Source organism: Rhinolophus sinicus, linkage group LG07, assembly GCF_036562045.2.
Source record: "Rhinolophus sinicus isolate RSC01 linkage group LG07, ASM3656204v1, whole genome shotgun sequence".
NCBI classification, from domain to species: domain Eukaryota; kingdom Metazoa; phylum Chordata; class Mammalia; order Chiroptera; family Rhinolophidae; genus Rhinolophus; species Rhinolophus sinicus.
Genome location: NC_133757.1, coordinates 65,251,166 through 65,323,254, shown reverse-complemented (window position 1 = coordinate 65,323,254; position 72,089 = coordinate 65,251,166). Strand labels below are relative to the sequence as shown.

The 72,089-nt window shown below is 39.5% G+C and overlaps 2 pseudogenes; both read left to right on the top strand.

Moving 5' to 3' along the window:
* The first annotated feature begins 17,516 nt into the window (after window positions 1–17,516).
* LOC109437371 (heat shock protein HSP 90-beta) lies at window positions 17,517–26,732 on the top strand (annotated as a pseudogene).
* Window positions 26,733–66,154: 39,422 nt separating this feature from the next.
* LOC109437372 (large ribosomal subunit protein eL15) lies at window positions 66,155–66,770 on the top strand (annotated as a pseudogene).
* The last annotated feature ends 5,319 nt before the right edge of the window (window positions 66,771–72,089 follow it).

Below are 72,089 nucleotides of genomic sequence, written 5' to 3'. Positions count from 1 at the left end.
AAGAAGATGGTGGCTGAGCTAGCAAGCATGGATTGCAGTTAGCAGGGCGGATTGCAGCTAGCAAATGGGGTTGGTTTGTTGGCAGAAGTGGATAGCAGGTTGCGGATAGTGTGGATCCTACTTCCTGTGTCTCCAACCCAGCCGCCAGCGAGAATATAGTGGTGTGACTCCCCTACCTATGGCTCCGTGGGTGTTCCTTTTTGGTCTCACCATATCCTGCGTTCTTATGTGGGTAGTGGAACCAGAGACCCCACATGACACCCTGCATGACAGAAAGGAACTTGATTCAGTCCTAGATGAGAATGTGATGGAAAGAATTTGGGAAGTCTTTTTAGAAAAGATGACGGTTAACCTATCTGTAAAAAGACAAATAGTCATTTCCCAATAGATTCATTCAGGGTAAAAGGTGAATTGTAAGTGATTACAACTAGTCTCAAACACATCTTTATTAATCAAAATAAGAACCATTACAATCAACACATTTTTGCCGATGAGAAATAAGTTTGTTTATTCCTGTAGCGTAAAAATCTGTGCTTCGGCATTCGACAAACTCTTGGAAAGCATTTTCTGCATCCTGCTGGTTGTGGAAGCATTTTCCCTGCAAAACATTGTCGAGATCCATGAAGAAGTGGTAGCCAGTTGGCAAGACGTCAGGTGAATATGGCAGATGAGGCAAAACTTTGTAGTCCAATCCATTCCACTTTTGAAGCGTTGGCTGTGCGACATGTGGTCAGGCATTGTCAAGAAGAAGAATTGGGCCCTTTCTGTTGGCCAATGCCGGCTTCAGGCGTTGCAGTTTTCAGTGCATCTCATTGATTTGCTGAGCATTCTTCTCAGGTGTAACGGTTTCACTGGGATTCAGAAAGCTGTAGTGGATAAGACCGGCAGCAGACCACCAAACAGTGACCATGACCTTCTTTTGGTGCAAGTTTGGCTTTGGGAAGTGCTTTGGAGCTTCTTCTTGGTCCAACCCCTGAGCTGGTCATCAACGGTTGTCATATAAAATCCACTTTTTCTCACATGTCACAACCAATCAAGAAATATGGTTCCTTGTTGCATGGAAGAAGAAGATGACGCTTCAAAATGAAGATTTTTTAAATTTTTGGTCGGCCCATGAGGCACCCACTTATTGAGTTTTCTCACCTTTTCAATTTGCTTCAAATGCTGAACAACTGTAGAATGGCCGACATTGAATTCTTAAGCAACTTCCCAAGTAGTTAAGAGCATCAGCATCGATGATTGCTCTCAATTGGTCGTTTTCACCTTCCCATGGCTGGCCACTACGCTCCTCATCCTCAAGACTCTCTTCTCCTTTGCAAAACTTCTTGAACCACCACAGCACCATACGTTCATTAGCAGTTCCTGGGCCAAATGCATTGTTGATGTCATGAGTTGTCTCTGCTGCTTTACGGCCCATTTTGAACTCAAATAAGAAAATCCCTCTAATTTGCTTTTTGTCTAACATAATTTCCATAATCTAAAATAAATATAAAATAGACAGCAAGTAATAAGTCACTAGCAAAAAAACATAAGTAAGAAATGTACATTTAAATGATGTATAACATAACCTCATTTATTTAAGAATGTATTCCAATATCAGGGGCAGCTGGTTAACTCAGTTGGTTAGAGCATGGTGCTAATAACACCAAGGTTACCAGTTCAATCCCTGCATGGGTCACTGTGAGCTGTGCCCTGCCCCTGCCCCCCAAAGAATGTATTTCAATATCAAATGGCAAATTTCAACAATGCAAAACAGCAATTACTTCTGCACCAACCTAATATATTCAAAAGACTGACAATGCAAGATGATAAGGCATGAACACGATCCACAGGAAGTTTAGTGCAATAGAAGTTTAAGGCACAGGCTAGGGTTGGGGCAAAGAAGTGAGGCACAAGGTTTTAAGTTCAGTGGTAGCCAGACCCTGCTAAGGAATCTGGCTCCCGTCCCCTGTACCAGGTGAAAAAGTTTGGAGCACAGGAGAGGTGGGTGTAGGGTGGATAGTGAGATATAGCAGATACCTAACAAAGTGACTTCTTAGAGGTGAGTAAGTTCTCCTAGTCTGAATAACGTCATTAAAACACTGGGTCTTGTCCAGTGAACGTGATCCTGCTCCCCTCCTCTACCCAACGGATCCAGAGGCAGATGCCCGATTCAAACCAAACCAGGTTGACAGGAAGTGCTCCTCTTTAATTGACTTGGTTTGGTTTTTGCAATTGAGGAGACTGTTTTCCTGCTGGACCTATTTCCAAATAGAATTTGAAATTGAAATGGCTACTTTAATCAATGTTACTTCAATATGGCAACTAAATGCAGGAATTGATCCATTGGTAGACTGTATGTAATATTTTAATATTTTCTTTTTTGATCAGGGGACTTAAACAGGAATTTTGGCCTGTAATTTTAACAAGGGTTTATTGTTTAATGTGTATTTGCATTGGAGACAGGTAAGTTTTGCGTTGTTTTCATCAGGTATGCTCTACTAGACTCTAAGTCTATACTGAGCATTTCACTTCAAAAAAATAAATCTGAAAAAAAAAGGAAAGCATGCATGGAAGAGATCCAACTTTCTTGCAAATGATGGGTATTTTTTAGGGTGGATTTCTAGCCTTGATCTCAGTTCCCTGAGAACTTCCACACTGGCTGCAGCTCCCACCGTCACCCCCAATTAGGTTTTTATTGGACAATTTGATATAAGCCTGCATTTTGAGTTTTGGACTGGTTTCCAGTCCAATTATGCTGATCTTTGTTGGTGAAATTTCTCAGATACTACTCTCAGAATAAAGCAGAACAACAGGCAATAGGAAAGAGAGGAACTCATAGGGAATGTAGATCTTCATAACATTTGTGGTAATTTTGCATACTAATATCTGAGAGCATTGTGACATGGTGAATGATGGGTGCTGAGTTCTTTCCAGTGTGGTCACGAAAGCCCCGTGCCAAAGTTGGCAATGCCAACTCTTTGCTAATGTCAGGTATTGAATTTCTCAGAAGCCACAAATTAGTTGGCAGTTGCTATTTCCTATCAGATTTATTTGGAGACTCGTTGGAAAAGTCCATTTTGGGGTGACCTCATACTAGTCATGGCAAACACCAGGAGATTACATAGCTGCATGTATATCTGGCTTCATATACACAAGAGATAAGGGACCCATATGTGTAAACATACATCCATTTTTCAACTATCTTGGACAGAGTTTTTGTACAGCTAATAAAAGTTACCTATGCTTGCATTTAGATTATATTAGATAGATTGCTATGTTTATGGAGAGACAAAAGCCTGCACTTGGAAGCCAACAATCACATTTGATCACTTGCTTTACCACTTCCCATCATTGTGATCTAAAATTATCTGTGATTCAATTTCTTCATCTGTAAAATGGAGATAATAATACTTATTCTGTATGGTGCTTTGAAGGTTAAAAGTTACTAAGCAGAAATTTTAAATCTTAATGATGGCTAATTTATTATATTTTTCTTTTAGGGTGTATAATTTTGTGTTCTATCTAAACAATCTTTGTCTAACCCAAGATCACAAGGATTCTCCCCATGTGTTTTTCTTTTCTAATGAAAATTTATTGAGTGACAATGGTTAGTAAAATTACATAGGTTTCATGTGTACAACTCTATAATACATCTGCTATATATCACATTATTTGTTCACCACCCAGAGTCAGTTCTTCTTCCATCACTATATAATTATTTCTGGAATTTCACAGTTTTAGATTTTATCTTTAGGTCTGTGATCCATTTCAAATTGATTTCTGCCTGTGGTACAAGGGAACAATTGAGGGTTTTGTTTCGTTTGTTTCATAAGGTTGGCTATTTGTTCTAGCACAATTTTTTTGACAATAATATCATTTCTCAATTAATTACCTTGAGTTTTTGTTGAAAATCAATTGACTCTATGTTCTGTTCCACTGATCTACATGTTCATCTTGCACCCATTCCATATGGTCTAGATTATTTTAACTTTACAGTAAGTCTTGAAATTAAGCAGTGTGCCTTCCAACTTGGCTCTTTAAAACACATTGTTAAGAAAATGAAAAAGACAAGCCACTGACTAGGAGAAAATGTTTTCAAAGCACAGTGATAAAAGACTTGTAGCTTGATTATACAGAGAATTCTTAAAACTGAGTAAGAAGACAAACAGCTCAGTTAAAAATGGAGAAAAGATTTATAGAAACATTTCACCAAAGAAGAGGTACAGATGGCAAATAAGCATATGATGAGACACTAAACATCATTAGACATTACAGAAATGCAATATAAAACCATAATGAGATAACTCTACACACCTACCTGAATAGCTAAAATTGTAAAGACTGACAATATCAAGGGCTGAGAAAGATACAGAGCAACTGTATTGTCAGTGGAGTACAAAATTGTAAAATTATATTAGAAAACAGTTTGGAAGTTTCTTATGTAGTTAAATATATACTTATCATAAAATGCAGTGGTTCCACTCTTTGATATTTACCCAAGATAAATGCAACTTAATCACAGTCACCAGAAACTGTAAAAAAATACTAATGTCTTTCTATGGGTGAATGGAAAAATGAAGTGTGGTACCTCCATACATGGAATATTTCTCAGCAATAAAAGGGAATGAAATATTGATATATACATTAACATGGATGAATCTCAAAAGCATTATATCAACTGGAAGAAGCCAGATACAAAAGTTACATACTACCTGATTTCAATTGTTTGACTCTCTGGAAAAATCGAAACCATAGGGATTGAAATTAGATGGAATTAAATATTCAAACTGTAGAAAGAGAAAATTACCAGCCAAGAATAATATATGCAGACAAGTTATCCTTTAAATATGAAGTAGTAGATGGCAGATTCAGTAAACACTATGTCTACTGCATCCCAGGACACACTGAAATTAAATATAAATTATATAACAATCAACTTCAAGAATGATCTGAGGAGTAGCTGAAAAAAACCCCTATAACTAAGCATATAAAGAAGAGGCCACATAGAGACTAGTAGGAGATGTGGAGATGAAAAATGAGCTGACCCCAATCCCACAGACAGTGGTTGAATGTAGGGAGGGGCACCTCAAAGGCTGAGGTACCCTCAGAACAGGGAGGAGTCCCAGCCCCACACCAGACTAAATAACATGCTACTAAATAATGAATGGGTCCACAATGAGATCACGGAAGACATCAAAAGATACTTTGAGACAAACATAATGATAACACAATCCTAAATCTATGGGACACAGCAAAAGCAGTCCAAGCAGGAAAATTCATAGCAACATAGGCCTACATAAAAGAACAAGAAAAATGTCAAATAAACATTCTAATTTTACACCTAACAGAACTGGTAAAAGGAAAACAAAATAAGCCTTGTAAGTCAGTACAAGGAAGGAAATAGTAAAGATTAGAGCAGAAATAAATGAAATAGAGACTAAAAAAACAATACAAAAGATCAACGAAAGCAAGAGATGTCTTTTTGCAAAGATAAATGAAAGTAACAAACCTTTAACCAGACTCATCAAGAAAAAAAAAGAAAGAGGACCCAAATAAATAAAATCAAAAATGAAAGAGGAGAAATGACAACAGGCACGACAGAAATTAAAAAAAAAAAAGAAAAGAAAAGAAAATATGAAGAGCAACCTTACATCAACACATAGGACAATCTTAAAGAAATTGATACATTCCTAGAAGCATACAATTTTCCAAGATCAAATCAAGAAGAAACAAAATCCAAACACACTAATTACTACCAATGCAACCAAATCAGTAATCAACATTTCCCAACAAACAAAAGTCCTGAGCCAAATGGCTTCACAGGTGAATTTTATCAAATGTTCAAAAAACAATTTACACCTATTCTCCTCAAAATATTCCAAAAAATCCAAGAGGAGGGACGCTTCCAAGCTCATTTTACAAGGCCACAATTACCCTGATTCCAAAATCAGACAAAGACATTAAAAAAAAAAAAAAAAAAAAAAAAAAAAAAAAAAAAAAAACTATATAGGCAGATATCTCGGATGAACATAGAGGCAAAAATCATCCTCAACAAAATTTTGGCAAGCTGAATTCATCAATACATTAAAAATATAATACACCACGATCAAGCGGGATTTATTCCTTGGATGCAAGATTGGTTCAATATCTACAAATCAATTAATGTGATATACCACATAAACAAAATGAAAAACAGAAATCATATGATCACATCAATAAATCTAGAAAAAGCATTTGACAAAATCCAGCATCAATTTATGATAAAAATTCTCAGCAAGGTAGGAATAGAGGGAACATATCTCAACGTAATAAAGGCCATATATGACAAACCCATAGCTAATATCACACTCAATGAGGAAAAGCTAAAAACATTTTCCTTAAGATCAGGAACAAGAAAAGGACGCCCACTTTCTCAACTTTTATTCAACATAACACTGAAAGTTCAAGCCACAGCAATTAGACAAGAAAAATAAATAAAAGGTTTCTAAATGGGAAAGGGAGAAGTAAAATTGTCATCATTTGTAGATGACATATTGTATATAGAGAATCCCAAAGATTCTACCAAAATCCTATTAGAACTGATAAATTTAGTAAAGTAGCAGGATACAAAATTAATATTCAGAAATCAGTTGCATTTTTTACACCAATAACAAACTATCAGAGAAATTAAAGAAACAATCCCATTTACAATTGTATCAAAAAATACTGAAAAATAAATTTACCCATGGAGGTAAAAGACCTATACTCAGGAAATTATACAACATTGAAGACTGAAATTAAAGAAGGTACTAATAAGTGGAAACATATACCATGTTCATGGATTGGAAGAATTAATATAGTTAAAATGTCCATACAACCTAAACCAATCTATAGATACAACACACTCCCTATCAAAATACCAATGGCATTTTTCACAGAACAAAAACAAATAATCCTAAAATTTATACGGAAAAAAAATAAATAATCATGAAAATTCTGAGAAAAAGAACAAAGCTGGTGGTATCATCCTACCTGATATCAAATTATACTACAGGACTACAATAAATGAAAACAGCATGGTAATCAAAACAGACACATATATAAATGAATTAAAATAAAGAGCCCAGAAATAAATCTATGCTTATATGGTCATTTAATCTAGGACAAAGGAACAAAGAATTTACACTGGGATAAAACAGTCTACTCAATAAATGGTACTGGGAAAACTGGACAGACACATGCAAAAAAATAAAACTGGACCACCTTCTTATGCCATATACAAGAATAAACTCAAAATGGGTTAAAGACTTAATTTTTGGCCTCAAACCATAAAACTCCAGCAAAAAATATATGAAGCAAATTCTCAGATATTATTACCCTTAATAATATTTTTGATGATACAGCTCCTTGGGCAAGGGCAACAAAAGAAAAAAAGAAAAAAATGAGACTAGATCAGACTAAGATGTTTTTCACAGCAAAGGAACCCATCAAAACAAAAAGACATCCTACTGAATGGGAGAAGATATTTGCCAATGATACATCTGATAAGGGGTTAATATCCAAATTTATTTAAAAAAAAAAAAAAAAAAAAACCTCATACAACTCAACACCAAAAAAACAAACAATCCAATTTTTAAAATGGGCCAAAGACCTGAATAAACATTTCTCCAAAGAGGACATACAGAGTGCCAATAGATATATGAAAAGATGCTCTGAGAACTGACACTGGGTGGTGAACACACAATGGGATTTATAGATGATGTATTACAGAATTGTACACCTGAAATCTATGTAACTTTACTAACAATTGTCACCCCAATAAATTTAAAAAATAAATTTAAAAAAAAAAGAAAAGATGCTCAACATTACTAATCATCCGAGAAATGCAAATACAAATCATAATGAGATACCACTTCGCTCTTTTCAGAGTACCCATCATCAGTAAATCAACAAACAAGTGCTGGTGAGGATGTAGGAAAAGGGAATACTTGTGCACTGTTGGTGCGATTGCAAATTGGTGCAGCTGCAACGGAAAACAGTGTGGAGGTTCTTCAAAAAACTAAAAATAGAGTCATCTTATGACCCAGCCATTCCACTCCTGGGTATTTATTCAAAGAAATCCAAAACACTAATTTAAAATATATATGCACCCCAATGTTTACTGCAGTACTATTCACAAGAGCCAAGATATGGAAACAACCAAAATGCCCATCAATAAATGATTGGATAAAGAAATTGTTGTACATTTATACAATAGAATATTAATCTGCCATAAAAAAAATGAAATTTTACCATTCACAACAACATGGATGGACCTAGTGGACGTTATGCTAAGTGAAATAAGTCAGACTGAGAAAGACAAATACATTCTGATCTTACTCATATGTGAAATCTAAAGAACAGAATAAGTGAATAAACAAAATGAAAATAGACTCATAGATACAGATGAACAAACTGATGGTTGCTAGATGGGAGGGGGGTTGGAGGATGGTTGAGAAAGGTGAATGGATTAGGAAGTACAAATTAGAAGTCACAAAATAGTTACAGGAAACTGAAATACAGTATGGGGAATATAGTCAATAATGTTGTAAAAATTATGTGTGGTGTCAGATGGGTATTAGGCTTATCAGGGAGATCACTGCTTAAATTATATAAAGGCCTACCCACTGTGCTATACACCTGAAACTAATGTAAAATAATATTGAATGTCAACTATAAATATATATAGATAGTTGACATTATATATATAGATAGATAGATAGATAGATAGATAGATATAGATATAGATATAATATAAAACATATATATATATATATTTATGTCATGGGATGAACAGTACAACATAAGGAATATAGTCAATGGTATTGTACTAGCTATGTACAGTGTCAGATTGGTAGTAGACATGTTGGGCTTGTCACTTTCTGAAGGGTGTAACTGTCTAATCATTATGTTGTTTTGTACACCTGAAACTAATAAAAAATAAAAATAAATAAATATAAAGTAGTGATAAACACCTTTCCAGATATACAGAAGATGAGGAAATATTTACCACAAGGCCTGCATTAAAGGAACTAACTACTGAAGGAGGCTCTTCTACATGAAACAAAAAGACAAAAAGGCATAAAACTATGAGTAAGATTACTAACAGACAGACAGAAGCAGGAAATGACCACCCCTACACAGAATAGGGCACTATACACTTAAATATAAAATAAACAGTACAGGAGGTAAAAACCATTAAAAAAAATAAAAAGAAAGAGAAAAAGAAAAAAAAGAAGAAAATTTGCTACTGCAACTCAGAAATGAACTCATAGAATAAATAGAGATAATTTGTGACAACAAAAACATAAAGAGAGAGAAGGTAAAGGTCTGAATTTGCAAAAGGGAATGGAGATAAGACACATGCTGAAAAAAAAAAGGACTACTGTATATATGAAACTTTCTTTTACATAAATTTAGTGTAAACACTCAAACAAAAAATCTAGAACTGAGACACATAACAAAAAAATTGATGAAACAGAAAAAAATCATAGAATACCACCAAACTAAAATAACAGACAGAAACACAGAAGCAAGGAAACAATGGAGACACTGAGCTACCAGAAAACAAAAGATAAAATAGCTATAGGAAATCCTCATACATCAATAATTACCCTAAATGTAATTGGACTGAACTCAACAATAAAAAGACACAGAGTAGCAGATTGAGTCAAAAAACAAAACCCAACCATATTCTGCTTTCAAGAGACACATATCAGCTGCAAGGACAAATATAGACTCGAAATGAAAATGGGGAAAACGATAATTCAAGCAAATGGTATTCAAAGGAAAGTGGATGTAGCCATACTAATATCTGATGAAACAGACTTTAAGATAAAGTAGGTAATAAGAGACAAAGATGGACATTTCATAATGATAAAGGGAACAATAACACTTATCAATATAAATGTTCCCTGTCAGGAAGCCTGAAAATATATAAAGCAACCATTAACTGAACTAAAAGAAGAAACTGACAAAAAAACACAATAACAGTAGGAGACCTAAATACTCCATGGACAGCTATGAATAAATCATCCAAACAGAAAATCAATATGAAAATATCAGCCTTAAATAACACATTAGACCAAATGGATATAATTACAAAATTATATTTACCGGCCATTCCATCCTAGAACACCAGACTATATATACATTCTTTTTTCTTTTTTTTTTTTTTTCCTTTTTGCTGTTTTTTTTTCTAATTTAATTTTATTAAATTTATTGGGGTGACAATTGTTAGTAAAATTACATAGATTTCAGGTGTACAATTCTGTATTACATCATCTATAAATCCCATTGTGTGTTCATCACCCAGAGTCAGTTCTCCTTCCATCACCATATATTCGATCCCCCTTACCCTCATCTCCCACCCCCCACCCCCCGCCCCCGTTACCCTCTGGCAACCACTAAACTATTGTCTGTGTCTATGAGTTTCTGTTTCTCATTTGTTTGTCTTGTTTTTTTGTTGTTTTTGGTTTATATACCACATATCAGTGAAATCACATGGTTCTCTGCTTTTTCTGTCTGACTTGTTTCGCTCAGCATTACTCTCTCAAGATCCATCCATGTTGTCACAAATGTTCCTATATCATCTTTTCTTACTGCCGAATAGTATTCCATTGTGTATATATACCACAACTTCTTTATCCATTCATCTATCGAAGGACATTTTGGTTGTTTCCATGTCTTGGCCACCGTAAACAAAGCTGCAATGAACATTGGAGCACACGTGTCTTTATCTCTAAATGTTTTCAGATTTTTTGGGTAGATACCCAGAAGAGGGATTGCTGGGTCATATGGCAGTTCTATTCGTAATTCTTTGAGAAACCTCCACACTGCCTTCCATAACGGCTGTACCAGTCTGCATTCCCACCAACAGTGTATGAGGATTCCTTTTTCTCCACAGCCTCTCCAACATTTGTTGCTATTTGTCTTGTTGATGATAGCCATTCTGACTGGGGTGAGGTGATATCTCATTGTGGTTTTGATTTGCATTTCTCTGATGATGAAACATTCTCAAGGGTAGGACCATACAATGGGACACAAAACTAACCTCAACAAATTTAAGAAGTTTGAAATCATGCCAAGCATATTTTCTGACCACAATTTTGTAATTGGAGATCAACTGAAATTATATATATATATATTCAGTTGAAATATGTAAATAAATATAAATGTAAATATTATATTGTCGTGCAGGAGACCCTGCTCGCTGCGCCATTTGTCGTGCGGAGCAGCCTGCGTGGACTTTGCTCCCACTCCCCACACAAGAATGCAGGATATGGTGAGGCCAAAAAGGAACACCCACGGAGCCATACGTAGGGGAGTCATACCACTATGGTCTCACTGGAGGCTGGGCCCACCGGACACGCGACCTGCCGTCCGCCTTTCCGCCAACCGACCAACCAACGACTCTCCTCCACTCTCCTCGACTCTCTTCCTCTCCTCCCTTCCGCTCTCTTCGGCTCTGCTCGGCTCTGCTCGGCTCCTCGGCAATCCACGGCAATCCTTCGTAGCCACAGCAGTTACCGGCGGCCAATCGGCTAACAAGCCACAGCCGACGGCCATCCACCACCTGAGCCAGCACCCTTCCACGTGAGGCCGAGAGCCTGTAAACTACTCTCTGGGGCTCTGTCCCCACACTCCACCCCTACAGGGTCTTGCCTCACAATCTACACGACAAGTGTCTTCCATGAGGGTCCCTGTGCCGTATTAGCCTACTGACACCTACGGACGAAAAGAAACGGTAGTCTTAGGAACCAACAATGGCAAATCCCTTCCATCTGGGAGGATACATGCTAGCTTTTTGTCCTGGGAAAGGAGGGTCGCTGCCACTGGCACCTTTCCCGGTTTGTGGTACCAGACCTTTATGGCAGTACTTGGGGTCCCTTGCATAGTTTCAACATGTAACAGAACAGGGGACCCCATAATAGGCCATAGTGAGAGCACATAGTTTCCTCGCAAAATCATCCCGGTATCGGGACCTCTGTATACTACAGTCACTTGCGGTGGCCACTCAGCCACCACCCCTGGCGTCACTTGCAAATCATGAGTCAAACCGGCCCCCCATGTGGCTATCAGGCCCAACCATCGACAGTGGCGGCTTTTGACCTGCCAGGGCCAAGTCCATTGCTGCCGTTCCCCTGCTTTCAAGCATGTGGGTGCTGGCAGCAAAATGTTTCCATTTCTGCCATAGCCTGACTTTAACAGAGTCTCCCTGGTGGTAACTTGTAATTGAATGGGAGTGGCTGTTCGATGTAGCAGAGCTTCTACTGGTGCGGGCCCTCCCTTCCGTGGTCTCTCATTCAGGACTCTCAGGACGTCCCATAGACGCGAGGCCCAGTCACGCATCGTGGGAGGGTGTTTTGATACCAGGAGATCTTGCTTCAAAAGGCCATTGTAGCGTTCAATCATGCCAGCTGCTTGTGGATTGTACGGGGTGTGAAACAACCATTGCACGTCCATCCTGGCAGCCCAGCGCTGCACTTCTTGCCCCGTAAAGTGGGTACCCCTGTCACTTTAAATGACTTGGGGGCGCCCATAGAGGGCACACAGCCGTGTAAGGGTGACCATTGTATGCCGCTGATCCGCAGCCGGACAGGGCCAAGCAAACATCAACCCCGTAGCAGTGTCCACTGCTGTAAATGCGTATATCGCATTGCAGGCCTTAGGCAGGGGTCCAATGTAATCCACTAGCCAGCGAGTGAGGGGCACCCTCCCTCGCATAATCTGCTGTGTCTCCCAGAGGAGCCTCCGCCTTTGGGGGCTGTTCTGGGCACAGACGGCACAGTCATAGCAGGCATCTGCTATCTCCTGCCATTTCAAAGGCAGACCCCAGCATCTGCTCACCTGCCACATGGTTCGGCTTCCAGCGTGCTGCAATTTCCTGTGCAGCCAATGGGCCACATCAGTGGCAGGAGCCCGTTCTAACTATCGGACCCGTGCTAGGGCATCTGCTTCATCATTACCTGGGGACACTAAGGGGGAGTGACCTGTGACATGCATTAAGGTCACCTCCTTTCTCTGCCCTAGGTCCCAGAGGCCCTGCCACATGGCTTGACCCCACAGTGGACGGTGTCCCACCAACCAGTTTTGGTGTTTCCATGTAGGGAGCCACAACGTTAGGCCCCGGAACACCGCCCAGCTGTTAGTGCAAATAACTAGGGGCCCAGGCTCGTGGCTGATTACCATCCACACAGCCCGTAATTCAGCCCACTGGCTACTCTGGCCCGTCCCAGTATCAGACCAAATGATGTCTGTTTTGGGCTGCACACCAATAGCCGTCCAAACAGCTGCAGCCCCTCGGCTAGAACCATCGGTAAACCAGGCACCCTCAGGTACTGGGGACTGTCCTTCTTTGTAGGGCTAGGGCTCCAAGTCCTCCCTTCTAGGCAGAGCACTTGGCTCAGCCTGGGCTACAAGCTCCACAGGCCCCAGGACCTGTTGTAGCTCTGTGCTCAAAGGGCTTGAACTAAGGGTGCTACGTTGCTCCAAGTAGGCACCCCACTTGGCGAGGGTGGTGGTCTGTGCCACCCCCGTTTTGGGTCCCTGGGTCCACGTACAGACCCACCCCTGGACAGGATAGTTTATTCAAACCAACACATGTGCCGTTCCTGTGATGGCTTCTGTGGCTACTAGGGCTGCATACACAGCAGCCAGCTGTTTCTCTATTAGAGAGTAGCAGACCTCCGCTCCTTTCCATAATTGGGACCAAAATCCCACTGGCAACCAGAGACGCTCCTGCCATTGCCAGAAGCCCCATCCGTACCCCTCTTGGGTTACGTGAACATCAAGTTCAAATGGGCGGCCGGGGTCTACTACTTGCAGAGCCTGTGCCTGCTGCACTGCCCGTTTTGTGGCAATGGAGCCTTGCTCTATAGCCTCTGTCCAATCCCATGAGGTCCCCTTTTTTATTATATTGTACAAGGGCCTTGCCGTTTGTGCTAAATGGGGTACAAATACCCGCCAATATCCTAGCAGACCCAAATACGTCTGCATTTGAGAGACCTTGGTCGGCCGGGGAAAGGCTTGTATCTTATCAATGATTGCCTCAGGTATAACCTTTGTCTTACCCGACCAGACAACACCCAAAAACTTGACGGATAAGCCAGGGCCTTGGACCTTTTTCTCATTCACCGCCCAGCTGCATGACTTCAGGTGGCAGAGAAGAGAGGGAGCTGCTTGCTCTAAATCTGAAAGAGAATCTGATGTTAACAGAATGTCATCAACATAATGAAACAAGGCCACAGAGGATGGGTGATCCCACTGTGCCAAATCCTGGGCCACGAGCACGTGGCAGATAGTGGGGCTGTGCAAGTATCCTTGCAGAAGGACTTGAAAAGTCCACTGCCGCCCATCCCACGTAAAAGCAAACTGCTCTTGACACTCGGGTGAAATGTCAATGGAGAAAAAAGCATTGGCCAAGTCCACTACATAGTGATATGTCCCCAGGCGGACAGTCAGACGATCCATTAAATCATGAATTGAAGGCACTGCAGCGTGCAAGGGTGGCGTCACCTTATTTAACTCCCTATAGTCCACAGTCATTCGCCAGGTCCCATCTGGCTTCTTGACAGGCCATACTGGGGAGTTAAAGGGACTGTGCGTTGGCCTCACTATATGTGCCTTTTCCAATTCCAATATTGTATGACCAATCTCCTCCTGTCCTCCTGGCAGGCGGTACTGTCATACTGTAACCACGTGCCAGGGCTGTGGCAACACTTGAGGAGGGTGGTGAGCATGCCCGCGTGTCACCGCTTTCACCACCCGGATCCAGAGACGGAACTCTCCTACTGACGTCTGTAAGCTGAGGCCATGTAGCACATCCACCCCTAGAATATATTCCGGAACGGGGGAGACATAAACCTTGTAGGTACGAGGAGGAAGCCTTCCTATACCCAGTGGTAAGGAAACGGCTTTCACAGTCACAGTTTTTCCCCCGTAGCCATCAATGCAGACTGCTGGTCCGGGGAACAGTTCTGGGTTCCCAGAAACGAGACTGCAGTCAACGCCAGTGTCAACTAGAGCCAAAACCCTCTGTACATTCAAAGGGGACCAATGTATGGACAGTTCCACGTGGGGCCTCTGGTCCCTGCTCATCCCCTCTGACAGGGTACCTTGGCCCCACCCCTAATCAAGCTGCAAGGGGTCAGCCTCAAGCGGCTGCATGAAGTCCTGGAGGGACACGGGTCGCGCTTTCCCAGACTCTTCCTTTATGCTTCTCTGGAATTGTTGTTCCGGATGCAACTGTTTCCAAAGTTCAAGCAGGAGTGCATTGGGTTTTCGGTCTATTTTCTTCCTATCGACCCCTGCTGCCACGAGATCACGCCACATCTGTGCGCGTGTTACTCTCTGAGGCCCGCGACCTCGCCCCTTTACCTTTGGTTTGGGCTTCCAGGTCTCAACTGTGCGGACCTCCTGTCTTAACTTCCTTCGCCTCCGGCTTTCAACATCCCCTAGGGTGGCCATGGCAGTTGTAACTTCATGGATCCGTCGCCCTACATGCGGTGTAAGAATAGCAACCAAGGATCCAAAAGCACTCGCAGGTGCAGTATCCAAAACCAGATCTCTCATCCTGGCAGTAAAAAGCTCGTCATCTGGGCCCCGCATGTTGAGGTTAAAAATAGCATGTCTCATACCCATTTCACGGATTATTTGAGTAAGTTCTGTATATGACTGCCATTGACTCACAGTGTCTGGCAGCTCGCCAGCCTGTTCCCATACGGTGCGTACCGCAGCAGTGAGCCATGCCATTAGAGAATGGTTGCCCTGGTTGTTGGCCAACCTATGGCAGTTTTGTAACCTTTGTCGCAGGGACGGATGCACTGTCACGAAGGCTAGCTTTTCCATCTCGCCTGGGGAGCAGAGAATGCTGTCTGCTCCCTCATCCCATAAACATAATAGCCAAGCCGAGACTGGCTCTCCAGGGAGCTGTCAGTACCGCCTCCCCAGCTCCTGCAACTCAGTGGGAGTGTATGGGGTGTAGGTAGTGAACTCAGTCACAGCTGGGTTGCCGGCAGCAACGCCCCCAGGGCCCAAAGGTTGCTCACATTTTACCCTTTGCTTCAAGATTGGCCGGGTTTGGGGGTTGGGAGCTACATTGTCTCCACTGGCTTCCTCCGCCTCTGATTCAGAGTCTCCACCTTGGGGCCCCTGTTCTAACAGGCGGACCCGGGCTTCCAGCACTTCCAACTGGGACACCTGGTTCGGCACCCGGGCCATTTCATTAAGCCCATTTTCCGTGTTGAGACTCAAGGCCTTGAGGAACATCTAGCCCACGTGGCCGGCTGTAGCCTTCTCCTCCTCCGGCAACCGCTCAGCCAGAGCCTGCAGGGCCCTCTCCACACTGGCCGGAGAGCCGTCCATGTCCTCCCACCTCTCCTTGGGGGTCCAACTCCTGAGAACAGTGGCCACCGAACACCATATACTGTGTGGGGACCACACGTCCTCCTGCCCAGAGTCAGACGCCATTCCTACCTGGTCGGAATCTTGCTCACCGTGCCAGGTGTCTGAGTGGGTGGAGTCCTCCGCAGCAGATGTCCACAACTCTCGGAGCTTAAGGCTGCAGCAGATCACCAAAATGAAGGCAATGCCGTCCATGGCCAAGAGGGTGATGTGCCAGCTGGAGGCTTGAGTCTCCCAGGCAGACCGCGCCTCCGGTTCCCAGTGTCGCTACTCATGGGCGTTCCGAAGCTGGGCTCTCACACGCACAACCCGCTCCACCATGCTTCAGTAGGTTTTGGCCGGCACCGTACCCTGCTCGCTGCGCCATTTGTCGTGCGGGAGACCCTGCTCGCTGCGCCATTTGTCGTGCGGGGCGGCCTGCGGGGTCTCTGGTCCCGCTCCCCACATAAGAACGCAGGATATGGTGAGGCTGAAAAGGAACACCCACGGAGCAATAGGTAGGGAAGTCATACCACTATGGTCTCACTGGAGGCTGGGCCCACCGGACACGCAACCTGCCGTCCACCTTTCCGCCAACCGACCGACCGACGACTCTCCTCCACTCTCCTTGACTCTCTTCCTCTCCTCCCTTCCGCTCTCTTCGGCTCTGCTCGGCTCTGCTCGGCTCCTCGGCAATCCTCGGCAATCCTTCCTAGCCACAGCAGTTATACCGGCGGCCAATCGGCTAACCAGCCACAGCCGACGGCCAATCAGCCACAGCCGATGGCCATCCACCACCTGAGCCAGCACCCTTCCATGTGAGGCCGAGAGCCTGTGAACTACTCTCTGGGGCTCTGTATATATATATATATATATATATATATATATATATATATATATATATATATATGTATATATATGTATATATATGTATATACATATGGAGAGAGAAGATAGAGTAAACAACATGCTACTGAAGAACAACTGGGTCAAAGAAGATATAAAAGGATACATCAAAAGATACATAGAAATTCTCTCTTGAGTTACCCCTACTCATGCTTCTTGGGTTGTGTGAGCCCATCACAGTCTCTGCCCATCTTGCTCTCTACTACTTGCATCTCTTCACCTTTAAGATGCCTGAGGAAGTGCACCATGGAGAGGAATGGAGACTTTCACCTTCCAGGCAGAAATTGCCCAACTCATGTCTCTCATCATCAATACCTTCTATTCCAACAAAGAAATTTTCCTTCGGGAATTGATCAGTAATGCTTCTGATGCCTTGGACAAGATATGCTGTGGGAGCCTGACTGATGGTTCTAAGTTGGACAGTGGTAAAGAGCTGAAAATTGACATCATCCCCAACCCCCAGGAACATATTCTGACTCTGGTGAACACTGACATTGGCATGACCAAAGCAGATCTCATAAATAATCTGGGAACCATTGCCAAGTCTGGTACTAAAGAATTTATGGAAGCTCTTCAGGCTGGTGCAGTCATCTCCACGATTGGACAATTTGGTGTTGGCTTTTATTCTGCCCACCTGGTGGCAGAGAAAGTGGTGTGATCACAAAGCATGATGATGATGAGCAGTATTCCTGGCAGTCTTCTGCTGGGGGTTCCTTCACTGTACGTGCTGACTGTGGTGAGCCCATTGGCCGGAGTACCAAAGCGATGCTCCATCTTAAGAAAGACCAGACAGAGTACTTAGAGGAGAGGCAGGTCAAAGAAGTGGTGAAGAAGCACTCATAGTTCATAGGTTTTCCCATCACCCTTTATTTGGAGAAGGAACAAGAGAAAGAAATCACTGATGATCAAGCAGAGGAAGAGAAAGGTGAGAAGGAAGGGGAAGATAATGATTATGAGGACACTATGTTAAGTGAAATAAGTCAGACAGAGAAAGACAAATATCATATGATCTCACTTATATGTGGAATCTAAAGAAAAGAATAAGTGAATGAACTAATCAGAAACAGTTTTGGAGACATAGAGAAAAAACTGAGGGTTGCTAGATGGGCGGGGGGTTGGCGGTAAGGGGGAAGGAGAGGGTATTAGAAAACAATCGGTGAAAAAAAAAATTTGGGGAGGCGAGGAAAAATGGCGGCATGAGGTGAGCCTCTGTAAAGCTCCCCTGGAATTTACAACGAATTGAACAACAAAAACTCCACAAAAAAACTCCATGCACAGCAGACAGGCAAGACGAAAAGGCCCACTACCGAAATCAACTACAGGTGGGAGATTCATGCGAGCAGGGGAGGAGGGAAGGGAGAAGTGCAGAGACGGAGCGACACAGGCACAGGACACAGACCTAGCTCAGTGCTCCGAGTTCACTGCTTCCCCGAACTACCACGCTGCGGGAGAGGGGAGAATTCAGACTGCTAGGGCTCCGCTTATGGCCCACAGGGCTGAGGGGGCAGCATATAACACGGCTGAACCCAACGCTCATTGCGGAGACCTCGGAGAAAACACTGAGGGAAGAAGGCTGAAAATGGTGGTTAAGCCCTCACTGCCACAGAGAACAGAAGCCTAAGGCATTGAGACTAGCCGCCCACTCTCTACCCTCCCAGAGCTCGCCCAGCCCCGACGTGCCCAGTGCTAGAAGCAGGACAGTACCAGTGTCAGATCAAAACATAGAATATTTGCTGTTCTGAAAACTGTGGACCGGAGACACAGATTCACATCCCAACTAGTTCCGGCAAAGGGGAGGGAGCTGTGGAAGCAGGACTAGCTGTGGTGGTGGTCGCCGCCATTGCTCTGGGCCACCTCTCACAACTCACCCCGCCCCTGGCCCCACCTATCTGGGCAGATCCCTGCAGGAGTAAACAGAACTGCTGAAACATACCGGCTCTGAATCTGGAGCTGGAAGAGCTTTGGAACATCAAAAGCTCTCCGCATGCCCACCAGGACACTGCGCCCTGTGACCTAGACGAACTATTAACAGAGGAGAAGCCCGTCTCCCAGGGAATCCCCCCATTGTATGAGAAGCAGGAATAGTGCAGAGAAAACAGCACTACCATGTGGGAGAAGAGAAACAAATTGCAGTTGGAGAAATAATAAGACATTCTACCAACAAGTACTGGAAAACAAAAGAAAGACCGCTTCCTATCAACCTGTTGCAGAAGCCACTCCTGTAGATGTCTAGGAAGAGAAATAGTAAATGAGTAATTGCCATGAATAACCAAGGCAACAAGATAGCTCAGAAAGAAAGTGAAAAATCTCCAGAAAAGGCACTTAAAGCTACAGAAATATGTGACTTAAATGACAGAGAATTCAAGATTGCAGTTCTGAAAAAATTCAATGAGATGCAAGAAAACACAGATAGGCAGTTAAATGAACTCAGAAACACAATCAAAGAACAGCATGAACATTTTACGAAAGAGATTGAAAATTTTAAAAAGAGCCAAATAGAATTTTAGCAGATTAAGAACTCAATAGAAGAAATTAAGAATGAAATAACCAGCTTAGGTAGTAGAGTTGACCAGATGGAGGAAAGAATCAGTGACATCGAAGACAGAAACTTGGAAATTACAGAGACAGAAGAAGAAAGAGACTTGAGACTTAAAAGAAATGAAAGAACTCTACAAGAACTTTCTGGCTCCATCAGAAAGAGCAATATAAGAATAATGGGCATACCAAAAGGAGAAGAAAGAGAGAAGGGAACAGAGAATATATTCAAACAAATCGTCGATGAGAACTTCCAAAACTTATGGACAGAACTGGACCCTCGAATTCAAGAAGCAAATTGAACACCTAATTACCTCAATCCCAGCAGGCCTTCTCCAAGCTACATTGTATTGAAGCTGTCTAAAATCAACAACAAACAAAGAATCCTCAAGGCAGCCAGGGAAAAGAAGACGGTAACTTACAAAGGAAAGCCCATTAGATTATCATCAGATTTTTCAGCAGCAGCTGTACAAGCCAGGAGGGAGTGGAACCAAATATTCCAACTATTGAAACAGAGAAATCATGAGCCAAGAATAATATATCCAGCAAAGATATCCTTTAAATATGAAGGAGGAATAAAGACCTTTCCAGACATACAGAAGCTGAGGGAATTTTCTAATACACGACCTGCACTACAAGAAATACTAAAGGAGGCTATTCGACCACCATCAACAGGGACAATTTGTGGCAACCACAACTCAAAAAGGGGGAGAGTAAAGGCCTGAACTGGAATATGGGAATGGAGAAAGTAAGCGTGCTGAAGAAAATGGAATACTCTAAATATCAAACTTTCTTTTACATAAACTTAAGGGTAACCACTCAAAAAAATCCAGAACTGAAATATATACTGAAATAAAAGAAGAAACAGAGGGAAACATCATAGAATACCACCACACAGAAATAATAGACAACAACAAAAGGCAAAGAAACAATGGAGACACAGCCTTACCAGAAAACTAAAGATAGAATGACAGGAAATCCTCACATATCAATAATCACCCTAAATGTAAATGGACTGAACTCACCAATAAAAAGGCACAGAGTAGCAGATTGGATCAAAAACTAAACCCAACCATATGCTGTCTCCAAGAGACACATCTCAGCTACAAGGACAAGCATAGACTCAAAGTGAAAGGGTGGAAATTGACACTCCAAGCAAATGGTACCCAGAGAAAATCAGGTGTAGCCATAATGATATCAGATGAAACAGACTTCAAGGTGAAAAAGATAACAAGAGACAAAGATGGACATTTCATAATGGTGAAGGGACTGTACAACAAGAAGACATAACAGTCATCAATATTTATGCCCCCAATCAGGGAGCACCGAAATATACCAAGCAACTACTAACAGAACTAAAGGGAGAAATTGACCAAAACACAATTATACTAGGGGACTTAAATACATCATTGACAGCTATGGATAGATCATCCAAACAGAAAATAAATAACGAAATAGCAGCCCTAAATGACACATTAGATGAAATGGACATAATTGACATTTATAGAGCACTTCATCCTAAAACATCAGACTATACATTCTTTTCTAGTGTACACGGAGCATTCTCAAGGATAGACCATATATTGGGACATAAAATCAGTCTCAGCAAATTTAAGAAGATTGAAATCATACCAAGCATATTCTCTGACCACAAGGCTTTGAAATTGGATATCAACGGCAAAAAGAAAGCGGGAAAATACACAAACACATGAAGATTAAACAACATACTTTTAAAGAATGACTGGGTCAAAGAAGAAGTTAAAGGAGAGATCAAAAGATACATAGAAACAAATGACAATGAAAATACATCCTACCAAAATTTTTGGAATGCAGCAAAAGCAGTTTAAGAGGGAAATTTATCTCATTACAGGCCTATCTCAAGAAACAAGAAAGATCCCAGATAAATAACCTCATGTTACACCTTAAAGAACTAGAAAAAGAAGAACAAGTAAAACCCAAGGTCAGCAGAAGAGATGAAATAACAAAAATTAGAGCAGAACTAAATGAAATAGAGAACAAAAAGACAATAGAAAAAATTAATGTGACAAAGAGCTGGTTCTTTGAAAAGATTAACAAAATTGACAAACCCTTGGCTAGACTTACTAAGATAAAAAGAGAGAAGACACTGATTAACAAAATCAGAAACGAAAAACGGGAAGTTATCACGGATACCACAGAAATACAAAGGCTCATCCAAGAATACTATGAAGGACTATATGCCACCAAATTCAATAACCTAGAAGAAATGGACAAGTTCTTAAAACATATAGCCTTCCAAGGCTGAATCATGAAGAACTGGAAAATCTAAACAGACCGATCACCAGTAACGAAATTGAATCAGTCATCCAAAACCTTCCCAAAACCAAAAGTCGGGGACCAGATGGCTTCACTAGTGAATTCTACCAAACCTTCAGAGAGGATGTAATACCGATCCTGCTCAAACTCCTCCAAAAAATTGAAGAAGAGACAGTACTCCCTGACTCATTTTATGAGGCCAACATTACCCTGATACCAACACCTGGTAAGGACAACACAAAAAAAAGAAAACTACAGACCAATATCTCTGATGAATACAGATGCAAAAATCCTAAACAAAATTCTAGCAAATCGAATGCAACAATACATTAAAAAGATTATTCATCACGACCAAGTGGAGTTCATCTGCAGGGCACAAGGATGGTTCAACATCTGGAAATCCATCAATGTGATACATCACATAAACAAAATAAAGGACAAAAATCATATGATTATATCAATTGATGCAGAAAAAGCATTTGACAAGATACAACATCCATTTATGATTAAAACACTTAATAAAATAGGTATAGAAGGAAAATACCTTAACATAATAAAGGCCATATATGACAAACCCTCTGCTAATCTCATAATTAATGGAGAAAAACTGAAGCCCTTTGCTCTACGTTCAGGAACACGACAGGGATGTCCCCTATCACCTCTGCTTTTCAACATAGTGTTGGAAGTCCTTGCCAGAGCAATCAGGCAAGAGAAAGAAATAAAAGGCATCCAAATTGGGAATGAAGAAGTTAAATTATCACTCTTTGCAGATGACATGATGCTATATATAGAAAACCCTAAAGACTCCACCAAAAAGCTATTAGAAACAATCAACGAATACAGTAAAGTTGCCGGCTACAAAATCAACGCACAAAAGTCCATTGCCTTCCTATATACTAACAATGAAATCTCAGAAAAAGAAATACAAAAAACAATTCCTTTTGCAATTGCAGCAAAAAGAATAAAATACCTAGGAATAAACTTAACCAAGGATGTGAAAGACCTATATGCTGAAAACTATAAGACATTTTTGAAAGCAATTGAGGAAGACACAAAGAAATGGAAAGACATTCCGTGCTCATGGATTGGAAGAATCAACATAGTTAAAATGGCCATATTACCCAAAGCAATATACAGATTCAATGCAATCCCCATCAAAATCCCAATGGCATATTTTAAAGAAATAGAACAAAAAATCATCAGATTTGTTTGGAACCACAAAAGACCCCGAATAGCCAAAGCAATCTTAAGGAAAAAGAACAATAATGGAGGTATCACACTCCCTGGCTTTAGCTTGTACTACAGGGCTACAATAATCAAAACTGCATGGTATTGGCAGAAAAACAGACACATAGACCAATGGAATAGAATTGAGAACCCAGAAATAAAACCACATAAATATGGACAGATAATTTTTGACACAGAAACTAAAAACATACAATGGAGGAAAGACAGCCTCTTCAATAAATGGTGCTGGGGGAATTGGATAGCCACGTGCAAAATAATGAATCTCGACTGTTATCTGTCGCCATGTACCAAAATTAATTCAAAATGAATCAAAGACTTAAGCATAAGACCTGACACAATAAACTGCATAGAAGAAAACATAGGTACTAAACTTGTGGACGTTGGGTTCAAAGAGCATTTTATGAATTTGACTCCAAAGGCAATGGAAGTAAAAGTTAAAATAAATGAATGGGACTATATGAAACTTAAAAGCTTCTGCACAGTAAAAGAAACCATCAACAAAATAAAGAGGCCACCAACTGAATGGGAGAAGATTTTTGCAAACAGTGCCTCCGATAAGGGGCTAGTATCCAGAATATACAAGGAACTCATGCAACTCAACAACAAAAAAACAAACAACCCAATTGAAAAATGGGCAGAGGACCTGAAGAGACATTTCTCCAAAGAGGACATACAAATGGCAAATAGACATATGAAAAAATGCTCAACATCACTAATCATCAGAGAAATGCAAATCAAAACCACAATGAGATATCACCTCACCCCAGTCAGAATGGCTATCATCAACAAGACAAATAGGAACAAGTGTTGGAGAGGCTGTGGAGAAAAAGGAACCCTCATACACTGTTGGTGGGAATGCAGACTGGTGCAGCCGTTATGGAAGGCAGTGTGGAGGTTCCTCAAAAAATTACGAATAAAATTACCATATGACCCAGCAATCCCTCCTCTGGGTATCTACCCAAAAAATCTGAAAACATTTATACATAAAGACACATGTGCTCCAATGTTCATTGCAGCTTTGTTTACGGTGGCCAAGACATGGAAACAACCAAAATGTCCTTCGATAGATGAATGGATAAAGAAGTTTTGGTATATATCCACAATGGAATACTAGTCGGTGGTAAGAAAAGATGAGATAGGAACATTTGCCACAACATGGATGGATCTTGAGAGTGTAATGCTGAGAGAAATAAGTCAGACAGAAAAAGCAGAGAACCATGTGATTTCACTGATATGTGGTATATAAACCAAAAACAACAAAAGAACAAGACAAATAAATGAGAAACAGAAACTCATAGACACAGACAATAGTTAACGGTTACCAGAGGTTAATGGGGGTGGGGGTGGGAGATGAGGGTAAGGGGGATCAAATATATGGTGATGGAAGAAGAACTGACTGGGGGTGGTGAACACACAATGGAATTTATAGATGATGTAATACAGAATTGTACACCTGAAATCTATGTAATTTTACTAACAATTGTCACCCCAATAAATTAAAAAAAAGAAAACAGTCAGTAACCACAAGATGGCCATGGGGTTTTGAAAAGTAATTTGGGGAATGTAATCAATAATGTTATAAAGATTTTGTAGGGTATCCGATGGACATGTTTCCCATTTGGGAGACCACCTCAGGGATGATGTAGATGCCTGATCACTGCACTGTACACCTAAAGCTGAACAATAATGAATGTCAACTATAATTATGTATATATATACATATATATATGTATATGTATATATATATATATATTTACAAGAAGCGGAGTACAGCATTAGGAATAGAGACAGTGGAAATGTAATGGCTCAGTGCAATATCAGAGGGATAATGGATGGGGGAATGGGGGTTCACACAGTGTGAGGGATATAAATGATAAACGTTTAATTTTAAAAAAATGATTATGAGGAAAAGGCCAAAATTGAAGATGTGGGCTCAGATGAGGAGATGGTAGTGCTAAGGATAAGAAAAAGAAAACAAAGAAGATTGGGGAGAAATACATTGATCGGGAGGAACTGAACAAGACCAAGCCCATTTGGACCAGAAACCCTGATGACATCACCCAGGAGGAATATGGAGAGTTCTACAAGAGCCTTACCAATGACTGGGAAGACCACTTTGCAGTCAAGCATTTCTCTATAAAAGGTCAGCTGGAATTCAGGGACTTGTTATTCATCCCCCATCGGGTTCTTTTTGACCTCTTTAGAAAAAGAAGAACATCAGACCCTATGTCTGGCGTGTGTTCCTCATGGACAGTTGTGATGAGTTGATACCAGAGTATCTCAACTTCATCTGTGGTGTGGTCAACACTGAGGACCTGCCCTTGAGCATCTCCCAAGAAATGCTCTAGCAGAGTAAAATCTTGAAGGTCATTTGAAAAAAACATTATTAAGAAGTGCCTTGAGCTCTTCTCTGAGCTGGCAGAAGACAAGGAGAACTATAAGAAATTCTACGAGACGTTCTCTGAAAACCTAAACTTGGAATCCACAATGACTCTATTCATCAAGGACGCCTTTCTGAGCTGCTGTGCTATCACACCTCCCAGTCTGGAGACGAAATTACTTCTCTTTCAGAATACGTCTCTCGCATGAAAGAGACCCAGAAGTCCATCTATTATATCACTGGTGAGAACAAGGAGTAGGTTGCCAACTCTGTTTTTGTGGAGCGAGTGCGGAAGTGGAGTTTCAAGGTAGTGTATATGACGGAGCCTATCAATGAGTACTGCATGCAGCAGCTCAAGGAGTTTGATGGAAAGAGCCTGGTTTCAGTTACCAAGTAGGGCCTGGAGCTCCCTGAGGATGAAGAGGAGAAGAAAATGGAAGAGAGCCAGACCAAGTTTGAGAACCTCTGCAAACTCATGAAAGAAATCTTGGATAAGAAGGTTGAAAAGGTGACAATCTCCAATAGACTTGTGTCTTCACCCTGCTGCATTGTGATGAGCACCTACAGCTGGACAGCCAACATTGAGCAGATCAAAAAAGCCCTGGCCCTTCGGGACAACTAAACAATGGGCTACATGATGGCTAAGAAGCATTTGGAGATCAACCCCGACCACCCCAGTATGGAGACCCTGAGGCAGAAGGTGGAGTCCGACAAGAATGACAAGGCTGTTAAAGACCTTGTGATGCTGCTGTTTGAGAATGTGCTGCTCTCTTCTGGCTTCTCATTTGAAGATCCCCAGACTCACTCCAACCATATCTACTGCATGGTTGAGCTAGGCCTAGGCATCTGTGAAGATGAAGTGACAGAGGAAGAACCCAGTGCTGCTGTTCTCGACAAGATTCCACCACCCCGCTTGAGGGTGATGGGATGCCTCTCATGTGAAAGAGTAGGAGTTCTACCGGCAGACCTTGTGCCCTGTGTATAGTGTCTCCATGATTCCCCCAGCAGCCCTGAGTGGCCCTGGCACACCTGGTTTCCTCTGCTGATGTCTAGTGGTTTTATCTTCTCTTGTCTTTCTGCCTAGGGCAGGATACAAGGGCCTTGAGACTTCTCCTCCCTCATTTGACATTGGGTTTGGATGTTGTATGTTGTGGGGTTTTTGTTTGTTTGTTTATTTTGTTCTGAAATTAAAGTATACAAAATAAAAAAATACATAGAAACAAATGAGAATGAATATACAGCATATCAAAATAATTGGGATGCTGTGAGAGCAGTAATAAGAGGAAAATCTATATCATTAGAGGCCTATCTCAAGAAATAAGAAAAATCCCGAATAAACAACCTAATATTAAATCATAAAGAACTAAAAAGGCAAGAAGAAAAGAAACCCAAAGTCAGCTGAAGGAAGGAAATAATAAAAAACAGAACAGAATTATATGAAATAGAAAACAAAAAACACAATAGAAAAAATTAATGCAACAAAGAGATGGTTCTTTGACTAGATTAATAAAACTGACAAGCCCCTGGCTAGACTCACTAAGAAAAAAGAGAAAAGACACAAATAAACAAAATCAGAAATGAAAGAGAAGTTATGATGGATAGCACAGGAATACAAAGGATAATACAAGAATACTGTGAAGGACTAAATTTAATAACACAGAAGAAATGGACAAGTTCTTAGAAATATATAGCCATCCTTGACTGAATCTAGAAGAAATCGAAAATCTAAATAGACTGATCAATAGCAATAAAATTGAAACAATCATCCAAACTCTCCCCAAAAGCAATTGTCCAGGACCAGATGGTTTCACAAGTGATTTCTACCAAATATTCAAAAATAAATCAATAACCTGTCTTCCTCACACTCTTCCAAAGAATTGAAGAAAAGGTAATACTTCCTAACTCATTTTGTGAGGCCAACATTACCCTGATACCAAAGCCTGGTAAGAATAATTTTAACACAAAAAAAGAAAACTATAGGCCAATATCTCATATGAATACAGATACAAAAATTCTAAACAAAATACTAGCAAATCAAATACATGAAAAATGTTCTACATCAGATCAAGTGGGGTTCATTCCAGAGTCACAAGAATGGTTCGACACATTAAAATCAATCAGTGTGATACAATATATAAACAAAATGAAGGATGAAAACCACATGATCATATCAGTAGATGCAGAAAAGACATTTGACAAGATACAACATCCATTTATGTTTAAAACACTTAATGAAATGGTTATAAAAGGAAAACACCTCAACATAATAAAGACTATATATGACAAAACCTCAGTTAATGTCGTACTCAGTGTTGAAAAACTGAAAGCTTTTCCTCTAAGATCAAAAAGTAAACAAGGATGCCCCCTCTCACCGCTGTTATTCAACATAGTATTAGAAGTCTTAGCCAGAGCAATCAGACAAGAGAAAGAAATAAAAGGACTTCAAACTGTGAATTAAGTAAAATTGTTACTTTTTACAGATTCATGATTCTTTATGTAGAAAACCTAAAACATTTTACCAAAAAAACTATTGGAAACTAAAAACAAGTACAGTAAAGTTGTAGGATACAAAATCAACGTACAAAAATCCATTGCATTCCTATATACTATCACTGAAATTTAAGAAAAATAAATTTTAAAAAAATTCCTTTTGCAATTGCAACAACAAAAAGTACTTATGAATAAACTTAATGAAGGATATGAAGTATCTATACACTGAAAACTACAAGACATTAAAAAAAATGAAGAAGACACACAAAGAAATGGAAAGATGTTTCATGTTCATGGATTGAAATAATCAACATAGTTAAAATGGCCATATTACTCGAAGCAATATACAGATTTAATTAAATCTCCATTAAAATCCCAATGCCATCTTTTAAAAGGAATAGAACAAAAAAAATCATGAGATTTGCATGGAATCATAAAAGATCCCAAATAGCCAAACCAATCCTGAGAGAAAAAAAGAACAAAGCCAGAGGTATCGCATTTCCTCACTTCAAGTTATATGATAAAGTGACAATAATCAAAACAGCATAGTATTGGCAGAAAAAATAGTCATACAGGCCAGTGAAATAAAATTGAGCACCCAGAAATAAACCCACCTATATAAGGGTAGATACTTTTCTTCAAAGGAGCCAAAAACATTTAATGTGGAAAAGAAAGCCTCCTCAATAAATGTTCCGGGGAAAATTGGAAAGCCATGTGCAAAATAATGAAACTAGACTGCTATCTGTCACCATGTACCAAAATTAACCCAAAATAGATCAAAGACCTAAATATAAGGCCTGATACAATAAATTGCATAGAAGAAAGCATAGGTACTAAACGTATGGACCTTGGGATGATTTATGGTCCTTTAGAGAGGATTTTATAAATTTGACCTCAAAGGCAAGGGAAGTAAAAACAAAAATAAATGAATGGGACTATACCAAATTGAAAAGCTCCTACACAGCAAAAGAAACCATCAACGACACAAAGAGGCAACCAGATGAATGGGAGAAGATATTTGCACACAACACTTCTGATAAGAGGCTAATATCTAAAATATATAAGGACTCATACAACTCAACAAAAACAGCAACAACAACAAAAAACCCAAACAATTCAATTGAAAAATGGGCAGAGGACCTGAACAGACACTTCTCCCAAGAAGACATACAAATGGCAGCAGATATATGAAAAGATGCTTAACTTCACTAGCTAGTAGGGAAATGCAAATCAAAACCACAGTGAGATACCATCTCACACTTGTTAGAACCGCTATTATCAACAAGACAAATAATAACAAGTGTTGGAGAGGTTGTATAGAAAAAGTAACCCTCATACACTGCTGGTGGGAATGTAAACTGGTGCAGCCATTATGGAAAACAGTATGGAAGGTCCTCAAAAAATTAAGAATACAATTACCATATGACCCAGCAATCCCTTTCCTGGGTATCTACCCAAAAAACTGAAAACATTTATCTGTAAAGATATATGTAGCCCTATGTTCATTGCAGCATTATTCACAGTGGCCAAGACATGGAAACAACTGAAGTGTCCTTTAATAGATGATTGGATAAAGAAGATGTGGTATGTATACACGTATAAAAGGAATATTACTCACCTATAAGAAAAGATGAAATACTGCCATTTGCGACATGAATGTCTCTTGAGATTATCATGCTAAATGAAATAAGTCACACAGAAAAAGTCAAGCACTATACGACTTCACTGATATGTGGGATATAAAACTAAAAGCAACAAATGAACAAAGCAAACAATCAAAAACTCATAGACATAGACCACAGCTTAGTGGTTACCAGAGGATAAGCGGGGAGGCGGGTTGTAGAAGAGGTTAAAAGGGCTCAATATATGGCAATGAAAGTAGAATTGATTCTGGGTGGTGAACACACGATGTAATGTATAGATGATGTATTATAGAAATGCACACTTGAAACCTATATAATTTTACTAACCAATGTCACCCCAATAAATTTAATAAAAAAAATAAAAAATATGAAAAGAATTTAAAAAGAAATTAGATTAATGGTTCCTAGGGACTATGGATAGATGTGTGGTGATGACTTACAAAGAGGCATAAACGAACTTTTTGGACTGATATACTGTTCAATGCTTTGATTGTGGTAGTGATTACACAACTGTTAATATTTGTCAAAACTAAGAACAGTACACCTAAAAGGAGTGATATTTTACTCTATGTAAATTTTACCTCAATAACCGGACATTTTAAAAAGTCATTAAGTAGTTGACTTGAATGCATTACCACATAAAAGAAAGTGTTCCAGCTTGAGACTTTCTACTTTCCCTTTGGAGAATGAAGGGCCAAAATTTCTTATGTGACAAGTGGGAGTGTGACCCTAGGCAAATGTGATTCTACAGTCTGTGTTTTAGAACTTTTGTTTTTACTTTTTTAATAATATCCAGAGCACTTGCAAATATTATCTACCCTATCCTGTCATCTGTCTATCTATCTATCTATCCATCCATTCCATCCACCTCTGGAATCATTATGACATAAATTGTTGAAAGTACTTTGGAAAACAGCTCCTCATTAACCAATATAGTTAATTACTCATGTACCTTATGTTCCACAATTTCACTTGTTTGTATATCTTTAAACAAAACCTTCACACAAGAAGGTCATAGCAGTACTAGTCACAGAAATTCTGAAAACAATCCTAACGCTTATCAATAGGAGTACATGAATAAACACTGGTGTGTTTACACAATGAATTATAAACAAGCTAGAGAGACTTGCTCTAATATGAATAAACCTTAGCCATAGACAATTAAATGTGAAAATAAATCCAGGAGGTTATATACAGCATCATATCATTTTTACAAAGTTAAAAAAGCTGAAATACAAAATATAATTTTAAGGAACGCATAGGGATACAAGAAAACAATAGAAAGAAAATCACAGAAATAATGCACCAGCAGTGGCAGCCACAGCAGGAGCCAGGGAGCACAGACTCCTGCTTCCTGCTCATGCTGGTTCCCACAACAGTGGTGCCAGCAACACAGCCACAGTGGGCTCTGAGAAAGTCCATTCTTATTTGCTTCTCCAGCTTTGATTGGAAATGGCCTCATGGAGCTTCTAATATCTAGCTTAACTATTCACTATTCTCCTTTTGTTACTGTATTTCCTCCACAATGTTTGTAGCCAATTCTCTGTATTAAAATTCTATCTTCAGAATTGCCTAAGAAATATTTTACTTTCTGGATTACATATCCATTTTCTGGACTCCATACAAAACATGTAAAAGATATGTCAGGAAAATTCTAACCAAAAGAAATCTGGTGCAGAAAAAATGGATTTTAAGAAATAAATAATTATTAAGCATCAAGAGAATCACTACACAGTGATAAAATATTTGAGTCAAGATGATATAAGCAGTGTCGGCCGGTTAGCTCAGTGGGTTAGAGCACAGTGCTCTTAACAACAAAGTCACATGGGCCACTGTGAACGGTACCCTCCACAACTAGATTGAAACAACTGCTTGACTTGGAGCTGATGGATCCTGGAAAAACACACTTAAATAAATAAAAGTTAAAAAAAAGAATAAATTAAAACAAAAAGATGAGATAAGCATTGTAAACATATATACATACATAATAAAATACTCTCATACTATGTGAAGCCAATTTGGTAGAACTGCAGGGAGATTTGAAAATCATCAATATATTCAGAACCTCAAAATACAAAAATTAGAAAGATTATTAAAGATGTAAACAACTCAATTAAATTTATATCCAACCTTAGAGAATATAGATTATTCTCAAGCACACAGGAATGTTACAAAATTTGATAAGGCACTAACTAGGTCATAAAGCAAGCCTCAATAAAATTTACTGCATTGTATGTATTATAGAGTTCATGTTTGGTTGGTGTAACAATTAAGCTGAAGTTAATAATAAATATCTAAATTTAAAACATGCATATTTGGAAATTTTAAAAATGCTACTAACTTATGGTTTAAATAATAAATTTTAATGGAAATTTAAAATTCAGCTGGACCTTTCATTTAATGGGGATAGATGTTTTTCTGACATAATATTCATGATTCATTATTTAAAAGGCATATATTTATTTATCACTGTTATTTATTAACAAATCCAAGTGTCAGATTCAGCAGTTTGCTTGTAGATAGACTTAGAAAAGTTCACTAGAGATTTCAAAGACGAGGACCTGCAGCTGTTTTGGAGTGTTTGTTGTCATGCCCCCAGATGCACAGCGGGGCCTGGTGCGGGAATGGAACACATCCACTGGCAGGAACGTGCTCTTCAGTGTAGCCCCGCCCAGCAAGCTGGGGACCTGGGTGGAAAACCCCATCAAGTTTCCCCAGGTGTATCCTCCCTGGAGCTCCTGCCCCTCGCTTAGGGAGTGCTACTGTGGCATCAGTCAGAGGAAACACCATCACTGAGGGACTGGAGGCTCATCTCTAGCCTCTACCCAAAGCTCCTGGGTTAAGCTCACCTTGCAAAGGCTGCGATTTGATTGTGCTCATCCTTGGGGAACTGTGCAGGAACCATAATGGAACCCAGGCTCCCCTGCATTCGTTTATTCTCTCATTCATTTACGTTCACTCTGTCAGTCATTCAATAGCTTTTATTGAGTCTCATCACACTCTATGTTCCAAATCTGGCAAATGGAGGGGTTACGCAGTAATATAGAACCTCATCATTTCTAATTCATCAAACTGAGAGATACGTAGTAAATGTGTCAAATTCCCGTGGAAGCTGCAGAAAACGCCAGGGAGTTTCCTTGTGCTGTTTCTCCAAAATCGTGTGCTCGCAGTGACTCGGGAAACAAAGATTCAAGCCCAGCACACAAGTTCCGTGGTACTGAGTGACTACCTTCAACGAACCAGGGAAAGTCTAATCACTTCCCCTCCTCCCTCTCCCTCAACTGGAACACTAAGCGGCAGGAGGTGCCAGGCCAAAATGTCTTTTGATTTTCAAAAAACTCTTTTTAGAGCGGTTTGCATGCATGTGTGTGTAGGTCTGTGTTTTATAAAGCCTGTACAACAGCCACACTATCAAAATGTTAGGAACCCACAAGTCTGTGGCTTTCCTCCTACAGTTTTTTATTTCATCAACAATTGAGATGTTCCAATCACCCAGTTAATGTGAGAGACAGCCATGGTACAGTGGGGCCACCCTGACTTGGCATCAGACCATTGGTGTTACTGAGCTTCCCAAATGCTGTATTCCTCCCACATCCTCCAAAACGCCTGTGGTCCCCCATGACCCCCCCAAAAAAGGCCATTCCTGGATGCTGAGCAGGCCCATATAGCAGTACCATGTTCTTCAGAATTCAAATGCCTTTACCAAATATGACCAGCCTCCATTCACTGATTAGAGTAATACAACGTACAGAAGTAGGTGATGGAGGGCACTGCCCTCTCTTATCCCCTCTCACATATCTTCCTAGATGACAGGTGCTTTCATTTCTTCCTGGTCATGGCCTTTTGTGTTCCTCATCTCAGCCTCGCCTTGCCCATGTCTTGGCTCACTTATGTTAATTTGGAACTTAAAGTCCTCCTGGCAGCCCCAGACACTTAGGGTGCCTTATTTCATTTCCCAACTTCTACTGGCAATTCCAATTTTCTTTTTCTAAGGCCAACTATACTTCCTATTTCATGAAGCGGCTCTTATTTAGTCTTTCTTTTGAAGGGAGCAATGGGCTTTATATGTAGGATGATGGAGGATATTGTTCACTCCAGTTCATGGCAGGAGAATCACTGGTGGGGAGCCCAGGCTTCTGAAGAGGCCAGGATGAGTGAGCCTGCCTGCTGTGCAATAGAAAAGGGAGGATAAAGTCACAGTTATGGGATTCTACAGAAAGAAGGAGGAGACTTGTTAAGCAGTTGTCTGAATTTAAATCTTCAGGGACAAGAAGAAATATGTAAAGAGGATTATAGAGAAAGTTTTCTTTGGGTTGTGTGATGCAAAGCCTGTGCTATTTCTTCCAGATAACTTATGATAAAAGGCTGGATCCTTTCTTGTGGTTTGGGGAATACACAGACATTTCGTTAATGGAGACACCAGATACCATGGCGCTACTCTCCTTTTTCCTCTTCTTTTTCCCTCCCTTCTTCTGTCCTCCCTCCCTCCCTCCCCTTACCTTCCTTCCTTTGTAGTTTCATATAGCATAACTATTTTTATTTTGAAATGTTAAGAAAGAAGTAGTGGGGAGTTGGAGTGACATAACTGATATCTCTTCTAATATAAGTCCCAAGCTCTTGAAAGTGGAAGACCAGAGACTCTGAAATGCTTGTTTCAACTCCTAGCTCTGCACCTTGATTGCTCCATATTTTTGGACAAAGAATTCAATTTTTCTAAGCCTCAATCCCTTCAGTTGTTAAGTGAGGTATTATAATAATGACCCCTTATAGTGTCACTGTTAGGGTTAAATAATACAATGTATGTGTGTTTTTCAAACTACAAAGTGATTACATCATAATTGATTCTTCTCATTTATCATTTGAATGCCTTTTCTCAAATTACCTGATTTAAAGTAATTTACAGAACACATATTTGAACAGAATCACTGTGACTGTGCTATTTTATTACATCTTGAATAAATCTATCTCACACATTAATCCTGGGCCTCCCTGCTCTTCCTAGGCTCTCGACACTGCTGGTGTGTCACTGGTGTGTCACAATGATCAGTGAAAGAATGAGAGCACACTGTTCCTGGTGTGGAGACAGGAAGCTCTGCCAAAGCCATCTGTTAGAAGTCAGAGGCCACAGACAGAGAAATGTGGTTTTCATTTTTTGAGCTAAGAAGTTTTATAATGTAATTTTCTCCACTTTTTTTTTTATGTGATGCCCAAAGGAAAATAATAATAAAACAAAACTGGGGGAGGGAAGGTTATCTGCCAAATGACATTTTCCCTATTTTTTCCATCTCTATTCCTAGGAAAGGGAAATTAAAAACTGCAGGGAAGGTGTTGGCAGTATATGAGACTTTCTTGTTTTGCTCCTAACATGGTGAAAAGCAAATTTCTTCTTTGGAGGATGAAAGGCTGGGCCTCCCACCTCCCTGCTGTCTATAGGCAATGAGTAAAGATAACGAAGGTGACATGTGTTAGGTGCTTGCTGCATGGGCACCATGCAAAACACCTTGTCAGACTGATCATGATTAAGCCTTGCAACAATACTAGGGGGTTGGCACCAGCGAGGAAATCCGTGTGAGTGGCAGAGCCAGGATGTGAACAGGATCACTCTCATTCTTAAGTATAACGCTGCCTCCCTGACTTGGAAATCAGAAAACAAACTTACATCTTCAGATTGGAAGTTTCAAACGCCCACCCCAGAACCACAGATACTGTGTTTCCCCAAAAATAAGACCAGGCCTTATATTAAGGTTTGCTCCAAAAGATGCATTAGGACTTATGATTAGGGGATGTCATCCTGAAAAATCATGCTACGGCTTATTTTCTGGTTAGGTCTTATTTTCAGGTAAACGTGGTATATGGAACTGGAAGCCACCAGGAAACCCCTTCAGTCCCTCTTGCTTATTCCAGTTGCCCCAGCTCTTTGGGAAATGGAAGCTACTGTAAAGAAAACTAAAAACTAAAAACTAAAAAAAAAAAACTAAAAAAAACAACAAAAAAAAACCCTTTGAACATCTTATTTTCAAAGAAAAAAATAAGGTTTTGCTGAAGATCCAGTAACATTCCTTTCTTTGACATTATCTTATTACTCTTCCTAGTTTTCTAAGAAATTGAATAAAATGTTTTGCTAGGGAGAAGATGTGTTAATCGCCCAAACTCACTGAAACAGGCCAGGGAGGACCAGAAGTCCCTTTGCAAGGAAAGCTGCTTGGTGCTCAGCTGCCTGCCAGGCCACCTGGTCTGGTCATTTCTCAGGTTGACTTGGGAAAAGAGATGGTGAACAGCTGTGCACTGGGGAAAGCCACCATGAAGGGTTTTCATGGAAGCTCTCTCCACCCATGCTCATTTAACTAACTTACAGATGGACACTCCCTGCCTTCTCTCCAGGGTTCATCCTGGCTCCCACAGTGGGTAAGTACCACCCCACAGGTTCCTCTTCACTGCTTGTCTCCGTTCCTGCTACCAATTCTGTATGCTTCCCAAGAGCCAGGTGTCTTTTCCCCCACACTTGTTTATGCCAGTTGTACTTGCTATTTTAATTACAGAATTTAACATTTTGTATGGGGGTGATGAAGTATATTTTGAAAAGAGTTGTTTTTGAAAGCTATCGTATTTATCAAATCTAAAATACTGTTGATTTTAAAGGCAAGTCACTATTTTATGTATCATTTAGAAAGAAAAAATACCAACAATTAAACCATGATACGCCATTGATTGTAAGAATATTTCTATTTTTTTTAGATCATTTAAAATGTGGAAAAAGTATCTGTTAGAACTGATAAAATATAGTAACTTAAATAATTTGGAAAAACTCTAGGAAGAACAGACAACTGTGGAGAGCAAAGCAAATGTACAGTTGACTATCCACGTATGCTATGACCCAGCAAAACTTCTAGGCATATATTTGAGAGGAATTCTTATAGGTATACCCTAGGAAACACATACAAGAATACTTAGCAGATAGAAGCAATCCAATGTCCATAAGTAAAAAAGAGGACAAACAAAATGTGGTATCTTCACATAATGCACTATTACATAGCAGTCAACATTAAATAACAGTAACAACAAAAGTTTCGATAAGTCTTTAAAACATAATATTAAATGATAAAAATGAATTCCAGAATTATTTAAAACATAACACTTTTTACAAGTTAAAAGTAATTAAAACAAAAATATGCACACATTTTGGGGAATATGAATTGATGTAACAAAATCAAATAAACAGGAATCTAGGCAAGAACATGATATTCAAGATGACGGTGAACTGAGTTGAAGGAAGCAGGGCAACAGGGAGAGGGAACAAAATATGGTTAAATGTAGTTTAAATTCAAAGTTCTTGTTCTTAAAGAATGGTTAGTTCAAGAGTGTATTATATTATAAAATAATTAAAGAATTAACTAAAGTAAGTCATGCATTAGTCAATGATGAAAATATGTTATGAACCAGGGATTATGAGTAAACAATTCTGTACGACTGAGGATCAACTAAAATAATGAAGTGAACTGTTAAGTGCCAGCATTTGATAATTACAATAAAAACATATGTTGTTTGTTATTGATTTATAGCGTTTAAACATATTATTTTTTTGGATACAGGTCCTTGTTAGATATATGTGTTAAAAATGTCTCCTTCTACTCTGAAAGTTACCTTTGATGAACAAAATTTCTTAAATGTTAATATAGACTGTCTTATCACCTTTTTTTTTTATGGTCAGTTGGTGTTTGTGTCTTTTTTAGAAAACAAAACAAAACTTGACCCCAGGATCTCACATATGTATTATTGTTCTCCTCAAATAGTTTTATTGTTTGACACTACACATTTATAAAATTTGACACTAAATTATATTTGTCTGGTGAAAGGAAGTAGTCTAGTTTCATTACTTTTTTGCTTATAGATATCCTATTGATTATGCACCTTTTACTGAAAAGGCCATTTCTTTCCTCCAATGAACTGCACTGTTACTTTTATCACAAATATATGTGAGTTTGATTTTGGGCACTTTGTTCCATTCTACTCTTCAATTTATCCTTCTTTGAACCAATAACAGATTTATAATAATATCTCATTATATCTGTTGGTATAATGAGATATTATTATAAATAATAATGTCCCCAACTTTTTTTTTTCCAGCTTAAATTCACAGTTCTAGAGTCAGAAATCCAAAATCAAAATGTTGGCAGGGTTGATTCCCTCTGGAAGCTCTGAGGAAGAATCCCTTCCATGCCTCTTTTGTCGCTTCTGGTGGCTGCTGGCCCCCTTTGTGTTCCTTGGCTTGGGGCTGCATAATTCCAATCTCTGCTTCTGTCCTCACATGGCCTTCTTCTCTCTGTGTGTCTCTGTGTCTTCCCCTTTACTGTCTCTTAGGAGACAGCCTTTTAGGAGTCATATTTAAGGTCTGTTCTAATCCGGAATGATCTCACCTCAAGGTACTTACCTTTATTATACCCACAAAGGCCCTTATTCCAAATAAAGTCACATTCTGCTGTTCTGGTAGAACATATCTTTCGGGGGCCACCATTCAACATACTACAGCCCTGTAAAAATAATAGATTGGCTCTGAGCCTGCATTCAGGGACAGACTCAGATTCTAGGTGGGTAATGTCAGTGCATCCAGGGCCTGAGGCATCAGCTGTGACCAACCTCATCTGAAGAGGCAGCCTCTGCTTAGCTCCAGATGGAATGTTGACTGACATTATTAGTGGCTTTTTAATTTTTGAAGAAAAAACAGATTTCTAGAATTTTACATGAAATTTCCTTATTTTCAAATTTGGAGGCAAATTTAAATACAAACAAAAATAATAAACAAGTCTTACATCACAGTATGAACTCAAAAAAACTAAATCTGTTGGCTGGAAACAGCTCACGGACCCTCAGTTTTGAATTAATAAGCCCTGTGAAAGCATGAAATACAGGGGTACAGGCCCCAGATTGTTGTGTCAGAAGATGGTCTTGGGGTCAGGGTGGAGGATGGACTGGAGGGAGGGAGCCTGGAAACCAGACAGCAAAGTGCAAGGCCATTACAGCGGACTTGGTGAGGCAGCCCCTAACACATCACCGAGCCCCTGTGAACACTTACTGAATGAACACAGGGGTTAATGAGCATGTGAAAACTCTAGTACATGTGAAATAATAAAACTTGAGGAGGCAAAATGACTTTTATGGAATGACTTTTATGACTTCTTTTTTTAAAGAACTAGATCTATAAACTACCATTCGGCTTTCACTTTCAAATGGAAAATATAACCATACACATAACTAATTAAATTAATATAGTTTATTATGACAAAAATAATTTCTTTTAACTTTGTGGACAGCACCACATTTTATATTAAGCTACTAATAATCATAACCATGTGATTTCAAAACCAGCCAAGTTTGAAAAATTATTGTCTCCAACATTCCTCCTGATCAAATTAACCCCAAATATAATATTATATTAACCAAGTTAAAAAATAGTATTACAATTTCTAACCTTTCTTTTCTTTTTAATTTTCTATTACAGTTGACATTCGATATTGTTTTATATTAGTTTCAGGGTCATTATACAGCATAGTGTTTTAGACATTTATATAATTTATGAAGCAATCCCGCCTTTATTCTTGTACCCACCTGGCACTACACATAGTTATTACAATATTGACTACATTCCCTGTGCTGTACTTTATATCCCATTGACTATTTCATAACTATGAATTTTTATTTCTTAATGTCTTCCCTTTTTTCACCCATCTGGCCAACCTCACTCCCATCCAGGAACAATCAGTTTGTTCTCTGTATCTATGACTCTGTTTCTGTTTTGTTTGTTTTTATTTTGTTCTTTAAATTCCACATATAAGTGAAAACATCTGGTATTTGTCTTTCTCTGCTTGACTTATTTTGCTTAGCGTAATACCTTCCAGGTCTATTCATGTCGTTACAAATGGTAAGATTTCATTTTTTACGGCTAAGTAATATTCCACTGTATGTATGTATCACATTTTTATCCAATCATCTGTTGAGGGGCACTTAGGTTGCTTCCACCTCTTGACTATTCTAAATAACACTACAATGAACATAGGGGTGCACATATCTTTTGAAATTAGTGTTTTGGATTTCCTTGCAGAAGTACCCAGAACTGCAGTTGCTGGGTCATTAGGCAGTTCAATTTTTAATTTCCTGAGGTACTTCCAAACTGTTTTCCATAGTGTCTGCACCAAAGGTGTATGAGGGTTCCCTTTTCCCCATATCCTTGCCAACACTTGTTGTGTGTTGATTTATTAATGGTATTCATCCTGACAGGTGTGAGGTGATATCTCATTGTGGTTTAAGTTGCATTTCTCTGATGATTAGTAATGTTGAGCATCTTTTCATACGTTTATTGGCCATCTGTATGTCCTCTTTGGAGAAATGTCAAATGTTTATTCAGGTCCTCTGTCCATTTTTTAATTGATTGTCCTTTTGGTGTTGAGATGTGTGACTTCTTCATAAATTTTGGATATTAACCCCTTATTGGATATATCATTGGCAAATATCTTCTCCCATTTAGTAGGATGTATTTTCATTTGTTGATGGTTTCCTTTGCTATGCAAAAACTTTTTAGTTTTATATAGTCTCATTTGTTTATTTTTCCTTTTGTTTCCCTTGCCTGAGGAGATAGAGCAGGAAAAAAAAATGTCACTAAGAGCAATGTCAGAGAGTTTACTGCCTATGTTTTCATCTAAGAGTTTTCTAATTCTGGGTCTTACATTTAAGTTGTTCATCCATTTGCATTTATTTTTTGCACATATAAGAGAGTGATCTGGTTTCATTTTTTTTTTTTTTGCGTGTATCTGTTCAGTTTTCTCAATACAATTTATTGAATACACTGTCTTTACTCCACTGTATGTTCTTACCTACTTTGTCATAGATTAAATGACCTACAGGCATGGATTTATTTCTGGGCTCTCTATTCTGTTCCATTGATCTATGTGTCTGTTCTCATGCCAATACTATTCTGTTTTGATTACTATGGCCTTGTAGTATAGTTTGATATCAGGTAGTGTGATACCTCCAATTTTGTATTTTCTCAAGTTGCTCTGGCTATCTGGGTTTTTTTGTGGTTCCATGTAAATTTCAGGATCATTTGTTCTAGTTCTGTGAAAATTACCATTGGTATTTTGATAAGGATTGCACTGAATCTATAGATTGCTTTGGGTAGTATGGACATTTTAACATTGTTATTTTTTTCTATTCATGAGCACAGTATACACTTCCATTTATTTTTCATCATCTTCAATTACTTTCTACAATATCTTATCATATCCAAAGTACAGGTCCATTACCTACTTAGTTAAATATATTCCTAGGCATTTCATTCTTTTCTGTTCAATTGTAAATGGGATTATTTTCTTAATTTTGCTTTATGACAGTCCATTATAGGTGTATATAAATGCAACTGACTTCTGATATTAATTTTGTATCCTGCTACTATACTGAATTCATTTTCAATTCTAATAGTTCTTTGGTGGAATATTTCAGGTTCTTTATATATGTCATCCACAAATAATGACAGTTACACTTCTTCCTTTCCAATATGGATGCTTTTCTTTTTTTTTTTTAAGCTCCAGCTTCCGTGTCTTTATTTTTTATTTTTCATTTTTTTAGAGCTTTCTTTTTTTTTTTTTTTTTTTTTGTTTCAGGTGCACAAAACAATGTAATAGTTAGACATTTATCATTTATATCTCTCACACAGTGTCAATCCCCTCCCCCCATCCACTATCCCTCTGACATCGCCCACAGCGATTACATTTCCACTGTCTCTATTCCTAATGCTGTACTCCACTTCTTGTAACTATATGGATGCCTTTTATTTCTTTTTCTTATCTGATTGCTATGGCTAGGACTTCCATTACTATGTTGAATAAAAGAGGTGAAAGTAGACATCCTTGTCTTGTTCTTAAGGACATCCTTGTCCTGATGTTCAAGAAAACACTTTTAGTTATTCACTTTTAAGTATGTTAACTGTGGGTTTGTCATATATGGCCTTTATTTTGTTGAGGTATTTCCTTCTGTTCCCACTTTACTGAGAGTTTTTATCATAAATGCAGGCTGGATTTTGTCAAATGCTTTTTCTACATCTATAGATATGATCATATGATGTTTATCCTTCATTTTGTTTATGTGGTATATAACATTAATTGATTTGCAGATATTGAACCAAGCTTGCATCCAAGGAATAAATCTCACTTGATCGTGGTGTAGCATTTTTTTAATGTATTGATGAATTCATATTACTAATATTTTGTTGAAGATTTTTGCACCTATGTTTATCAGGGATATCAACCTATAATTTTTCTTTTTTTGTAGTGTCTTTGTCTGGCTTTGGAATCATGGCAATTGTGGCCTCACATAATGAGGTTGGGGACGTCCATCCTCTTGAATTTTTGGAATAGCTTTAGAAGGATAGATATTATTTCTTCTTTGAGTGTTTGGTAAAATTCACTTGTAAACCCATCTGGTCCAGGACTTTTGTTTGTTTGGAGTTTTTTGATTACTGATTTGATTTCATTAGCCGTAATCAGTTTCTTCAGATTTTCTGTTTCTTCTTGATTCAGTCTTAGAAGACTATATGTTTCTAGGAATTTATTCATTTCTTCCAGATTTTCCAATTTTTTGGCATATAATTATTCATAATATTTTCTTATAATCCTTTGTATTTCTGTGGTGTCAGTTGTCACTTCTTGTCTTTTACTTCTGATTTTATTTGGCTCATCCCTTTTTTTCTTAATGTGGAACCTTAAAGATTCCATCAAAAGTATTTTAATTAGATTTATCAATTTTGTTTATCTTTACAAAGAACTGGATTTTGGTTTAATGGATTTTTTTTGTATTGTGATTTTTTATGTTTTTTAATTAAATTTATTGCGGTGTGACATTGGTTAATAAAATTATGTAGGATTCCAGTGTACAAGTCTATGTATCTTTGGTGAGGTGTCTGTGCAGTACTTTTGCCCGTTTTTATTTGAATTGTTTGTTTTCTTATTCTTGAGTTTTAACAGTTCTTTCTATATTTTGAATACTAGTCCTTTATCAGATATGTGTTTTATAAATATTTTCTCCCAGTCTGTGGCTTGCTTTCTCATTTATTAAGTTTCTTTCAAAGAGCAGGAGTTTCTAATTTTAATAAAGTTCAAATAATCAATGTTTTTCTTTCATGAATCATGGTTTTGTTATTATATCTAAAAACTCATCACCAAACTAAGATCACCTAGATTTTTGTCCCATGTTAAGTCTAAAAGTTTTATAGTTTTTCATTTTTTCATTTTACATTTAGAGTTAATTTATGTGAAAGGTATACATTTTGTGCATATGTGTGTGTGTGTGTGTGTATGTCCAACTGTCCAAGCCACTTATTGAAAAAGCTGTCTTTTCTCCATGGAATCACCTTTGCTCCTTGTCACATGTCACTTGATTATATTTGCTTGAGTATATTTCTGGGCTTTCTATCCTGTTCCACTGATCTATACATCTATTCTTTCACTAATCATATGTTGTCTTGATTACTGTAGTTTTAGTAAGTTTTGAAGTCAGATAGTGTAAGTTCTCCAACTTTCTTTTTCTTCTTCAGTATTATGTTGGTTTTCCTAGGCATTTTCCTTTCCTTATAGGTTTTAGACTAAGTCTGTCAATATATACAAAGTAGCTTCCTAGTGTTCTGATTAGGATTGTGCTTAATCCATACAACAAATTGGGAATTAATATATTTTAATAATATCGAGTCTTCCAATCCATGAACATGAAGTATCTCTTCATTTATTTAGATCTTGTTTTATCTCTCTCATCAGAGGGAGATTGTCATCTTATCTCAGGAATTTTCTCCTACCTGAAATATTATTATAGCTATTATAATCTTTTTTTGCTTTCATAGTTCTCTGACACCTTTACAAATATTATTTATTATAGTTTATCTGATCTTTTTTCTAGCTGTTTCAACTGAAGCGTGGAAACCCTGAAAAAAATTCTGGGACTTATTATTTCCATTTAAAAAATATATAAGCAACTATGTCTTCCCCTTTCTTTAATAAAGAGTAACATACTTTATGCATTTTATCTTGCCATTTTACCCACTTAGCAATAATTACTACAGATCATTTCACAGTGTTATACACATGCATATATACGTATTCCTCATTCCATTGTGCCACTGGGTGTACCACAATTTAGTCACTAGTCTTTATTTCTAGTCTTTTTCTATGATACAAGTGCAACATTAAAACCCTTGGTTAAAGGTTCTTTTTTATTTCTCTTACATCAAAAGGCCATTATTGTTTTTTTAAATAATTTTTAAATGTATTGTGCTGTGTTCAGATAAATCTGTTAGTACCTTTTCTGCTTTTTGTAATCTATGAAAGTGTGCTCTTGCAGCCCAACTTATAGTTAATTTTCAAGAATTCTTCATGTGTATTTGCAAATTTGGGATATTGTCTATTATCAGGGTTCAGAGTCTGTGATAGATCAATAAATGCTAGTTCATTTGATTAGGTCATCTACATCCTAGAAATGTTTTGTTCCTTTTATCAGTCTTGGAGTGACAATGTAATTTTATTTTTAGTATTAGTCTATTTTTTTCTTGCATCTCCTGAAATTTCTGTTTTAGGAACATTGCTACTTTGTTGTTGTGTTTAAGAATATTAATAATCATTATATATTCAAAGTGAATTATAGGTCATTACATAAAGTATTATTTGTTGTTTCTTTTAATACTTTTCATGTGAATTTCACTTTATTGGACATCAGGATTGTGACTCCTACATTTTTTCTTTGCATTTGCCTGGTAAATCTTTATTCATTTAAAAAGTATTTTTATTGTTAACACTTCAGAATCTTTTTGTTTTAGGTGTGATTTTCCATGCAACATATTATTGGATTTAGCTTTGTTAGCCAATCTAAAAATATGTTGCTTTTAATCTGATGTTCATTTACGTTTGCATAGGATTTGTGGTGTGATATTATTTATTCAATGTATCATATTGTTTGATTGTTGTTTGTGTGCATGTGTCTTTGTATCTTTTATTATATATTCTATCATCTTTCTATCTATCATCTATCTATCTATCAAACATCAAATATCATATTTATCTCTATCTATCTCTGAAGAACCCTGAATAATCTAACACCATTTTCAATATTATTTTATATTCTACTACTTTGATTTTCTTCTTTGGAGACTCCTGTCTTCCTATATTGGATCTTCATTGCCTATCTTCTATAACTGTTATTTTCCCTTGAATTATTTTTATATGTTCATTTATTTCCGTCTTCTATTTCTCTTAATGCATGGTATGTGATATTCATTCTCACATACCTTCTAATATAGTCTTTACTTCTGAAATAAAATTAGCATTTAATTTTAAACAAAACAATGATGTTTTGTTTTATTTATAATTATTTCCTGAGCTTTGATAGCTATCTTTTCAAATTTTTTCCAATCTTATCATTTCTGAGTTTTTATTAATCCTGATTTATGCTCTAATTTTATGTCACCTATCATTTTCTCAATTTCTCTTAGCTAATTTTTTATTATTAAGTTATGGCTTTTACCTGTTTTGTGGATTCATTAATTGTCTGTCTAGACACTGTTCTATTTTTATTCTCTTTCTAAAAACATATCTTTCTATGGGATTTGATAACAATTTTTTTTCTATTGCTCATATTTAAGTGAGATGAGTTTTATTGCATTATTGCAAGGTCAAGATAATTTCTTAAGGTCTTGATACAAGATATTCTCTTTTGTAGTTTTTACCAACAGTTTAAAACATTGTAAGATCTGATGGCTTTCTTATGCTACCTTCTTCTATTTGAATCTTCTCTTTCCTTTGCTCCTATTGTCCCTGCTATTCTCAATTTGGATTTTACTCCTAGTAAGTTCTCCTCAGTTAAAGCTTCATCCTGGAAATGAGTTTCTTTGGGTAACTTTGGAAAATCCACAGGGCCCAGAACCCTCCACCAACCATCTGACATCGCTCTAGCCCCTTTACTCATCCTCAGATTAGAACTTGCACAGTCCCTTTCTAGTTTTGTCTGATTGTTTCTTGATGGCCTACTGAGAAGTCCAGTTAGTACCTGTTAAAATTTAGGGGCTCTCTAGTTCTAAAGCTTGTCAGAAATCCTTTTACCCTCCACCATTTCCCACATGGTTCAAATGCCATAAGAATCTTGCTGCAATTGACAGTTTATCTTTCTCCATTTGTGTTTTGATATATGTAGGATATCTTGTCACTGAGTATTGGTCTAAAAGTTATCTGAGGCATTTTGGTTTTCTTTCCTGGGTGGCTCCAATAACTATTTGGATGGATGATCCAACACATGGGATTCACAATGTCTTAACCTCTCCAGGTCTCTTCATCCTCAGCTCTATCCAACTCCAGGTTCTACACCAAAGGCAAAACCCGATAAACATATAGAAATGCCTCTTGGCTGAAATCTTAAATTAGCTGTCACATTTGCATTTTTCTCATTCTCTGGTGCCCACATTTCCACCACAACTAGTTTCAAACTCACAGAGAACACAAGGCTGCAGTTCTCTCCATGTTCTCCCAGTCAGCTTTTCAATCTCTCTCTGTCTCTTCCCCCTTCCTCCCCCTCCCTCCTTCTCTGCTCCTCCCTCCCTCCTTCCTTTCTTCCTTTAGTCCTTCCTTTCTTTCACTCTTCCTTCCCCCACTCTCTTTAAACTGGCTTTAGTTTCATTTTTTCCAGCCTGAACATTCAAGATTGATTACCTGAATTTTAATCACCAGCACCCCAAAATTTCTCATACTACTGTCCTTTTAATGAACTCACCCAATATATTTCCTATCCTGAATCAATCCCACTATTTGTCTCACACAGGGACTACAGATTATGATTAGACTGGAAAGAACATGAAAGCTATAGCTTTCCTTATGTCTCTAATAACCAACATGAAGCTCAACACATCATGGATGCTCAACAAATATTTGTTAAGTGACTAAGGCAATTTCACAACTGTGTGCCAAAACCACCACAAAGATACGGCCTCCATGCCAGCCAGTGCCTCATATCGGCATCATGCTTTTTTTTAATTTGCTTTTAATATATTTATTCTCTTATTTCCCTTAGTAATTTCAAACTTTCAGTTTTAAATTGTCTCTTACCAACCACTGATTTTCAAGAAATTGTATTCAATCATTATTTTACTCATTAACTCAATATACCAGGTGCCAGGAACTATATTTGTCAATAGAGGCCCAATTGTGAACCAAAGCGGATGTGGTTGAAGCCCTCATGGGGCTTATAGTTTAATGGAGAGATAAATTTCAATCAAATAATCTGGTGGAAATTGCAGTTATGATAACTGTTCTGAAGGAGAGGGACTTGATTTTATAAGACCCGTAATCAAGCGACTTGATCTAGGCAGGATCATTCCAAAGGCTTCCTAAAACATGTCACTCGAATTGCACTCAATCAGGTGTGTTGGAATTAACCAGCGTGAGGCAGTGACTAGTAGGCAGCACTCTGCCTAATGGGCGCTTGCAAATTCTCGGTGACTTTCTTACATGTCTCATGCCTACATGTCCCAGTGCTCAGTCCTATGCAGCATCTCAATTTCTCACTCTCTTCATCTAGCCATGAGTCTTTCCTGACCTTGTTGGTAGAAGTCTGTGCTGAGAGATGGGATTCTTCAATAAGCCTGTTTCCTCACCTAGTCCCCTCTGACTTCACCGTGTGTGTGTGTGTGTGTGTGTGTGTGTTTTCCAAAAGTCTAGATTAACTATACCCATTTGACTTTGCACCTCTACAGGCCTCAGTTTTCCTATTCATCACATGAAAGGTTCAGACTAAGGGGCTCTGTGGCTATTCTCAGTTCAAGCAGCCCATGAAAAGAGCTCCCGTCACTGGCTAGCAGGTAGTGCCATGCACACAGTAGCTTGCAGAGAAGGTGAACAGTGTTGTCTCAATGCAGGGCTGCTATCAAAGCTCCTTGTTCTGCATCTGTGGGTCTCCTCTGTGTCAACATTCCCAAAGCCCCTTGTGACACCTCTTTCTTTTGTAGAAGTACAAGATGAATCAGGCGTGGACAGAAATCTGCCAAATATTTGCCCTTTGGGGCAGTGAGATATGAAGGAAGACCCCTGGGTAAGACTTCCTAAACTGAGGGACAGCCTGGAGCCAGCCTGAAATAGTCAAACAAGGGAAGGGTCAAAAGACCCTCCCCCTGGGGCCAAGAAAAGCACATCCGGGCTGGCTTGTCTCTTAGTTTTCAGGATTTTCACCATCGATCTGCCAGTTAAAACCCCACGGTACATGTTAAAACAAACAGCATTGTTACCAGGTATCATTAGGCTGCAACAAAAGCAAAGCAGCTCCTGCTGTCTGTTAATTGATTCCAGGAATCAAACATTGCATGCCAGTGTCCTGAGGGTTTAGAGCTGAGGTCACAGGCAACTTGGAAAGTACTTTCTTTTTGGCACAGTGGGCTTACACCAGAAGAAATGCTCCTAATTCCAGAGTATTCAAGGCTCTTCTCTCCCAGGTCCCTTTTTTTAATCATCACCTCCCCCCATGCCACCCCCATGGGCATCATACCCTAGACTACTGGTGCCCACCCCATTTCCTTTCTCCATGCTCAGCCATGCTCCTTACCTTTGTTCCTTCTCTCTCTCTCTCTCTCTCTCTCTCTCTCTCTCTCTCTCTCTCTCCCCCCCACCCCTCAGAGACCTACTTTCTATCTATAACCCTAATCCGACCCATGCTTCCAACCACTTCTCAGAACTCATCGCCGTGAATTGTCCTTCCTTCACTTTCATTCCAATCACATTTTGTTCTTTATGCAAGGATAAGGCCCCACATTCTATGTCGTGGTTCACCGTTTACTCATCTGTCTTCCCCACTGGACCAAGAACTTGCCAAGGGCAGGAATCATACCACATCTTTTTCCCCAGCATATAGTGCAGGACCCAGAACACAGTGGTCACTGATGAATACTTGTTGCATTGCATCATTCTTATGCAACCCTTCAGCCTGGGAAACGGTTCAGGAGCAGCTGTTTCTTTTCCTTTGTATGTAGATGGAGTTTTGGAAAGATGAGCCAACAGGCCTGTTCTGCTGCATCTGTCCTAGGTTCTTTCTGATGCCCTGCTGCAATTGTGGATGCAGAGCCTGCAACTCTGGGCCCAACCCTAGCTCAGGATGCAGCTCAGCTCTTCGCTCGAGGCTTCTCTGAGGCTGCCAGGCTCTTTTCCACAGCTCTTCCTCTTAAAGAGCATCTCAACACTGCTTCGAATTGAGTGACACAAAATGTGACTGTGCAGAAACAACAGCCAACACAGTAAGTAAGGAGGGTCTTGGCTCCAGAGAAAACAGAAGAAATTGTTCTCCTATGCTCTAGAGAGAGCCCTGGCTGAAAGCAAGAGCCCAAGTTTAGTTCCTGCTCAGGCACTTGGGGTTTGGGGGTGGGTTAGAAGGAGGGTGTGGGGACAGAGCCCCAGAAAGTAGTTTACAGGCTCTCGGCCTCACGTGGAAGGGTGCTGGCTCGGGTGGTGGATAGCCGTTGGCTGTGGCTGATTGGCTGTCGGCTGTGGCCGGTTAGCCGATTGGCCGCTGGTATAACTGCTGTGGCTACGAAGGATTGCCGAGGATTGCCGAGGATTGCCGAGGAGCCGAGCAGAGCCGAGCAGAGCCGAAGAGAGCAGAAGAGGAGAGCCGAGAGAGAGGAACAGAGTCGAGAGAGTGGAGGAGAGTCGTCGGTCGGTCGGTTGGCGGAAAGGCGGACGGCAGGTCGCACGTCCGGTGAACCCAGCCTCCAGTGAGACCGTAGTGGTATGACTCCCTTACCTATGGCTCCGTGGGTGTTCCTTTTTGGCCTCACCATATCCTGCGTTCTTATGTGGGGAGCGGGACCAGAGACCCTGCAGGCTGCCCCGCATGACAAATGGCGCGGCGAGCAGAGGGACTGTGTGAAGGGAGTCCACAGGCAGGTTGGTGGACTACTCCAGGTTTATCATCTACAAAAGAAAACCCTTGCAACCTAAAATTCTAAGATTTTTAACCCAGACAATAGCATTTGCAAATGTGAAGCTGAGATAGCTTTTACCCTGACCCACTTATTTAAAAAAGTAAGATGACTTGTTTTTAAATAGACCAGAAGGCAAATCCAAACTAATTCACTCATGTGCCAGAAGTCTGTGGGAGCAGCAGCAGGTGACGGAGGACTTTCTCCCAGGTATGGAAATCACAGTGTCTCTTTGGCAGGTGTTTTCAGTCCTTTTAAATTCCTTAGGGTTTAGGCCCATTTATTTGTATTTGCTTGCATTTTAAAAATGGAGGCTTTCTGTTCATTTGAAGGTTTCATTCAGGCATCCTAGATTAAATCCTGGATTTTTTATGGTTCCCACAAAAGATAGTGGAATTATTTTTATTAAAAAGAGCATGTAAGCTCACAGAATCAAATTTCCTATAGGTATGCACACCTGGGCTTAACCTTTAAGTTGAGCAGAGCAGAAAGGAAAGTGTAGTTAGAACCCATCTAAGCAAAACTTTTAAGATGTAATATTTGAAACATATTTTGAATGCAACACCATAAATATACTGACTACGATGTATTTTTTTTCTTGTGTCTTTTTTCTGAAAATGAAAAGGTTAGGGAGCTTGTTCTCCATTCCAACCCCAAATGTTATATAAGATTTCAATCAACAAATATTTACCAAGGTGAGCCCCTCTACCAGGTGCTGGGAATGTAGAAGTACTTAAGAAATTCATAGAATGTAGAGAACTAAGGAGGAAGGTTTGAGAGGAAGGTTGAGAGTGCTATCCTGGAAGCTCATCTGGGTGGGGGACAGGAGCCAGAGCAGGAGTCACAAGGCTTCCAAAAAGAATTCACAACGACTCTTAAAGGAGTAAGGCTAGGGAGTAGCAGTTTGCCAGGAAAAGAAAGAGAGAGGCCTCTGGGAGAGGCACCAGACCAGACAAGTCATGGGAATGTGAAATTGCAAGTGTCTTCAGGGAAGTTTGAAGAGGTGGAGGCCAACGGATGACAGGATGGGTGAGAAGAGAGACAAAACACACCACTGAAAAAGTCAAATTAGGAAGTAATGAAAATGAGACTAAGGCATTAAGAACTGGTCCTCTTGGCAACAGACAAACCTGGTTTTTAAGCAGATTACATGTTCAGACTCGACTGTAGAAACATCTCTCCAACAGCAGTGCAGGTGGTGAATGGGAAGGTAAGGTATTAGTCACAGAAAACTAGGTATCGTGTTTCCCTGAAAATAAGACCGGGTCTTATATTAAGGTTTGCTCCAAAAGATGCATTAGAGCTTATGTTCAGGGGACATCATCCTGAAAAATCATTCTAGGGCTTATTTTCCATTTAGGTCTTATTTTGGGGGAAACACAGTAGGAAACAAGTGTAATTGTGTGGGTTGGAGACAGTGAATGGGCTAGAGAGAAATAAATGGATTTGAGAAATAGTTAGGAGTCACAATGCCCGACCCCAGAAGGAAGGAGGAATAGGGTTGTCGTGCAGGAGACCCTGCTCGCTGCGCCATTTGTCATGCGGGAAGTCAGGCGGGGTCTCTGCTCCCTCTCCCCATACAAGAACGCAGGATATGGCGAGGCCAAAAAGGAACACCCACGGAGCCATAGGTAGGGGAGTCATACCACTATATTCTCTCTGGCGGCACTATACTCTCACTGGAGGCTGGATCCACACTGTCCGCAAACCGCCATCCACGCTTGCCAGCCCAGCCGCCATCTTCTTGCTAGCCCCCATTCTTATCTCTTTCACTCTCCTCCACTCTCCTCCGTAGCCGCAGCAGTTATATTAGCGGCTAATTGGCTAACTGGCTACAGCTGACGGCCAATCAGCCACAGCTGACGGCCATCTACTACCCGAGCCAGCACTCCTCCACGTGAGGCCGAGAGCCTGTAAACTACTTTCTGGGGCTCTGTCCCCACAAGGGTGGACTCAGCAATATCTTACAAGGTTTCATTCGGATGAGGGTGTTTACGACAGTGATGACATCATGATGATGGCTAACGCTCATAACATTTACTATGTGCCAAGCACAGCTCTAAGCACTTTATTCCTGTGAAATCATTTGAGCCTCCCTAACTCTGTAAGAGGGTACTGTGCATATTTCATTATACAAATGAGTAAACTGAAGCACAGAGAGATTAAGTGTCTTGCTCAAGCTCACATACTAAGTGGTGGGCCCAGGATTCAAACCCACATGGTCTGGCTCTAGAAGCTACAGCTTAGCTGCTCCTTGGGCATTGGATAAAAGATGTACATTACAGGTGGGGATGCAAGCTGAGGAGAATATGAGTTCAGCTTTGGACTGTGAAGTTGAGGTGCCTGTGCAGGAAGACATGTGCAGGGACTACTGGGAATGCTTCAGAGCCTCTACATTTGCAAAGCTGTTTCTGCACAGGAGCCCGATGACCCCCCAGAGAGCAGCACATTATAGCCAAGCCAGCCCAATTCCCACCCAGGTTCTGCCAGATACTAGCTGGTTAAATCACTTCATCTTCTTAGACCAATCTCTTCACTCAGGAAATGGCCCTAATAACACTACTTCATGATACAGTACAGATTAAAAAAGCAACTCATCTGATCTGTAGTTCCAGGTGCAAGACCTGCTACATAGATGTGGCTTGATAACTGTCTCCTCAATCCCCTCCCAGGGATGTGGTTGTTCACACAAAGCAATCCACTACTTATGGGACTTCTCTGTGGTTAAGAGATACATGGTCAGAACTGTTTCCTTAAAATCAGGAGGAAGCTAGAGGATGGTTTAGGATCCTGTACTTCCTGTTTCCTGGCAGGCCTGCTCTGTGCCTGACCCATTTCCTGATATTTACAGTGGCTTCCTGTCTGCCTGGCATCACCACTGGGTTCTGGGGATGTTAAGATCACCCTGAGGAGGGAGAGGTCATGTCCACCAAGGGAAGGGAAGAACAGGAAATACCACAGTAGGAGATGCCTCAGAAACAGCTAGTTACTGAATTATGTCAAGCAACTCAAGTTATTGCCCTTCCTTGCCGATGCAGGCCATGAAGAAGGAGAGACCGCATCAGCTTCTGTTAGCACAATGGGCACTTTTAAAATGAAGCATAGCAGGACAATGCTAAAAAAGTGCTACCTCTCAAAACATTGTTAAAGTTGTTTTCAGAAATATCCTCAGTCCTTACATCCCAAGAGCCACACAGACAAGGATTTAGAGAATTGAAACTGAATGTAAAAATTGGTATTCAAAAACCTAGATGGAATATCCAGCTCAAAGGGCTGGGCACTTAATTAAAAGCAGCAACGTTTCTGGTTGTTAAAATAAAAGTTAAGGGAAGGCTGAGCAGAGAGGTCCACCATCTTGGCAAGAGTCAGTCTGGGTGAAAGGACTTAATCCCCGTTGTCTGATTCAGGCTCTAAATAAACTCTGCTCAGGCCAGCGATCTCCATCTTGCTTGTGGTCCCTAGGACATAATGTGAGTGTTTCGGGAAGCAGTCAGACAAGACCGGCTCACTTATTCCTCATCCGGGCTGCGAGATAGCTCAAAGCTGTGACTTTCCTCCCTGGCTGGGAATTGCCTCACATGTGCCCCTTGGAAGGCTCTAAGGAACACCTACTTCTTTTTGCTCTAATCCTCCAGAAGGTACTTTGGAGAGATTTTCATTTTCATTCCTAGGAAGCTATATTATGTGCCCTTTTGCATACATATGGGAGAATTAAAATACTCCTTTAATAACTCTATTATTAATAATTACATGGGTAGAGCAATTACAGTAGATAGTTGTAATATTTGGCCAACATCATTTTAAATTTGTTATTATACACACACTTGTTTTCTTTAAATGATGCTATCTTTTCATAAGTTTTCATTATTCTTATCCTGGTGATATTCAATTTCTCTGTCAAGGCCCAGACATAACCTCACCATCTCTAGGAAATCCACCCCAAGGTTGTTATACAGGATCAGTTGCCTTCTCCTCTCTGCTCTATAGCACTCTGTTCACACCACTGTATAGGGCCATAAGCCCACGGAGCATAGGCCAACTTCCTTTAATCATCATAGTCTCAGGGTTGCCATAGTAACCGATCCTGACAATGTCCTCACCCCACTAGAACTGACTGCACAATCATGTTCTGTGACTGGGTGCACTGCTGACATGATCAGCAATAACCACCTTGCTCACACCTTGTCTGCTGTCTTAGGCTGGCTGAAAAAAACACCAAATCAATATCTGACTTTCTATTTAAGGTCTTCTATTTATAGGAAAAATTTTAAAATCCCAGTTTAAGCAAATGAGTGTGGAGTTCAAGAAATAGTTTATATTAACAGCCTGGAGACGCTAGGCTGGCAAGACATACCAAGTACAGCTTTGGAATGTGCTCCTGCTTCTAAAAGAGAAAACCTATGCATGCATGGGTGGTCTCCTCCACATGTAACAGCTTAGACTTTAAGTTATTCGGCAACATGTGGAGCCCTCTTTTAAAAGCAGCATAAAACCAATGCTTGGCCCATACACTTCATGGGTCACTTGGGCAAAAGCCAATTGTCAGCCATAAAAGGGCCGCGTTGCTCCAGTGTATGTTGAGGGTCAGCTGTCCCCCTAAGAACCACTCCAATCTCTAGCTAACGACTTCCCACCGAGCGGGCAGTAGGGAGAGGTTTCTTTGGGAAGTTCCATGTTCCTAATTCTCAAGAAGGCTGTTGTTAAGGAAGTCGTCACATCCCTAAAATGTGTGCAGTGGAATGCAATTATGTTCAGCTTACATGGCAGTAAATTTGATTTTGGCAAGACAAGAGGAGTTTCCATGGAGTTTCACTACTAGTATTAGTGCTATTACTACCACTATACCCTCTGTTTTACCACTAGTAGGAGGAAGATGTTCTTATTATTTGTGCTTTATAGAGAGAGGAAATGAAGTTTGGAGAAATTAAACAACTTACCAGGAGTCAGACAGCTAGCAAGAATGAGGGCAAATATTTGGATCAAAGCTACCTACTGTACATATTATATTCCTGCCTGTTATGCCAGCTCATTCCACATATGATGGTCTCAGGCACAGTCTGAGTGGCCCAGTGCTGCAAAGGTGTGAATCCTAGGCATCAGGTACTAAAACACATCCTGCCCCATAGTCCTTGCTGTGCTATCTCCCACTAGCTAAATACGGGTACATGATACTGTTGGTCATAAGAGAAACCAGGCAAGGAAGTATTCAACAAACACACTATTGGAAAAACAACTTTGCTGACAGTGTGGGAAAATGTCATCATTGTAGACAAAGGGTAAAATCATTTGAAAAATCAAACAGTGATTTATTACGCTTTTCCATGGCTTTAAAATTTATTAATACTTTCAGATTTGTAAGTAATATGGTAAAGTGAACCCTGATATCTAAATCCACCATTTCCAGATTTCTATAGAAAGATTAGCAGAATATAAAAACAGAAGACACTACCATTGGCAATGAAATGGAGTACCATCTATGCATAGAAATTTTTTCCTAGAAATAGAGCAGATGTGTCTAGATTGAGAAAGGCAGAAGTCTGACTCCAATTTCTTTCATCTAAAAGGAGACACCAGGGAGAACTCCTAATACTCCCATATCAGAGCAGCAAGGATTGGCTAGAAGGAACAGGGGAAGAAAATCTACTCTGTGAGGATACCTTCCAAAACAAATGGCGTACTTAAGCAGAAATCCAGAAATCAAGCCTCTTCCTTTTCAATGAGCAGTTCGGGAGATATAAATATATTTCATGGTTATTTGTGACTCTTTACCAAGCGTCAGACTTGATACAATAATCCGCAATTATAAGCACAGAAAGTAGAGATCTCGATACATGACGCATAGTGCTATAGAGTAAGAGAGGTGGATATCCCATCCTTCTTTCCCTGGAGAGTATAGGAGGCAGATAAGTTTCAGAGATGCACCATGGTGTAGGATTGCCCAAATCAGTGGAAGGGAGCTATAAACATTTAGAGAAGTTTGAGAAAGCCTGAGAATAATAGCGTATCGAGCCACCTTTCTGGGCGTAGCATGATGGAAAAACTCTTCCTTTGACTGGACACATGGTCAAAATGGTGTTGAAGATATGGTGTAACACTAGCAGAGGGAAATGTCTGGATAAGTAGCCAGTGGTGATGTTGCTGGCTTCCCAGAGCTCCCATACAGCAGGCAGGGGTCCAGAAGAGTTTGCAATTCCTGGGGAGGGGCTATGTTGAATGGAACTCGAAGACCAGCAGAGACCTGGGATTAAAAAGAGGAGTATGCCAAGGGTTGGTATAGCATTCAAAAGAGATCATAAATATGATCAGTGACATTGAGTGTCATTACAGGCTTGAAGACCAGGTGGAACCCATTGCAAAACCAGGGATTTGGCAAGATAGAGGCCAATGTAGAGGCATTATTCCAACTCCATATACAGACATGAAGCCCTATTCCTCTCCAGGGCCACAAGGACACATAGCCACACTCCCACGAAGACCCAAACACCATATTGTGGGAGTAGTGGGGATGAGAGGAAATAAGAAAAACCCAATACTTGCACTAAATATATTTTGAGAAAAGAGATTTAGATGCTGCTAAGTGGCAGATATTAATCAACCTTCCCCAACATCCTCAATGCTTCTCAGGTCAGGGAATTATGAGAAATATTATGTTAGATCAGTTATTAAAAACAATATAAAGCTTTTTTTTTTTTTTTTTTAATGTGTGTAGGGTTGTATGGGTAAATTTTAAAAGAAAAATCACTGAGCCTGTGAAAGATGCCTGAGATCAAAAAAATGCAACCCTCCATGAAGAGTCAGAAAAACTGCCTCTCCAATTAGGGAAAAATAAATAAAATTCTGAGTCATATTCCTGAATGAGTAATAATATGATATATACTTTTTTAAACTCAAATGGAAATGAGAAGTGTAATCCACACCACTTATCTCCACAATTACAGAGAATTTAAGGAGTCTAAGAGAATTAAGTTGAGAAATTTATCCAAAAACCAGAGAGGAATAAATACATGAAAATTGGACTAAAGATGTGAGAGTTTTAAGAGGGATGATGCAGTTGCTTCTTGTGGGGCAGCCCACTGGTGTGGATAGTGTGGATACACAACTAACCACATCTTTCCTTCCACGGTGATTATTTCTGGGATGAGCATGTGATTCATGATGACCTGGTTAGGGAGATTAAGATTTCTTTTCAGTGATTATGAGAGAGGTGTGCCAGGATGTGAATGAGGTAGATTATAACCCTGAAAGGTGCTGGAAGCCATCTTGATGACATCTGAGAAGTTAGCATGGAGATGAAGGCAACACAAGAAGGAGAATAGAGCCAAAGGAATTGACAGAAACAGGGACTCTTCTCATTCCTTGAATAAAGCATGAACTCCCTCCAGATTTTCAGAGATAGAACCAATATATTTCATTTACTATTAAATCTAATTTTTAAGTTGGACTTTCTGTTATATTTAATTAACACAGAGATGGAAGAAAGACTCAGAATATATATTTAACAGGAAACCCATGAAAAGAAAACAGAATCAATGCAATTAATGGGATGCCTATAAGAAACAAAGACAACTTCATCGAACTGAATAAACTAAACTGAACTAAAGAAACCTTAGTCAGAGAAAGTTCACTAAGTACTAGCAAAATTAATTAAAATAATCCTGTGCCTGAGTATTTACTGAGAATTTTTTTTCAGGAATAAAGAATTCCAGAAGCATCCAAGAAAGGAAAAAGAAGAAGAAGAAGGAAGAGGAGAAGGAGAAGGAGAAGGAAGTAAAAGGGAGAGAAAGAAGTGGGAGGAGGAGGAGAAAAGAAGGGGAGAGGAAGAAAAAGAAGAAGAAAATTCTAATGGAATGAAAAGTTTGGCTTCAAACTTTTGTAATTCTGACAAAAGACATTTGAAGAGTCTAGTTTTAAAGGGAAAAATCATGTTAAAAGAATTAGAATAATCATGCCTAGACAAATTATCTACTTCTGCAAGAAACTTACACTTTTATTTATGGAAATCCCCCAAAATTATGAAACTAAAGCAGGACATGCCAGCCAACTGGGAGAGGAATCCATGTACAAGCATTTGCATAGACACTGGTGGAATTCAAAATAAACACTAGTGGAAAGGTTGGAACTCACTTGTTTAACTAGTGCTCAGTGTAAATAATTATTTTTGAAAGTTTATTAAATAATCATTAATTATGTAAAATAATAACATTTAAATAATAATCAATCTGGATATGAAGTTCTAACATAGAAAATAATTGAAGAGCTCTGAAACAAATAACCTAGGTCATACAGTGTTTCAGAATATAGAACAATAAGTTGGGGAGCATGGGGAAAGCCTTGCAAATCATGGATAATAAAAAAATCTTACAAAGATATCACAGACAGAAAAAAATGACTAGCCAATTTTGGTTTTGAATCAATATGCAATGCTATAACTGGAATACTAGAAATAGAATCTAATAAATAATTCAAAGAATAATGCATACTATGAAAGTTGTACAAGAGATCATGTCGTTTGTTTACCAAACCTCATTTTTTTTCCCACCTGTGCCCGCAGCTGCACTGCATTTCCCAGCCTCCCTTGTATCTTAGATGGAACCATGTGACTAGTTCTCACCAATGGAATGTGAGTGTGGTAAGGAGTGTCACCAGCTATTGGAGTTGGTGTATTGTTCTCCATGTTCTCTTTTTTCTCTACCCACTGGCAGAAGTCAGGGGATCCAGAAAGGACTCTAGGCCTCCTAACTAATGAAAACATTTATCCCAGCATTTTAAGAAAGACAGTATGGAGGAAAATTAATACAATGCATCACAACAGGAAATTCAAGAGAAAGGGAAAATCATATAATTATTTCAGTAGATGTGAAGAAAGTATTTAAGATTTAATGTCCATTATTGATTTAAAACTATTTTTTAAAATTTAGAGAAACTATGACTAAATGGATATTCTTTTTTTTTTTTTTTTTTTTATTAAATTTATTGGGGTGACAATTGTTAGTAAAATTACATAGATTTCAGGTGTACAATTCTGTATTACATCATCTATAAATCCCATTGTGTGTTCATCACCCAGAGTCAGTTCTCCTTCCATCACCATATATTCGATCCCCCTTACCCTCATCTCCCACCCCCCACCCCCCGCCCCCCTTACCCTCTGGCAACCACTAAACTATTGTCTGTGTCTATGAGTTTCTGTTTCTCATTTGTTTGTCTTGTTCTTTTGTTGTTTTTGGTTTATATACCACATATCAGTGAAATCACATGGTTCTCTGCTTTTTCTGTCTGACTTGTTTTGCTCAGCATTACTCTCTCAAGATCCATCCATGTTGTCACAAATGTTCCTATATCATCTTTTCTTACTGCCGAATAGTATTCCATTGTGTATATATACCACAACTTCTTTATCCATTCATCTATCGAAGGACATTTTGGTTGTTTCCATGTCTTGGCCACCATAAACAAAGCTGCAATGAACATTGGAGCACACGTGTCTTTATCTCTAAATGTTTTCAGATTGTTTGGGTAGATACCCAGAAGAGGGATTGCTGGGTCATATGGCAATTCTATTCGTAATTCTTTGAGAAACCTCCACACTGCCTTCCATAACGGCTGTACCAGTCTGCATTCCCACCAACAGTGTATGAGGGTTCCTTTTTCTCCACAGCCTCTCCAACATTTGTTGCTATTTGTCTTGTTGATGATAGCCATTCTGACTGGGGTGAGGTGATATCTCATTGTGGTTTTGATTTGCATTTCTCTGATGATTAGTGATGTTGAGCAATTTTTCATATGTCTATTTGCCATTTGTATGTCCTCTTTGGAGAAATGTCTCTTCAAGTCCTCTGCCCATTTTTCAATTGGGTTGTTTGTTTTTTGTTGTTGAGTTGCATGAGTTCCTTGTATATTCTGGATACTAGCCCTTATCGGAGGCACTGTTTGCAAAAATCTTCTCCCATTCAGTTGGTGGCCTCTTTATTTTGTCAATGGTTTCTTTTGCTGTGCAGAAGCTTTTAAGTTTCATATAGTCCCATTCGTTTATTTTAGCTTTTACTTCCATTGCCTTTGGAGTCAAGTTCATAAAATGCTCTTTGAACCCAAGGTCCATAAGTTTAGTACCTATGTTTTCTTCTATGCAGTTTATTGTGTCAGGTCTTATGCTTAAGTCTTTGATCCATTTTGAATTAACTTTGGTACATGGTGACAAATAGCAGTCCAGTTTCATTCTTTTGCACGTGGCTATCCAATTCTCCCAGCACCATTTATTGAAGAGGCTGTCTTTGCTCCATTGTATGTTTTAGCTTCTTTGTCAAAAATTATCTGTCCATATTTATGTGGTTTTATTTCTGGGTTCTCAATTCTATTCCATTGGTCTATGTGTCTGTTTTTCTGCCAATACCATGCTGTTTTGATTATTGTAGCCCTGTAGTACAAGCCAAAGTCAGGAAGTGTGATACCTCCATTATTGTTCTTTTTCCTTAAGATTGCTTTGGCTATTCGGGGTCTTTTGTGGTTCCAAACAAATCTGATGATTTTTGTTCTATTTCTTTAAAATATGCCATTGGGATTTTGATGGGGATTGCATTGAATCTGTATATTGCTTTGGGTAATATGGCCATTTTAACTATGTTGATTCTTCCAATCCATGAGCACGGAATGTCTTTCCATTTCTTTGTGTCTTCTTCAATTTCTTTCAAAAATGTCTTATAGTTTTCAGCATATAGGTCTTTCACATCCTTGGTTAAGTTTATTCCTAGGTATTTTATTCTTTTTGCTGCAATTGCAAAAGGAATTGTTTTTTCTGAGATTTCATTGTTAGTATATAGGAAGGCAATGGACTTTTGTGCGTTGATTTTGTAGCCGGCAACTTTACTGTATTCGTTGATTGTTTCTAATAGCTTTTTGGTGGAGTCTTTAGGGTTTTCTATATATAGCATCATGTCATCTGCAAAGAGTGATAATTTAACTTCTTCATTCCCAATTTGGATGCCTTTTATTTCTTTCTCTTGCCTGATTGCTCTGGCAAGGACTTCCAACACTATGTTGAAAAGCAGAGGTGATAGGGGACATCCCTGTCGTGTTCCTGAACGTAGAGCAAAGGGCTTCAGTTTTTCTCCATTAATTATGAGATTAGCAGAGGGCTTGTCATATATGGCCTTTATTATGTTAAGGTATTTTCCTTCTATACCCATTTTATTAAGTGTTTTAATCATAAATGGATGTTGTATCTTGTCAAATGCTTTTTCTGCATCAATTGATATAATCATATGATTTTTGTCCTTTATTTTGTTTATGTGATGTATCACATTCATGGATGCGTATGTTGAACCATCCTTGTGCCCCGGGGATGAACCCCACTTGGTCATGATGAATAATCTTTTTAATGCATTGTTGTATTCGATTTGCTAGAATTTTATTTAGGATTTTTGCATCGGTATTCATTAGAGATATTGGTCTGTAGTTTTCTTTTTTGTGCTGTCCTTACCAGGTTTTGTTATCAGGGTAATGTTGGCCTCATAAAATGAGTTAGGGAGTACTGTCTCTTCTTCTAATTTTTTGGAAGAGTTTGTGCAGAATTGGTATTAGATCCTCTTTGAAATTTGGTAGAATTCACTAGTGAAGCCATCTGGTCCCGGACTTTTGCTTTTGGTAAGGTTTTAGATGACTGATTCAATTTCGTTAATGGTGATCGGTCTGTTTAGATTTTCCAGTTCTTCATGGTTCAGCCTTGGAAGGCTATATGTTTCTAAGAACTTGTCCATTTCTTCTAGGTTGTTGAATTTGGTGGCATATAGTCCTTCATAGTATTCTTGGATGATCCTTTGTATTTCTGTGGTGTCCGTGATAACTTCCCTTTTACGTTTCTGATTTTGTTAATCAGTGTCTTCTCTCTTTTTATCTTAGTAAGTTTAGCCAAGTGTTTGTCAATTTTGTTAATCTTTTCAAAGAACCAGCTCTTTGTCATATTAATTTTTTCTATTGTCTTTTTGTTCTCTATTTCATTTAGTTCTGCTCTAATTTTTGTTATTTCCTTTCTTCTGCTGACCTTGGGTTTTACTTGTTCTTCTTTTTCTAGTTCTTTAAGGTGTAACATGAGGTTATTTATTTGGGAGTTTTCTTGTTTCTTGAGATAGGCCTGTAGTGAGATAAATTTCCCTCTTAAAACTGCTTTCGCTGCATCCCAAAAATTTTGGTAGGATGTATTTTCATTGTCATTTGTTTCTATGTATCTTTTGATCTCTCCTCTAATTTCTTCTTTGACCCAGTCCTTCTTTAAAAGTATGTTATTTAATCTCCATGTATTTATGTTTTTTCCCGCTTTCTTTTTACAGTTGATATCCAATTTCAAAGCCTTGTGATCAGAGAATATGCATGGTATGATTTCAATCTTCTTAAATTTGTTGAGACTGATTTTATGTCCCAATATATGGTCTATCCTTGAGAATGTTCCATGTACACTAGAAAAGAATGTATAGTCTGATGTTTTAGGATGAAGTGCTCTATAAATGTCAATTATGTCCATTTCATCTAATGTGTCATTTAGGGCTACTATTTCGTTATTTATTTTCTGTTTGGATGATCTATCCATAGCTGTCAATGATGTATTTAAGTCCCCTAGTATAATTGTGTTTTGGTCAATTTCTCCCTTTAGTTCTGTTAGTAGTTGCTTGGTGTATTTGGTGCTCCCTGATTGGGGGCATAAATATTGATGACTGTTATGTCTTCTTGTTGTACAGTCCCTTCACCATTATGAAATGTCCATCTTTGTCTCTTGTTATCTTTTTCACCTTGAAGTCTGTTTCATCTGATATCATTATGGCTACACCTGATTTTCTCTGGGTACCATTTGCTTGGAGTGTCAATTTCCACCCTTTCACTTTGAGTCTATGCTTGTCCTTGTAGCTGAGATGTGTCTCTTGGAGACAGCATATGGTTGGGTTTAGTTTTTTGATCCAATCTGCTACTCTGTGCCTTTTTATTGGTGAGTTCAGTCCATTTACATTTAGGGTGATTATTGATATGTGAGGATTTCCTGTCATTCTATCTTTAGTTTTCTGGTAAGGTTGTGTCTCCATTGTTTCTTTGCCTTTTGTTGTTGTCTATTATTTCTGTGTGGTGGTATTCTATGATGTTTCCCTCTGTTTATTTCAGTATATATTTCAATTCTGGATTTATTTTGAGTGGTTACCCTTAAGTTTATGTAAAAGAAAGTTTGATATTTAGAGTATTCCATTTTCTTCAGCACGCTTACTTTCTCCATTCCCATATTCCGGTTCAGGCCTTTACTCTCCCCTTTTTGAGTTGTGGTTGCCACAAATTGTCCCTGTTGATGGTGGTCGAATAGCCTCCTTTAGTATTTCTTGTAGTGCAGGTCGTGTTAGAAAATTCCCTCAGCTTCTGTATGTCTGCAAAGGTCTTTATTCCTCCTTCATATCTAAAGGATATCTTTGCTGGATATATTATTCTTGGCTCATGGTTTCTCTCTTTCAATAGTTTGAATATTTGGTTCCACTCCCTCCTGGCTTGTAGAGTTTCTGCTGAAAAATCTGATGATAATCTAATGGGCTTTCCTTTGTAAGTTACCGTCTTCTTTTCCCTGGCTGCCTTGAGGATTCTTTCTTTGTCGTTGATTTTAGACAGCTTCAATACAATGTGCCTTGGAGAAGGCCTGTTGGGATTGAGGTAACTAGGTGTTCTATTTGCTTCTTGGATTCGAGGGTCCAGTTCTGTCCACAAATTTGGGAAGTTCTCATCGACAATTTGTTTGAATATATTCTCTGTTCCCTTCTCTCTTTCTTCTCCTTCTGGTATGCCCATTATTCTTATATTGCTCTTTCTGATGGAGTCAGAAAGTTCTTGTAGAGTTCTTTCATTTCTTTTAAGTCTCAAGTCTCTTTCTTCTTCTCTCTGTGTCATTTCCAGGTTTCTATCTTCGATGTCACTGATTCTTTGCTCCATCTGGTCAACTCTACTACCTAAGCTGGTTATTTCATTCTTAATTTCTTCTATTGAGTTCTTAATCTCCAGAAATTCTATTTGGTTCTTTTTTAAGATTTCAATCTCTTTCGTAAAATGCTCATGCTGTTCTTTGATTGAGTTTCTGAGTTCCTTTAACTGCCTATCTGTGTTTTCTTGTATCTCGTTGAGTTTTTTCAGAACTGCAATCTTGAATTCTCTGTCATTTAAGTCACATATTTCTGTATCTTTAAGTGCCTTCTCTGGAGATTTTTCACTTTCTTTCTGAGCTATCTTGTTGCCTTGGTTATTCATGGCGATTACTGGTTTACTATTTCTCTTCCTAGACATCTACAGGAGTGACTTCTGCAACAGGTTGATAGAAAGCGGTCTTTCTTTTGTTTGCCAGTACTTGTTGGTAGAATGTTTTATTATTTCTCCAACTGCAATTTATTTTTCTTCTCCCACACGGTAGTGCTGTTTTCTCTGCACTATTCCTGCTTCTCACACAATGGGGGGATTCCTGGGAGACGGGCTTCTCCTCTGTTAATAGTTCGTCTAGGTCACAGGGCGCAGTGTCCCGGTGGGTATGCGGAGAGCTTTTGATGTTCGAAAGCTCTTCCAGCTGCTGATTCAGAGCCCGTATATTTCAGCAGTTCTGTTTACTCCTGCAGGGATCCGCCCAGATAGGTGGGGTCAGGGGCGGGGTGAGTTGTGAGAGGTGGCCCAGAGCAATGGCGGCGACCACCACCACAGCCGGTCCTGCTTCCACAGGTCTCTCCCCTTTGCTGGAACTAGTTGGGCTGTGAATTTGTGTTTGCGGTCCACAGATCTCAAAACAGCAAATTTTCTGTTGTTTTGATCTGACACTGCTACTGTTTCGCTTCTAGCACGGGGCAGGTGGGGGCGGGGCGAGCTCTGGGAGGGGAGGGAGGGGCGGCTAGTCTCAGTGCCTAAGGCTCTGTTCTCTGCTCGGCAGTGCGGGCTTAAACCACCGTTTTCAGCCTTTTTCCCTCAGTCTTTTCTCCGAGGTCTCTGCCGTGAGCGTTGGGTTCAGCCGTGGTATATGCTGTCCCCTCAGCCCTGTGGAGCCCTGGCGGAGCCCTAGCAGTCCGAGTTCTTCCCTCTCCCGCAGCTGCGGTAGTTCCGGGAAGCAGCAAGCTCAGAGCACTGAGCTAGGTCTGCGTCCTGCGCCCGCGCGGCTCCGTCTCCGCGCGCTTCTCCCTTTCCTCCTCCTCCCTCCACTCGCGCGAATCTCCCACCTGTAGGTGATTTCAGTCGGTAGTGGGCCTCTTCATGTTGCCTGTCTGCTGTGCAGGGAGTCCTTTGTGGAGTTTTTGTTGTTCGATTCTTTGTAAATTCCAGGGGAGCTTTACAGAGGCTCACCTCACGCAGCCATTTTTCCGGAAGTCCACCTAAATGGATATTCTTTAAAGTGGTAGCAGATACTAACTTGAAAGTAATATTTGAAACAATTGTACAACACAAGGGTACAATCTGAGAGTTAGTTCAATTAAAGGCAAAATAATGACAAAAAAAGTTCTAGCCACTACATATGAAAAGAAGCTAAAGGTTGTCATCATTACAAAGAAGAAGAAAAACATATCATTCACGTATGCTGAAAACATATAATAATTGACTGATGTATTTGAATTAATAATAAAATTCAATCTAGTGGCTAAATTAAAACAAATATACAAAATTCCTGAGTTTTCTTTGCATCATAAATGAGAAAAATCCTATAATGAAGATCCACCTTAAAATAGAAAAGGAAAAGAATAAAGAAAAAGAGAGAAGGGACTTGGGATGAATACAGAGAGACAAGTATAGGATCAATATATGAAAAATTTAAAACATTATTGAGTATTGCAGAAAAAAATAGAATATGTTGAGAGATATGGCATGCTAAATTCTAGTTAAGAAAATGCAGTAGTACATAATTTTCAAATCTCCTGGAAGAGTATCTATAATATTGCATCCTTCAGTGTTTCTTTGAATATTAGAATTATAGCTGATTCTTGTAATGCTTTTTATATATTTTTTCATTGTTTCTTTACTGAAGACGTATTTTTGTCAGGAAAAAGTATACCAAATAATAAAGAAGAGATTAGCAGGGTAATTAATTCCAAGTAGATGTAAAAGCTTTGGGGAAAATACTGTTTCTGACTTGGATGAGGTAAGGGCTACTGTTTTTTTGTTTTGTTTTAATTAAAATTTATTAGGGTGACAATGGTTAATAAAGTTACACAGGTTTCAAGTGTACAATTTTGTAATACATCACATTGTGTGTTCACCACCCAGAGTCAGTCCTCCTTCCATTACCATATATTTGTCAGGTAAGCCAAGATGGGTGCTTACAAGTACATCCAGGAGCTATGGAGGAAGAAGCAGTCCGACGTAATGTGGTTTCTTCTCAGGGTGCACTGCTGGCAGTACCACCAGCTCTCTGCACTCCACAGGGGCCCCCGCCCCACCCGGCCGGATAAAGCGTGCAGGCTGGGATACAAAGCCAAGCAAGGGTATGTCATATGTCAGATTCGTGTGTGCCGTGGTGGCCGCAAACGCCCAGTTCCTAAGGGTGCCACCTATGGCAAGCCTGTCCATCACGGTGTTAACCAGCTAAAGTTTGCTTGAAGCCTTCAGCCTGTTGCCGAGGACCTAGCTGGACGCCACTGTGTGGCTCTGAGAGTCCTGACTTCTTACTGGGTTGGTGAAGATTCCATGTACAAATTCTTTGAGGTTATCCTCACTGATCCATTCCATAAAGCCATCAGACGGAATCCTGACACCCAATGGATCACCAAACCAGTCCACAAGCACAGGGAGATGCGCGGGCTGACATCTGCAGGCCGCAAGAGCCGTGGCCTTGGAAAGGGCCACAAGTTCCACCATATTATTGATGGTTCTCGCCGTGCAGCTTGGAAAAGGCGCAATAACTCTCCAACTCCACAGTTACCGCTAATATGAGTAACGTTTGTAAAATTCTTACTTAATAAACAATTTAGGACAGTCAAAAAAAAAAAAAGAGAGAGAGAATGAAGGAGAAGTCATGGATCTGGGGGTCTCTGCTCCTGCCTGGATCTCAGGACAGTTTCACATTTGGCAGCATAAGAACTCTGACTGCACACTTTGGCCAAAATAGGCTTTTAGTCTGAATGTCCCAAATTTCTTCCAGAGGAGAGTTCCAAGATGGGTTATTCTGATTTCTGGGGAAAATCGTCCTCTAAACACACCTAACTTACCATCAATATCAGTATGTGTTCTCTTCATCCTGGCCCTGGGAAGCATTCCCAAAATAAGGAATGATTTCATTGTGAATTGAACAGAATGGCTTCATGGTATAGATTCTCAGCTAGACTCCACCATGTGGATTACTTTAATGCTCTGCTGAGACTCAGTGATCCAAAAAGCAACTGGGTTGTGCATCCAGAGTAAACTCCCTGGTGACTTAGTATTATATTTTAGATAGGTTAACTTGAATATATGTTTCTGGCATGCTAATATACTTGAATAGTCCTTTCAATAAAATTAGAGTCATTTTAGGGATGCAGAGGGAATACAATTTCTGGCCCATCTTGCTCATTTTTCAAATGAGTTGACCGTGGCTTGGATAAATTTAGTGACTTCCCCAGGGTCACACAATGAGTGGGAAGCCCACGTCTGTGACATCAAAGTTATGTCCCATTTATGAAGAGGGGGTTTGTAAGTTGTAGACAACGGGGACATCATGTTCACCACAGTCATGCAGTTGCTATAGACCCCACGCTGAAGCAGCTCACACATCTTTGCTTGGCCTGAGTGTAGCTATCATTGTTTTGTTCCCACTTTCCCATGGAGATGAGCTTTCCAGAATGATGTGGTTTCCCTGGCATGTTACCAGTGTCTTGGGTCCCTGATCTCCGCTCCTCTCCTCGCTCTTGGTTTGCTTTAGTCTCTAATCTCTGTAAGCCACCCATTCATCATGGCTTGGACCCCTCTTCTCCATAGCTCCTGGCTTGAGGTCTGGGCTCTAGGTTACTACTAAATTTTAATGCTGAGATTAGACTCCCGGCATCCTAATTTTTGGAGCATAGTTTTCTGCTTATACCACACTCTTATCTTCAATAAAATTAGTTACAGTCTTGAACCTCTGGGATGAGGCTATCCAAAGGCTTGTGTTTTATGCATTAGAAATAATTAAAAAACAGTCTTATCTGATTTTTAATTTAGGATTTTATTTCTTCATTAGCTGAAATTACAATTAAAATGTAGTATAGATGATTAGGTCAGGTTTCCTTAAACTCACGAAAAGGAAGCTTTGGGGAGAGGTGCGATATGTGCTACTCCCAGCTCAGGGCTGGCAGCTGGGTGTGGAGTCATGCTCAATTACCCTGCAATCATGTAAAGTGTGGGTGGGCTCGTGAAAATAGAAGTATCATGCTAAATGTCAGAAGCCCACCCAGGGCAAGTCTCTGGCTGGTGGAGTTGAGGGGTGCTCTAAGATGCCCCTGCTGACCCTGCCCATACATACACATAGGAATTGGGAACTGTCAGTGAAGACGTGGGAGGATCACGCAGCAGGGATCATCCAGCTGAGCACAATTAGAGGGGCAGTGGGGACCATTCAGGCCACCATGAGTCATCTTGTGAGCTTGGAATGTTGGCCCACTTCTCACAGACACATTTCAGCACCCTGGTGGGTCTTAGAACTTTGCACATAAGCTCTCTTGGCTATGCTCCTAACCGCCTGAGCAATCCACCTGACCCACTCTTCTCGCATGTCCCAGTGCTTTTCAATTCTTGTGCCGCTGCCTGAAATAACATTAGGGCCTCCAGAGCACTTTATTAAAATGCAAACACCACAGGAAGGGTTATAATTTACAAAGACTGGCTGGAATCTTATGTTAGAGCTAGTTAAGAACATAAGAGTGATGTAAAAGGCATGGTGTGGGGAGAGGGTGCTGATCGAAAGCCCGGAAGATAAACCCAGAAACTTCTCGGTGTCTTGGACAAGAACGTTGACACCAGGCTGATGACATTTGCAGACATTTTCAAGTAGGGAGAGGGAGAGAATACAGTGAACAACAGAACAGGCTACAGAATGGTGTACAAGGCCCAAATAAAGGAACGGAATGTAAGATGATGAAATTCAACAAGCTGGAGGGACTCCCCAAAACAGAGATGGGCGTCAAATGTTATGGATGAGGACTATCCTGACTAAATGGGAGATACCTGCACTAGTCAGACCTAAACTGAGATTCATATTGTTGAAAACACCAAAATAAATAAAATAAAATAAAACGAAATGGAAATGCACAGAAAGGGTTCATGAAGAAATCAAGATGTTTAATTTTGAAAATAAAAGACTCAGAAAACATGAGAATAGGGTTAGACTATAATCATCTTTGGTCTGTGTACTGTCCTCCCCAGGTCTGTGTCCAGGTGTGGCTGAGGAACCCCATTTCTGTTTCCCGAGGAGCCACAGGTAGCCTCCTGGCGTACATCACCACACACCAGAGAGCCATTGCCAAGTCAGTAGAAATGGAGATGGAGCTCATCTGCCATTCTGACTTCAAAAGAGCTTTGAGAGTAACAGGGAAGAGCCAGGATAAAAGGAGAGGTTCTATAGGAGACAGATTTTGCCCAACACAAAGAAGACCTTTATAAAAAGAGGACAATTAGAATTGCCCAATAATGAAATGAGTGTACTGTGTGAAGTAAGGAGTCTTCTAGCACTTTAATTTTTCAAGGAGACATTGTTCAATCATTTGTCAGAGAGAATCCTGTGTGGGCGGGATTAAGGCTCCTTCCAGACTACAAAACTTGTGATTAAAAAGAGAAACATACATTGTGGGTTTTATTTGCATTTTGATAATGATTAGTGACATTGAGCATTTTTTCATAGGTCTGTTGGCCACCTGTATGTTCTCTTTAGAGAAATGTCTCTTCATGTCCTCTGTCCACTTTTTAATTGGATTTTTTGTTTTTTTATTTATGTTGAGTTGTATGAGTTCTTTATAAATTTTGGATATCTACCCCTTATCAGATGTATAATCAGCAAATATCTTCTCCCATTCAGTAGGATGTCCTTTTTTGTTTTATTGATGGTTTCCTTTGCTGTGAAAAAAAACTCTTTAGTTTGATGTAATCCCATATGTTTGTTTGTTTATTTATTTATTTATTTATTTATTTATTTATTTATTTATTTTGCTTTCCTTGCCCTAGGAGATATATCAGTAAAAATATTACTAAGGGTAATGTCTGCAAATTTACTTCCTATATTTTCTTCTAGGAGTTTTATGGCTTTGGATCTTACCTTTAAGTCTTTAATCCATTTTGAATTTATTCTCATATATAACATAAGGTGGTAGCCAACTTCATATTTTTGCGTGTGTCTATCTAGTTTTCATAGCACCATTTATTAAATAGACTGTCTTTACCCCAGTGTAAATTCTTGCTTCCATTGTCATAGATTAAATGACCATATTGGTATGGATTTATTTCTGGGCTCTCCATTCTGTTTCATTGATCTATGTGTCTGTTTGTATGCCAGTACCATGCTGTTGGTGAGGATGTGGAGAAAGGGGAACCCTTGTGCACTGCTAGTGGTATTGCAGATTGTTGAACCCAGTATGGAAATCAGTATGGAAGTATCTCAAAAAATTGAAAATGAAACTACCTTATGAGCCAGCAATTCCACTCTTGGATATCTATCCAGAGAAATCCAAAACATGAATTCAAAAAATATACGCAATACTATGTTTATTGCAGCACTATTCACAATAGCCAAGACATGGAAACAACTAAAATATTTATTGGTAGATGACTGGATAAAGAAACTGTGGTACATTTAAACAATGCAGTATTACTCGGCCATAAAGAAGAATGAAATCTTACCATTTGCAATGACATGGATGGACCTAGACAACATTATGCTAAGTGAAATAAGTTAGATGGAGAAAGACAAATTATGTATGATCTCATTTATATGTGGAATCTAAAGAACAGAATAAATGAACAAAATGGAAATAGACTCAGAGATATAAGGGAAAAAAACTTGATGGTTACTAGATGGGAGGGGTGTGGGGATGAGGGAGAAGGTAAAGGGATTAAAAAGTACAAAGTAGTAGCCACAAGATTGCCACGGGGATATGAAAGACAGTTTGGGGAATATAATCAATAATGTTGTAAAGATTTTGTAGGGTGTCAGATGGGCACTTGTCCTATTAGAGAGACCACTTCATGGACTGTGTAGACATCTTACCACTGTGCTGTACACCTGAAACTGAAGCTGAATAATATTGAATGTCAACTATAATTAAGTATATATATTGTCACAGGATGTGGAGTACAGTATAGGGAATATAGTCAATGGAATTGTAGCTGCTATATACGATGTCAGAGGGATAGTAGACTGGGCGGGGGAGGGTTATCACTTTGTGAGGAATGCAAATGTCTAACTATTACATTGTTTTGTACACCTGAAACTAATAATAAATAAATAAATAATGAATAAAACATACGATCTGCTATAAGCCCACCACTAAGAGAGCCAAACCTTTGGACTCCAAACAGTAAGAATCTCCTGACCCATGGGGCTTGCAGACACCAGACAATGTTCTCATCCAAGAGGGTAACACAGTTGATGAATCTTATGTACCTAAAGAAGAGAAAGCCACATTACAGGAAGGGAAGATGAGTCAGTGGTCTGGATTCTTCTGAGTAATGAGGAGAATAAGACCAAGACCATTTTAATGCAGGAGGACACTTGATTAAAATCAGCTGATGTTTGCTGAATGCTTTTCCATTCACCAGCCTGGTCTGGGCTCTTAATCCTCAAGAGAAGCCAAAAGGCAGATTGATACTAGTGGTGCCGTAATTTACTGTTGAGGAAACTAAGGCAGCAGAGCCAGCTGCTGGACACAGGTCCAACTGATCTAAACACCTTAAGTGGTAGAACCAGAGACAGAAATGCTGTAAAGCCCAGGGTTTAGAGGGAACTGAACACAATACCGAGTCAACTCAGCAGTCCCAGATTTGGAACAGTGGATTCGAAAGGTGGGCACAACCATCTTGTTCTGTCCCAGGAACTGCACCATTTGTTCAATCACAGCAACATGTAGGAATCTGTGGGGTTCACATCTCTGTCCTCAGCATGCACCACAGGTCCTAGCACATGGCAGGATCCACAGCAAGAGTGAAAAGTCAAAAGAGCAAAGGTGTGTCTCTGGCCTGGTGACTGTCCACACTGGTTGCACATGAATTTTATTGGGGCGAGCTTTAGATAATATCCATGCCAGGG